Source organism: Oncorhynchus mykiss, chromosome 5 (assembly GCF_013265735.2).
Source record: "Oncorhynchus mykiss isolate Arlee chromosome 5, USDA_OmykA_1.1, whole genome shotgun sequence".
Taxonomy (NCBI): Eukaryota; Metazoa; Chordata; class Actinopteri; order Salmoniformes; family Salmonidae; genus Oncorhynchus; species Oncorhynchus mykiss.
This window is the reverse complement of record NC_048569.1, coordinates 23889146-23961234: the sequence shown is the minus strand read 5'-3', so window position 1 is coordinate 23961234 and position 72089 is coordinate 23889146. Positions and strand designations below refer to the sequence as shown.

The 72089-nt window shown below is 42.5% G+C and overlaps 2 protein-coding genes across 3 annotated transcripts; both read right to left on the bottom strand.

Moving 5' to 3' along the window:
• Nucleotides 1-31569: 31569 nt before the first annotated feature.
• On the bottom strand, nucleotides 31570-55004 carry LOC110523473 (TNF receptor-associated factor 2). The gene is made up of 12 exons (XM_021602183.2): nucleotides 54261-55004; nucleotides 47389-47599; nucleotides 47089-47167; nucleotides 46683-46781; nucleotides 46276-46437; nucleotides 46048-46122; nucleotides 45771-45845; nucleotides 45515-45601; nucleotides 44552-45028; nucleotides 43625-43802; nucleotides 43239-43387; nucleotides 31570-35060 (listed from the first exon to the last, which is right to left on the bottom strand). The coding sequence occupies exons 2-12, from the start codon at nucleotides 47574-47576 to the stop codon at nucleotides 34842-34844; spliced, it is 1788 nt and encodes a 595-aa protein (XP_021457858.1). The 5' UTR covers nucleotides 47577-47599; nucleotides 54261-55004; the 3' UTR covers nucleotides 31570-34841.
• Nucleotides 55005-55233: 229 nt separating this feature from the next.
• Nucleotides 55234-65161, bottom strand: LOC110523472 (GRAM domain-containing protein 2B). Of its 2 annotated transcripts, XM_021602181.2 has the most exons (14): nucleotides 64782-65160; nucleotides 62866-62997; nucleotides 61487-61577; nucleotides 60756-60825; nucleotides 60473-60576; nucleotides 60022-60117; nucleotides 59839-59910; nucleotides 59305-59385; nucleotides 58993-59104; nucleotides 58021-58137; nucleotides 57645-57735; nucleotides 57243-57347; nucleotides 56640-56724; nucleotides 55234-56197 (listed from the first exon to the last, which is right to left on the bottom strand). In XM_021602181.2, exons 1-14 carry the CDS (start codon nucleotides 64892-64894, stop codon nucleotides 56159-56161), a joined length of 1308 nt encoding a protein of 435 aa, XP_021457856.2. In that variant the 5' UTR covers nucleotides 64895-65160; the 3' UTR covers nucleotides 55234-56158. The 2 variants fall into 2 exon arrangements, with proteins under 2 accessions (XP_021457856.2, XP_021457857.2); XM_021602182.2 differs by lacking the exon at nucleotides 57243-57347 and having other exon boundaries at nucleotides 64782-65161.
• Nucleotides 65162-72089: the final 6928 nt, after the last annotated feature.

Sequence of the window (72089 nt, the reverse complement as noted above, 5' to 3'; positions counted from 1 at the left end):
CCGACTTCTAAGATGTGTCAGTATGGATAGGGGCGCAACATGATCTCACAAACTCACTGACCTTTGACATTTATCCAAAAGACACAAACTGAGAGGGTAGGTGTTTGATTGGGAATTAGGCATAATGTCAGGCTACAAAGATGACATGTTCTGTCCGATGTGAACCCAAAAGACCCCCGAGGGACAACCCCAAACAAGGCCAGACCAGTGTGTAATCAGCCCAGTGGAACTAGACCAAAACAAACCTCCGTCTCATGTTAATGAATCAGCACACCAGTCTGGAAGCTATGATATCATCGCTATCTACCGAGAGCGAGCTGAAATGGGCTCATTGACATCGGTCTGGGCCAACTGGAGGACCACCATGATGGATAGGCAAGATAATAAGGAGTAGGAGTCAGGGTGTCCTGTTGTAGAACTCTGTCCCACTGGGAGGAAGACAATGTATCACAGCAGTGGTCAAAGACTGTCCAGACTGAGTACAAAGCATCTAAATAATACTAAGCACATGAAGATGGTAGTGCTTACATTTGCAATAGCCTACATGTAAGCATTTGAATTATATAGTATCAACATAACAAATGGTTTTATTACATGTACTACCACATTTGTAGACATCTTTTGGGAATTCCTCTTTGCTTCATCTTGATGTAAACAGTGATTGCTGAGATTAAAGCGATCATAAGCCATGCATGATTTGATGGAAGCCTCTATCTACAGTTATCACAAAATACCACAGCCTTCAAACCAGCTCCCCAACATAAATATGATCCCATGGTCACAGTGTAAATGTTGCATCTTTAGTATGTCTGTGACATACACTGGCTGGGCTGAAGGTGGAATCATGGTGCACACACAGTAGTTCTTTTTTCAAACAACATTTACTTTATTTTGTACATTACGCGATACAGGTTGAATCCTGACTTGAGTTTAATGTATGTACTTTCCAACTTTTGCGTAAATCTTGAAGCCAATGGGTGGTTTGCATGGGATATTTGACTTACTGTCAAGTTAGGATTCAGGCTTGCAGGCTTTCCACTTTGATTTCATTCATTGATCCCAATTCTCAATTAAAGATAATAGCTATTCTGAACTTACATCCTCTTATCATGCCTAAAACATCTCGCACTCCTGATATCAGATGGTAATCTCACAAATAGCACAGCTGATATAAAACCTCAGAGTAAAAACATTCCTCTGTCTCAGTTCTTATTCCAAGAACAACTTCGGGAGGAAGTGAGGTCTTCCAAGGGGACCCTGGATGTCCCCATTTCCTGTCAGGAAGTTGTTGAACATGGCTCCCTGGTCCAAGGTCCCCCATAAAACACACAACGCTCTATCTGAAGCAGCATACTTAAAGGGCAGTAAAGCCTTATAAGGACAGGGTCGTCTTGGCAGTGAAAAGACTGCTGATCTATTATATACTATACCTGCCAGATGAATTACAGAAAAGTTTTGATCTACACGGACTGTACAAAACATTAAGAACACCTTCTTAATATTAAGTTGCAGATAGTTAGCTGAGCTGCCAACGTATGCTAGCGTTGCATTGTGGGCGAAGTAGTTTTAGCTTTCTAGGGTCTGAATGGGATAAATGCGATTTCACGTTGTAGCTTGTTTGTATTACAGTGTTTTTGTACATGAGTTGTTGTATTTTAATACTGTCAACACTGAAAGCACCTAGCAATGTATAGGCGATGTGAGACAGGATACAGCTGAAAGTTGTATGGAAAGTTTCCATAAACCTTTGTTACGATCAACTAGGTGTGGTGGGTGGAATCAGGCGCAGAGAGCAGGGTTCAGTCGTTTTTCAAATTTATTCCCCAGCGCAACAAAACAGTCACACCAACACACAGGGCGTATATAAGTTGCCAGTCCAAACAACAGGACAAAATAGTCCGGAGAATAAATACACAAATAAATCACACCATTAAACACAGAGTAACAAAAACAAGCCCGCACAAATACCCAGCGGGCCTAGTGCCCTTAAATACCCTACAAACAAACCCTAATACAAAACAGGTGTACCCAATTACCCAATAACCCAAAACAAACGGAAAGGGAATCGATGGCAGCTAATAGGCCGGCGACGACGACCGCCGAGCACCGCCCGAACAGGAAGAGGCACCATCTTCGGCGAGGTTCGTGACAACCTTAGTCGAAAGTTAGCATACACCTTAGCCAAATACAGTGCCTTGCGAAAGTATTCGGCCCCCTTGAACTTTGCGACCTTTTGCCACATTTCAGGCTTCAAACATAAAGATATAAAACTGTATTTTTTTGTGAAGAATCAACAACAAGTGATGCACAATCATGAAGTGGAACAACATTTATTGGATATTTCAAACTTTTTTAACAAATCAAAAACTGAAAAATTGGGCGTGCAAAATTATTCAGCCCCTTTACTTTCAGTGCAGCAAACTCTCTCCAGAAGTTCAGTGAGGATCTCTGAATGATCCAATGTTGACCTAAATGACTAATGATGATAAATACAATCCACCTGTGTGTAATCAAGTCTCCGTATAAATGCACCTGCACTGTGATAGTCTCAGAGGTCCGTTAAAAGCGCAGAGAGCATCATGAAGAACAAGGAACACACCAGGCAGGTCCGAGATACTGTTGTGAAGAAGTTTAAAGCCGGATTTGGATACAAAAAGATTTCCCAAGCTTTAAACATCCCAAGGAGCACTGTGCAAGCGATAATATTGAAATGGAAGGAGTATCAGACCACTGCAAATCTACCAAGACCTGGCCGTCCCTCTAAACTTTCAGCTCATACAAGGAGAAGACTGATCAGAGATGCAGCCAAGAGGCCCATGATCACTCTGGATGAACTGCAGAGATCTACAGCTGAGGTGGGAGACTCTGTCCATAGGACAACAATCAGTCGTATATTGCACAAATCTGGCCTTTATGGAAGAGTGGCAAGAAGAAAGCCATTTCTTAAAGATATCCATAAAAAGTGTTGTTTAAAGTTTGCCACAAGCCACCTGGGAGACACACCAAACATGTGGAAGAAGGTGCTTTGGTCAGATGAAACCAAAATTGAACTTTTTGGCAACAATGCAAAACGTTATGTTTGGCGTAAAAGCAACACAGCTCATCACCTTGAACACACCATCCCCACTGTCAAACATGGTGGTGGCAGCATCATGGTTTGGGCCTGCTTTTCTTCAGCAGGGACAGGGAAGATGGTTAAAATTGATGGGAAGATGGATGGAGCCAAATACAGGACCATTCTGGAAGAAAACCTGATGGAGTCTGCAAAAGACCTGAGACTGGGACAGAGATTTGTCTTCCAACAAGACAATGATCCAAAACATAAAGCAAAATCTACAATGGAATGGTTAAAAAATAAACATATCCAGGTGTTAGAATGGCCAAGTCAAAGTCCAGACCTGAATCCAATCGAGAATCTGTGGAAAGAACTGAAAACTGCTGTTCACAAATGCTCTCCATCCAACCTCACTGAGCTCGAGCTGTTTTGATTCAAATTCAGTCTCTCGATGTGCAAAACTGATAGAGACATACCCCAAGCGACTTACAGCTGTAATCGCAGCAAAAGGTGGCGCTACAAAGTATTAACATAAGGGGGCTGAATAATTTTACACGCCCAATTTTTCAGTTTTTGATTTGTTAAAAAAGTTTGAAATATCCAATAAATGTCGTTCCACTTCATGATTGTGTCCCACTTGTTGTTGATTCTCCACAAAAAAATACAGTTTTATATCTTTATGTTTGAAGCCTGAAATGTGGCAAAAGGTCGCAAAGTTCAAGGGGGCCGAATACTTTCGCAAGGCACTGTACATTTAATCTCAGTTTTTCCCGACATTTAATCCTAGTATAAATTCCATGTTTTAGGTCAGTTAGGATCACCACTTTTTTTAAGAATGTTAAATGTCAGAATAATAGTAGAGAGAATTATTTATTTCAGCTTTTATTTCTTTCATCTCATTCCCTGTGGGTCAGAAGTTTACATACACTCAATTAGTATTTGGTAGTATTGCCTTTAAATTGTTTAACTTGGATCAAACGTTTCGGGTAGCCTTCCACAAGCTTCCCACAATAAATTGGGTGAATTTTGGCCCAATCCTCTTGACAGAGCTAGTGTAACTCAGGCAGGTTTGTACGCACAAGCTTTTTCAGTTCTGCCCACAAATTTTCTATGGGATTGAGGTCTGGGCTTTGTGATGGCCCCTCCAATACCTTGACTTTGTTGTCCTTAAGCCATTTTGCCACAACTTTGGAAGTATGCTTGGGATCATTGTCCATTTGGAAGACCCATTTGTGACCAAGCTTTAACTTCTTGACTGATGTCTTAATGTTGCTCCAATATATCCACATAATTTTCCCACCTCATGATGCCGTCTGTTTTGTGAAGTGCACCAGTCCCTCCTGCAGCAAAGCACCCCCACAACATGATGCTGCCACCCCCGTGCTTCACGGTTGGGATGGTGTTCTTCGGCTTGCAAGCCTCACCTTTGGTCATTATGGCCAAACGGTTCTATTTTGTTTCATCAGACCAGAGGACATTTCTCCAAAAAGTACAATCTTTGTCCCCATGTGCAGTTGCAAACCATAGTCAGGCTTTTTTATGGTGGTTTTGGAGCAGTGGCTTCTTCACTGCTGAGTGGTCTTTCAGGTTATGTTGATGTAGGACTCGTTTTACCGTGGATATAGATACTTTTGTACCTGCTTCCTCCAGCATCTTCACAAAGTCCTTTGCTGTTGTTCTGGGATTGATTTGCACTTTTCGCACCAAAGCACGTTCATCTCTAGGAGACAGAACACGTCTCTGTCCTGAGTGGTATGACGGCTGCGTGGTCCCATGGTGTTAATACCTGTGTGCTATTGTTTGTACAGATGAACGTGGTACCTTCAGATGTTTGGAAATTGCTCCCAAGGATGAACCAGACTTGTGAAGGTCTACAATTTTCTTCCTGAGGTCTTGGCTGATTTTGTTTTATTTTCCCATGATGTCAAGCAAGAGGCACTGAGTTTGAAGGTAGGCCTTGAAATACATCCACAGGTACACGTCCAATTGACTCAAATGATGTCAATTAGCCTATTGGAAGCTTCTAAAGCCATGACATCATTTTCTGGAATTTTCCAAGCTGTTTAAAGACACAGTCAATTTAGTGTATGTAAACTTCTGACCCACTGGGAATGTGATACAGTGAATTATAAGTGAAATAATCTGTCTGTAAACAATTGCTGGAAAAATTACTTGTCATGCACAAAGTTGATGTCCTAACCGACTTGCCAAAGCTATAGTTTGTTTAACAAGAAATTTGTGGAGTGGTTGAAAAACTAGTTTTAATGACTCCAACCTAAGTGTATGTAAACTTCCGACTTGAACTCTATGTGTTTTACTTTTCTACGTGCTCCTCTATAGAATAACTTGTCAGATGGTGCATTGGAGACTGATGTATTCCTGTCTTGTCTTTTCAGAATATTATTGTAGGTTTGGTTCTATTGTCTAAGAACTACTATTATACAGTCTTTGTATTGAAGATTGTTGACTATTTTATTCTATATATTATGGCTTTATGTATGAATATGATTACATCAGGTGGCAGGTAGCCTAGTGGTTAGAGCGGTGGGCCAATAACCGAAAGGTTGCTGGATCAAATCCCCGAGCTGACAAGGTAAAAATCTGTTGTTTTGAGCAAGGCAGTTAACCCACTGTTCCCTTGGTGCTGTGGATATTGATTATGGCAGCCCCCTGCACCTCTCTGATTCAGAGGGGTTTGGTTAAATGTGGATAATGCATTCAGTTGTACAGTCTGAGCAAACACTGAGAGAGAAACAACAACTTGTCAGATGGTACATTGGAGACTGATGTATTCCTGTCTTTTCATAACATTATTGCAGATCTACATAAAAGACCAAAAAGACAGCCCTAGTGTCACTCTTCATTTCTTGGGTCTTCTGTGGTACATATAAAGACTGCTACAGAAGAGCAGGTGTCCTTAGGGTTTTGTACGCTCAGTGTATATCAATGAAGTGGGACCATGTTTGGATACATGGAAACGGATCAGATTGAACACATGGGAAAGAGAGGTGATTTCTGGACACGTATCATCTTGCTACTCCTCATTTGAGGCCAGGTAGGAGCTACATAATCCACCATCCGCTAATAGTGGTGAAGCGTTAAGTCTGGTAAGATGGCTACAGGCTTGATTTTAAAGTCACTTTACAACCGCCAAGGTAGCAGATCATAACAACACACTTCTCATCGGGTATGCTGTTTTAGGCATCAGCTAATGACATGACTGTTGAAGCCTCAGCGGTTTTGTGCAGTACTGTACCTCTCAAAGTGTGCACCAAAGGATTGCTCTCGATTGTGCAATATTGAGACATAATTCTAAAGATTTGAAGGATTATCATCTTGAATGTCCATTCATCCTGGGTAAAAAGTGGATTAATGGTACGGGATTACTGGGAATGTTCTGGATCATTGAGTGTATCTTTTTTGACTCTCTGAACAGAAGGGATAATCTTCATCTGATCCAAGAAGACGTTTCCATTGAAATTTGCTGGTTGTGTATATAATCAAGGGTCATACAAAGAATCTAAACATTTTTCAGGCAAGACTAGAATTGTCATGTACTGTCATGTTGTGTCTTGTCTCTGTCCTTTCCCTTCACCCTGTCTCCCTCTGCTGGTCGTTGTTAGGTTACCTTTTCTCCCCCTCTTTCCCCCAGCTGTGCCTTGTCTCCTCCTAACCACCTCGTCACCCCTTTTCCCACCTGTTCCCTTTTTCCCTCTGATTAGGTCCCTATATCTCTCTCTGTTTTTGCTCCTGTCTTTGTCGGATTCTTGTTTGTTGTGTTTCATGCCTGAACCAGACTGTCGTCATGTTTGCTGTAACCTTGTCTTGTCCTGTCGGAATCTGCCGGTCCGTCTGAGCCTACCTATGTTTGGTAATTAAAGAAGCTCTGTTTAAGTTAATTCGCTTTTGGGTCCTCATTCACTCACCGTAACAGAAGAATCCGACCAAGAATGGACCCAGCGACTTCGGATCCTCTCCACTCAGCCGTCGGGATCCAGGGAGCGATGCTAGGCAGACACGAGCAGGAAGTGTCTGCTGCTCGACATGCCGTTGAGACCCTGGCCACCCAAGTCTCCAACCTCACAGAACAGGTTCACCATCTCCGCCTCGATCCACCGGCCACTTCCAGGGCTTTCGAATCTCCGGAGCCCAGAATCAATAACCCGCCGTGTTACTCTGGGGAGCCCACTGAATGCCGCTCGTTCCTCACCCAGTGTGATATTGTGTTTTCTCTCCAGCCCAACACTTACTCCAGGAGCACTGCTCGTGTCGCCTACGTCATATCTCTCCTTATTGGACGGGCTCGTGAGTGGGGCACGGCAATCTGGGAGGCAAGGGCTGAGTGTACTAACCAGTATCAGGACTTTAAGGAGGAGATGATACGGGTTTTTGATCGATCTGTTTTTGGGGAGGAGGCTTCCAGGGCCCTGTCTTCCCTATGTCAAGGCAATCGATCCATAACAGACTACTCTATTGAGTTTCGCACTCTTGCTGTCTCCAGTGGCTGGAACGAGCCGGCCTTGCTCGCTCGTCTTCTGGAGGGTCTCCGCGCAGAGGTAAAGGATGAGATTCTCTCCCGGGAGGTTCCTTCCAGCGTGGATTCCTTGATTGAACTCGCTATTCGCATTGAGCGACGGGTTGATCTTCGTCACCGAGCTCGTGGAAAGGAGCTCGCGCTCTCCGTCGCCCCCCTCTCCGCATCACTACCATCTTCCTCTGCCGGCTCGGGTGCTGAGCCCATGCAGCTGGGAGGTATCCGCATCTCGACTAAGGAGAGGGAACGGAGAATCACCAACCGCCTCTGTCTCTATTGCGGTTCCGCTGGTCATTTTGTCACTTCATGTCCAGTAAAAGGCCAGAGCTCGTCAGTAAGCGGAGGGCTACTGGTGAGCGCTACTACTCCTGTCTCTCCTTCAAGATCCTGTACTACCTTGTCGGTCCATCTACGCTGGACCGGTTCGTCAGCTTCCTGCAGTGCCTTAATAGACTCTGGGGCGGAGGGCTGTTTTATGGACGAGACCTGGGCTCGGGAACATGACATTCCTCTCAGACAGTTAAAGGAGCCCACGGCCTTGTTCGCCCTGGATGGTAGTCCTCTCCCCAGGATTCAGCGTGAAATGCTACCTTTAACCCTCACTGTTTCTGGTAATCATAGTGAAACCATTTCTTTTTTAATTTTTCGTTCACCTTTTACACCTGTTGTTTTGGGCCATCCCTGGCTAGTTTGTCATAATCCTTCCATTAATTGGTCTAGTAATTCTATCCTCTCCTGGAACGTCTCTTGTCATGTGAAATGTTTAATGTCTGCTATCCCTCCTGTTTCCTCTGTCTCTTCTTCACAGGAGGAGCCTGGTGATTTGACAGGGGTGCCGGAGGAATATCACGATCTGCGCACGGTGTTCAGTCGGTCCAGGGCCACCTCTCTTCCTCCACACCGGTCGTATGATTGTAGTATTGATCTCCTTCCGGGAACCACCCCCCCCCGGGGTAGACTATACTCTCTGTCGGCTCCCGAACGTAAGGCTCTCGAAGATTATTTGTCTGTAGCTCTTGACGCCGGTACCATAGTCCCCTCCTCCTCTCCCGCCGGAGCGGGGTTTTTTTTTGTCAAGAAGAAGGACGGGTCTCTGCGTCCCTGCATAGATTATCGAGGGCTGAATGACATAACAGTGAAGAATCGTTATCCGCTTCCTCTTATGTCTTCAGCCTTCGAGATCCTGCAGGGAGCCAGGTTTTTCACTAAGTTGGACCTTCGTAACGCTTACCATCTCGTGCGCATCAGGGAGGGGGACGAGTGGAAGACGGCGTTTAACACTCCGTTAGGGCACTTTGAATACCGGGTTCTTCCTTTCGGCCTCGCTAACGCTCCAGCTGTCTTTCAGGCATTAGTCAATGATGTCCTGAGAGACATGCTGAACATCTTTGTTTTCGTTTACCTTGACGATATCCTGATTTTTTCACCGTCACTCCAGATTCATGTTCAGCACGTTCGACGTGTCCTCCAGCGCCTTTTAGAGAATTGTCTTTTTGTGAAGGCTGAGAAGTGCACTTTTCATGCCTCCTCCGTCACATTTCTCGGTTCTGTTATTTCCGCTGAAGGCATTAAGATGGATCCCGCTAAAGTCCAAGCTGTCATTGATTGGCCCGTCCCTAAGTCACGCATCGAGCTGCAGCGCTTTCTCGGCTTCGCGAACTTCTATCGTCGTTTCATCCGTAATTTCGGTCAGGTGGCAGCTCCTCTCACAGCCCTTACTTCTGTCAAGACGTGCTTTAAGTGGTCCGTTTCCGCCCAGGGAGCTTTTGATCTCCTCAAGAATCGTTTTACATCCGCTCCTATCCTTGTTACACCTGACGTCTCTAGACAGTTCGTTGTCGAGGTTGACGCGTCAGAGGTGGGCGTGGGAGCCATTCTTTCTCAGCGCTCCCTCTCTGACGACAAGGTCCACCCATGCGCGTATTTTTCTCATCGCCTGTCGCCGTCGGAACGTAACTATGATGTGGGTAACCGCGAACTGCTCGCCATCCGGTTAGCCCTAGGCGAATGGCGACAGTGGTTGGAGGGGGCAACCGTTCCTTTTGTCGTTTGGACTGACCATAGGAACCTTGAGTACATCCGTTCTGCCAAACGACTTAATGCGCGTCAGGCGCGTTGGGCGCTGTTTTTCGCTCGTTTCGAGTTCGTGATTTCTTATCGTCCGGGCTCTAAGAACACCAAGCCTGATGCTTTGTCTCGTCTCTTCAGTTCTTCAGTAGCCTCCACTGACCCCGAGGGGATTCTCCCTGAGGGGCGTGTTGTCGGGTTGACTGTCTGGGGAATTGAGAGGCAGGTAAAACAAGCGCTCACTCACACTCCGTCGCCGCGCGCTTGTCCTAGGAACCTTCTTTTCGTTCCCGTTCCTACTCGTCTGGCCGTTCTTCAGTGGGCTCACTCTGCCAAGTTAGCCGGCCACCCTGGCGTTCGGGGTACGCTTGCTTCCATTCGCCAGCGTTTTTGGTGGCCCACCCGGGAGCATGACACGCGTCGTTTCGTGGCTGCTTGTTCGGTCTGCGCGCAGACTAAGTCCGGTAACTCTCCTCCTGCCGGCCGTCTCAGGCCGCTTCCTATTCCCTCTCGACCGTGGTCTCACATCGCCTTAGATTTTGTCACCGGACTGCCTTCGTCAGCGGGGAAGACTGTTATTCTTACGGTTGTCGATAGGTTCTCTAAGGCGGCTCATTTCATTCCCCTTGCTAAGCTTCCTTCTGCTAAAGAGACGGCATAAATCATCATCGAGAATGTTTTCAGAATTCATGGCCTTCCGTCAGACGTCGTTTCGGACAGAGGTCCGCAATTCACGTCTCAATTTTGGAGGGAGTTTTGCCGTTTGATTGGGGCTTCCGTCAGTCTCTCTTCCGGCTTTCACCCCCAGTCTAACGGTCAAGCAGAACGGGCCAATCAGACTATTGGTCGCATCTTACGCAGTCTTTCTTTTCGCAACCCTGCGTCTTGGTCAGAACAGCTCCCCTGGGCAGAATACGCCCACAACTCGCTTCCTTCGTCTGCGACCGGGCTATCTCCTTTTCAGAGTAGCCTCGGGTACCAGCCTCCGCTGTTCTCATCTCAGTTCGCCGAGTCCAGCGTCCCCTCCGCTCAGGCTTTTGTCCAACGTTGCGAGCGCACCTGGAAGAGGGTCAGGTCTGCACTTTGCCGTTATAGGACGCAGACTGTGAGGGCTGCTAATAAGCGTAGAACTAAGAGTCCTAGATATTGTCGCGGTCAGAGAGTTTGGCTCTCCACTCAGAACCTTCCCCTTAAGACGGCTTCTCGCAAGTTGACCCCGCGGTTCATTGGTCCGTTCCGTATTTCTCGGGTCATTAATCCTGTCGCAGTTCGACTCCTTCTTCCGCGATACCTTCGTCGCGTCCACCCGGTCTTCCATGTCTCCTGCATCAAGCCCGTCCTTCGCGCCCCCGCTCGTCTTCCCCCCCCCCCCCCCCCATCCTTGTCGAGGGCGCACCCATCTACAGGGTCCGTAGAATTTTGGACATGCGTCCTCGGGGCCGTGGTCACCAATACCTCGTAGATTGGGAGGGGTACGGTCCTGAGGAGAGGAGTTGGGTTCCCTCTCGGGACGTGCTGGACCGTGCGCTGATCGAGGATTTCCTCCGTTGCCGCCAGGTTTCCTCCTCGAGTGCGCCAGGAGGCGCTCGGTGAGTGGGGGGGTACTGTCATGTACTGTCATGTTGTGTCTTGTCTCTGTCCTTTCCCTTCACCCTGTCTCCCTCTGCTGGTCGTTGTTAGGTTACCTTTTCTCCCCCTCTTTCCCCCAGCTGTGCCTTGTCTCCTCCTAACCACCTCGTCACCCCGTTTCCCACCTGTTCCCTTTTTCCCTCTGATTAGGTCCCTATATCTCTCTCTGTTTTTGCTCCTGTCTTTGTCGGATTCTTGTTTGTTGTGTTTCATGCCTGAACCAGACTGTCGTCATGTTTGCTGTAACCTTGTCTTGTCCTGTCGGAATCTGCCGGTCCGTCTGAGCCTACCTATGTTTGGTAATTAAAGAAGCTCTGTTTAAGTTAATTCGCTTTTGGGTCCTCATTCACTCACCGTAACAAGAATGTTCTTCTAGAGAGATATCGTTGTGATGAAAAGCTCACAAGAGCAGGATAGAACAATCAGTTTTAGAACAATCAGTTTTGATGTGTCATGTTGTCAGTCCTCGTATTATGGAAAAGGTCTATATCCCAATTATGATCAATGTGGGTGACATGCCTGGTGAGTATGCAGGCCATGGAAGAACGGTGACAGCTTCCAGGAATTGTGTACAGATCCTTGCAACATGAGGCCGTGCATTATCATGCTGAAACATGGGGTGATGGTTGGTGGATGAATGGCACGTCAGGGGTCCTCAGGATCTGGTCACGGTATCTCTGGGCATTGAAATTGCCATCAATAAAATACAATTGTGTTCATTGTCTGTAGCTTATGCTAGCCCATACCACAACCCCACCGCCACCATTGGGCACTCTGTTCACAACATTGACATCAGCAAACCACTCACCCTAGTGAGCCACTGTTGGTAAGCAGAACTGGCGCTGTGGGATGAACTGAGGGATTCATCCATGAAGAGCTAACTTCTCCAGCGTACCAATGGCCATCAAAGGTGAGCATTTTCCCACTAAAGTTGGTTACAAAGCCGAACTGCAGAAAGGTCAAGACCCCGGTGAGGACGACAAGCACGTAGATGAGCTTCCCTGAGATGGTTTCTGACAGTTTGTGCAGAAATTCTTCAGTTGTGCAAACCCACAGTTTCATCAGCTGTCTGGATGACTGGTCTCAGATTATCCCTCAGGTGAGGAAGCTGGATGTGGAGGTCCTGTGCTGGCGTGGTTACTTGTGGTCTGCGGTTGTGAGGCCGGTTGGGCGTACTGACAAATCCTCTAAAACATCATTGGCGGCTTATGATAGAGAAATTAACATGAAATTCTCTGGCAACAGCTCTGGCTGCATGCTCCCTCAGAAATTGAGACATCTGTGGCATTATGTTGTGTGACAAAACTGCACATTTTAGAGTGGCCTTTTATTGTCCCCAGCACAAGCTTCTTGATATGGCACACCTGTCAAGTGGATGGATTATCTTGGCAAAGGAGAAATGCTTACTAACAAAGATATACTAACAAATATGTGCTCAAAATTTGAGAGAAATAATATTTTTGTGTGTATGGAAAATTTCTGGGATCTTTTATTTCAGCTCATGAAACATGAAACCAATGCTTTACATGTTGGGATTATATTTTGTTCAGTGTAAATAGTGTTACCAGTTAACACTGTAGCTTAATGTTTAGGGACTGTGGTTCATTAAGAAGCAGAAGGGAGAGGGCAAACAAGGGGTGTATCTGTATCCTGTCTGTTTAATCATGTATTGACAGGGCCTCAGGGAATTACTTGATTCTGCTGTTTAGCAAATGTCCTGACATTTCAAGGTGGCATTGTAGAAAAACACATTGGAATAAAGCAGGATAAACTATGGCAGTATTAATGTGAAATGTAATGAGGAATTCAGGTTTTGGAGGAATTCTGTCATGAACTATTTTCAATTTGATTTGGGCCAAAATATTTTATTGAACAGTAAGATGGGAGTTTCATATGTACAGTTTTATGTTAGATATCACAAAACAGATACTATTTCCTCTGATACTGCATCTTTGGATTTGTCATGTTGCCTCATTATTAACTGACCTCAATCAATTGTGATCATTTCATACTTCTGTTTTTCTCTTGGTGTATCACCGCATCCAGGGTTGGGGAGTAACCGATTACATTTAATCAATTACATGTAAAGGGTTACAAAAAACGGTAACTGTAATCCATTACATTACCAGCAAAAATATTGTAATCAGATTACAGATACTTTTAAAAACAACATGATTAGTTCAAAGATTACTTTTAAATTCAGAAAGGATGTTTGCGAGAAAAAAATCTTTGAGACTTCTCTGTTTTCTCAATGACATTCAAATCAGCATTGAAAAAAGGTTGCAAGTTTAAGTTTGTTCCACCTGAGCGAGTCTGACCACAAGTCAGACCACTATGATGACACACCAAATGTGTTTGATGGATTGCGGGAAAAAAGCAGGATTAGGCTTTTGTAGGCTACAGACCAAGCTATGTCTTCCAATGGTGTGACTGCAGTCGGCATCCAAAGATTATCCAACTAGAATAAACGCTTGGAGGTAAGGATGACAGTAGTGGTGTAGTCTACGGCCATACAGATATCACTTATTGATATCTACATAGCGCATTGATGTGGATCACACTGCTACTCACTCATTTAGCTATTTACGCCTTACGGATTGTGGTTGCTATGGATGGCTGTTCACAAGTCTAAGTGTGTATTTGAACCCAATAATGGTTGAATTCAAGAAGTTTAAGCTGCCTATCAATCATTGTTTTTGAAACCAGTGTGCAGCCAGTGAAAAATATGCTTTTGCAACAGCTGTATAGTGTTGATCCAAGACTACGGAATAAAATTGGGGCTTTTATTGCTCAATCTAATTAATGTTGATAAAAAAGAAAATCCATAGGCCTAATGGACACATCTTCGAACATGCAAACTTTTGATAGACTTAAAGGGGCAATCTTTAGTCGCTACATCCCTTTTCGAAGATGTGTCCATTTACAGTGTGTGTATATATATATATATATATATACAGTACCAGTCAAAAGTTTGGACACACCTACTCATTCAAGGGTTTTTCTTCATTTTTGCTATTTTCTACATTGTAGAATAATACTGAAGACATCAAAACTATGAAATAACACATATGGAATGATGTAGAAAGCAAAAACATGTTAAACAAATCAAAATATATGTTATATTTGTGATTCTTCAAAGTAGCCACCCTTTGCCTTGATGACAGCTTTGCACACAGGAATGCAATTCAATGAACAGGTGTGCCTTCTTAAAAGTTCATTTGTGGAATTTCTTTCCTTCTTAATGTGTTTGCGCCAATCAGTTGTGTTGTGACAAGGTAGGGGTTGGTGTACAGAAGACAGCCCTAAATGGTAAAAGACCAAGTCCATATTATGGCAAGAACAGTTCAAATAAGCAAAGAGAAACAACAGTCCATCATTACTTTAAGACATGAAGGTCAGTCAATGTGGAAAATTTCAAGAACTTTTCAAGTTTCTTCAAGTGTAGTTGCAAAAACCATCAAGCGCTATGATGAAACTGTCTCTCATGAGGATCGCCACAGGAAAGGAAGACCCAGAGTTACCTCTGCTGCAGAGGATAAGTTCTTTTAGAAATTGCAGCCCAAATAGATGCTTCGCAGACACATCTCAACATCAACTGTTCAGAGGAGACTGCGTTAATCAGGCCTTCATGGTCAAATTGCTGCAAAGAAACCACTACTAAAGGACACCAATAAGAAGAGACTTGCTTGGGCCAAGAAACACAAGCAATGGACATTAGACCGGTGGAAATCTGTCCTTTGGTCTGATGAGTCCAAATTTGAGATTTTTGGTTCCAACCGCGTGTCTTTGTGAGACTGACTGGGTGAACGGATATATCTCTGTATGTGTAGTTCCCACCGTGAAGCATGGAGGAGGAGGTGTGATGGTGTGGGGGTGCTTTGCTGGTGACACTCTCTGTGATGTATTTAGAATTTAAGACGCACTTAACCAGCATGGCTACCACAGCATTCTGCAGCGATACGCCATCCCATCTGGTTTGCTCTTAGTGGGACTATCATTTGTTTTTCAACAGGACAATGACCCAACACACCTCCAGATTGTATAAGGGCTATTTGACCTAGAAGGAAAGTGATGGAATGCTGCATCAGATGACCTAGCCTCCACAATCACCCACCTCAACCCAATTGAGATGGTTTGGGATGAGTTGTACCGCAGAATGAATGAAAAGCAGCCAACAAGTGCTCAGCATATGTGGGAACTCCTTCAAGACTGTTGGAAAAGCATTCCAGGTGAAGCAGGTTGAGAGAATGCCAAGACTGTGCAAAGCTGTCATCAAGGCAAAGAGTGGCTACTTTGAAGAATCTAAAACATAAAATATTTGTAAATTTGTTTAACACTTTTTTGGTTACTACACGATTATTTGTGTTATTTCATAGTTTTGATGTCTTCACTATTATTCTACAATATAGAACATATAGAACGAGTAGGTGTGTCCAAACTTTTGACTGATACTGTATATCCATTGATTCTTGAAGAATATACCTTATAAATGAGTCATGAGCATAAACTGTCACACTCCATGACAACCCAAAATATAAGCTTGTTTTACTCCAACAAACACTGTACAGCCTCATAACATAGTTAAAACAATAATTTTATTGCATCCATAGCTCTGTCTAGTAATCTGAGACTGGTTACATTTCTCCATGCCCAATCCCTCAGTTTTATTCCAAAACAGAGGTGGGGCGACCGTTTTGTTATTGTTTCATCTATGGATTTGCCCTGCATTTGCCCAGCTGCATATTATCAAGATGTCAACGTGTCACCAACAAAAAGGTAAACAATAGACCTATAGCAAATGCAGCATATGGCATTCATTTTTCACATGTAAATAGCACTTTTTAGTAGTACTCAAAGTATGCCATTCCACGAGCGCAGCACTTATTTTTCAACTCGAATCAATGAGCCCAATAAGTCCTCCATTACAACAAAATAATAAAGAACAGAGTAGGGCTGGCTAATAAGTCCTTCGTTTTGGGGTCATGCTCAAGTAACACAACGTGACTAATTTATACGTCCATACTTCCAAGTCCTATTCTTGAAGATCAAGGGGTATAACATTTATTGGAATGACTGGAATGATAGACTTTGGTAGACTTTGGTTTTTAATGTAAACATATAATTTAATTGTATTATTATATGTAGTAGAAAGCGATGAGTTAGAAGAAGCCTACATAACCAATCCATTAAGTAAAATGTAGCATCCATATATGGCCAGCTATGTAAACTTTAACATTGATTTATCCTGCAATAGATGTCATTCAATTGGTAACATACATTGTTGTCTTCATCTAATGCCTCTTAAAAAGAAAGTAATCTAAAAGTAACGAAATGTAATCAGTGTTTGGGTAATCAAAAAGTGATGTTACTGATTCTAATTGTGGACAGGTAACTGGTAACTGTAACAGATTACATTTAGAAAGTAACATATCCAACCCTGACTACATCCTGTCGCACATCAAATTTAATAATACCCTTAGGGTAGAAACCATATCATTAAATAACAAACAGGTAAAAGGACATAAAGGTATAATATACTATATTTGGTCATCCCTGAACTTGTACTCAACAGCGGTCCTGAGAGACGGTAGAAGAGTAATGCTACCCTTCATTTCAAACTGGCATCATCTCAGTCCAGGCATTTCACTGCCCTGATCAGAACAATAACATCTTTCATGATATGCCTAGCAACTAATCCCTTGTTTTGCCATTCCACTGGCGGTAAAACGGGCTTGCAAGGCCCCGCGGCTGGAAACAAACCAGGGGCCTTTTACATTCATTCAGCCCTAGGAAATCACAGCTCCTGTAAAATTCCTAGTGTTGAAGCATCACTACATTGGAAGTGTGACGCTGTTTACTGCTTTTCCCATTTACCATGAAGTCACCTCGTAGCCCTGTTTCTACCCCCTGAGTGAAGTTTCATAACTGTTTACTTCTCCTTAATGTGACATACTGCTTCTCCGCTAGTCGTGCTTAGTGTACATGTACTCCGTACAGGAAAGCCAGTGTTTTATGGCGATTGGGTGCAGAAGACCTGGCAACTCTTAGATGTGAACGATAATATTCTGAAATGAAGTATGGGAATTTGGCTGGGAAACCAGAAGCACTGTCCAAACCCCAATGCTCCTCTACAAAGAGAAAAGACAAAACAGTGTTCATTTCTGCTCTAAAATCCTGCCGGTGTGACTGTGAATAAATGATGGATAATGACTGTTGTTACACAACAAATATCATGAAATTGCCAATGAGCCGAAGTCAATATTATGAAACAGCCAATGAGCCAGAGTCTGGTCCTGGGTAGGGAAGCCAACTCTGAGCTAAGGTACGAATCTCACCCAGCGACTTTAGCTACAAACCCACTGTCTTCCCATCTCAATTTCTTAGCAACAAAAGTTATTTGATCATATTCAGATTTATAGAATTGGTTTTATTTGATTGAGGGATTGATGGGTTGATTGATTTGAGATATGCCCATGAACTGCATTCCCCTCAATATGCACACAACTTCCTGTCCCAGTTCTGCATGGTTACTGGATCAGAGTTCCCACTGAACAGGAGGAGTGTGAAATCAGGCTGCAGTCAGGGTCTACGTGAGTGTTCATTCCAGTCGGTGACATGATTGATGCCAAAAAACCTCAGAAAACAGGAACGTCATGGCGAGAGTCAAGCAATACACGCACCTCAATTACTCTGTTTAAAAAGCTGAGCATTCGGCTACGACATCTCAAGTAAATATATGACAGAATGATTACATATTTGTATAAGTGCTGACTGGAGTCAACTCAACATTCTTGGAGTAGACACCCCATGGATTGCAGTTTACTATGTGCCATAAACTATCACATTTAAAGGTATGACCCAGATGCAGAAGGTGTAGAAGTAACAAGAGTTTATTACAACCACAGGGGAAGGCAATTGACAGGTTAAGGCAGGCAGGGGTCAGTAATCCAGAAAGGGTGTAATGGTCTAGAATGGCAGGCAGTCTCAGGGTCAGGGAAGGCAGGGGTCAAAACTGGGAAAGTCTGGAAAACAGGAGCAATAAACAGGCAGGAGCAGGGAAACAAACACTGGTAAGTTCTACGAACAAAACAAACTGGCACAGACAAACAGAGAACACAGGTATAAATACACAGGGGATAATGGGGAAGATGGGCGGCACCTGGAGGGGGGTGGAGATAATCACAAAGACAGGTGGAACAGATCAGAGCGTGACAATAAACCATGTACATATTGGGATAACAACTATTTAATATGATCTAAGTCATTTATTAGCTGATAGCAATTTTACAAATGGAATATGACTTCTCTTGTCTTTTGTGACATCTGCCAATACATTTTCAAGATTTCCACACATAGTTTTGGAGTAACCATAGTTTTCTTGGAAACTAACCGTGGGAGTTTTTTCATACAGTAGGTAAAGATAATCATAGGACTCAATAGAACAGCCCTATTTACACACTAGCTCTCAAAGATAAAGTAAGTTCGAATGAAGAAACACTTCTCCTACTACTACTACTCTAGACTCCTCTCACAGGTAAATTATTTAAGTTTTTCAGAATGATATACAGTGCATTTAGAAAGTATTCAGAACCCTTAACTTTTTCCACATTTTGTTACATTACAGCCTTATTCTAAAATTGTTTAAATACAAAAAAATAATCATCAATACCCTCATAATGACAAAGCGAAAACATAAATACCTTATTTACATAAATATTCAGACACTTTGCTATGAGACTCAAAATTGAGCTCAGGTGCATCCTGTTTCCATTGATCATCCTTGAGATATTTCTACAACTTGATTGGAGTCCACCTGTGGGAAATTCAATTGATTGGACATGATTTGGAAAGGCACACACCTGTCTGTAAAAGGTCTCACAGTTGACAGTGTATGTTAGAGCAAAAACCAAGCCATGAGGTCGAAGGAATTGTCTGTAGCGTTCCGAGACAGGATTGTGTCGAGGCACAGATCTGGGGAAGAGTACCATAACATTTCTGCAGCATTTAAGGGTCCCCAAGAACACAGTGGCCTCCATCATTCTTAAATGGAAGAAGTTTGTAACCACCAAGACACTTCCTAGAGCAATCGGGGAGAAGGGGCCTTGGTCAGGGAGGTGACCAAGAACCCGATGGTCACTCTGACAGAGCTCCAGAGTTCCTCTGTGGAGATAGGAGAACCTTCCAGAAGGACAAGTATCTCTGCAGTACTCCACCACTCAGGCTATTATGGTAGAGTAGCCAGACGGAAGCCACTCCTCAGTAAAATGCACATGACAGCCAGCTTGGAGTTTGCCAAAAGGCACCTAAAGGACTCAAACCATGAGAAACAAGATTCTCTAGGCTGATGAAAACAAGATTGAACTCTTTGGCCTGAATGCCAAGCGTCACGTCTGGAGGCAACCTGGCACCATCCCTATGGTGAACCATGGTGGTGGCAGCATCATGCTGTGGGGATGTTTTTCAGCGGCAGGGACTGGGAGATTAGTCAGGATCAAGGGTAAGAGCAACGGGGCAAAGTACAGAGAGATCCTGCTCCAGAGCGCTCAGGACCTCAGACTCGGGTGAAGGTTCACCTTCCAACAGGACAATGACCCTAAGCACTCAGCCAAGACAACGCAGGAGTGGCTTCTAGATGTGCAGAGACGCTCCCCAACCAACCTGACAAAGCTTGAGAGAATCTGCGGAGAAGGATGAGAGAAACTCGCCAAATACAGGTGTGCCAAGCTTGTATAGTCATACCCAAGAAGATCAAGGCTGTAATCACTGCCAAAGGTGCTTCAAAAAAGTACTGAGTAAAGGGTCTGAATACATATGTAAATGTGTTATTTCCCGGGGGGGGGGGGTATTATAAATATGCAAGAATGTATAAAAAAAACATTTTGCTTTGTCATTATGGGGTATAGTGTGTAGATTGATGAGGGAAAATCTATTTAATACATTTTAGAATAAGGCTGTAACTTAACAAAATGTGGAAAAAGTCAAGGGGTCTGAATACTTTCCGAATGAGCAGCAGTTAACAAAGACGTTGCCATTGTAAGACATTGACATGGAGGGTTGTGAATGAACAACTGCAACCCCTTAGGTCTATTTATCGGAAAGGTTTTGCTCATCAACATTCCTTACCAGCTAGACAGGCTGTGGGTCATTCTGACAAATCCCCATTTTATTTTCATTAAAGGCACTTTAAAATCAATGTTACGATTCCTCACCAGCCACAATCTTTCAAACACCCGGGAAACGTCTGGGAAGAGAGCCGAAACACTCTAATCCTCCATCCTCGTGCCTGTTCAAAGTAAGTCCTATTACACAGAGCTCGGGAATCCTGGAAAAACTTGACATCATCGTTAGTATTCAGCCCCTAGCTGTCAAAACAAGCACTGAGACCATTAACATGTTGACGTATCTTGTTAGGGGAACAGTAAAGAGACACATAGTCTACAGTACACCTACTACTGCTGCTACTGTGTGGGTCACAACCCAGCATATAATGTAAAGAGTTTTTTTTGCAACTCTTAGAGCATAGGCAATGAAATAGTCCAAGACGCTGGTGACGGCAATCAAGGGTTCAAAGGTGTACATTGATTTTGAAAATGTCTTTCTCTGATATTTACCATATGGGAAGGTGACATTCTACCACAAAGCTGCTTGTTCTAAATAAGAGCATATAAGAGCATTCAGTTATTATCTGAGGCTGTGGTTTCACTGTTGGGGCATTATATAGATGCAGTCCACAGTAGATGCTTAGCTAGACAATCTAATAAAGTAGCATCATGTGTCACACAACATTTAACAACTTTAACAACCATGTTCCAAAGATGATTGTATGATATAGTACATGTGTCCTATATCCATGTGCCTCCCAACTTACCAAAGACACTTTCACTGGTTTGTTGGATATCAAGTGTCCTTAAAACCAAAGTGCCGACGAACATCGACATCAGTCACTACAGTAAGTGCTCTGCCGTAATCACCTTTGAATGACTGATTGGGGAGTTCCGTGTAAAAGCATTCAACCAGAGTCTGAAGCTGGGACTAAGTGCATTACATACTGTATATCCCTATTTACGGGGTCAGAGCAGAGGTCTAGACAAAATAACGCAACCATTATGCTATCTGTTTTGTCTGAATGGAAACTGTTGGCATCAGTGAATAGGGATGATGATTTAGAATGCAGAGCACAAAGGTGGTGGAGCGCAGACTATAGAAGACGGTGATCTCATTTTCGGTCTGTGGGCCTTGGGGAGGACGTGGTCACGTGCTGCCCTGTCATCTCCGGCTGTCCTTTCCTAGCCTCAGCTAGAAACAGAGGCTGAGACTAGTGAGTCAGGGGTGTCCATCACACACACATCAGGCTTTTCTCTCAGTTGCAGCCTTCACTACTGTACATTCTAGTCTGCCATAATGAGTGTGTTTGTGTGACATATCAGAAGTCTTGTGCTTAAAGGGAATATATGTTTAAAGGGAATATATGCTTCAAATAGTACATGTGATATAGCCTTGGGCATGAAGTAGCATACAAACCATTAAACTGAGCCGGTATTGAATTTAGGACTTAGACAGGGTTGGACAGGACATAAGTCAAGGGACTGTTAATGTTCATGTGGGTAAATAAAGGTCTGAGGGCCCGATTCAGACATAGGAAATGTACGTCTTTTCTACACACGTCTCAGTAGTTGGTATTCAGATTTACCTTATGCTAGTGCGTAACGGACTTTGCAGGTGTGGTTCCCTTGCCTTTGAATACAATTAATTCAACCACTGAAAACCCTCCCACTTGCTGGTAAACGGATTTTCTCGTCAAGTTTTCATTCAATAGAGTTTTCAGTACATTTATCTAAAGCCATTTCTTTAAATTTGGTGTACCTTTAATTTTCTCAAGTTAAAGGTGCATAATATTAGGGCTGGGCCATGTAAATTCATGCATATTCATCTCCTTTTCTGCAACAATTGGTATATAAAAAAATACTCTGATTTTGTATATTAATTAAGGTTAGGAAGGTATTTATGAAGAAAAAAAACGGTTTGGAGAGCCTTTACGCACAAAATATATTGGTGAATCAAAGATACAGGGGTTTGATTCCTCCTTAAAGTTGCCATATTCAATTTTTCAATCCATGAAATATTGGAAGATGAGAAAAGTGTACATTAGGGGTTGAACAGTAGTTCTTTAAATCAACCTTAATATTTCTCACTAATCATGGAACTGTGATGACAACGGTCCAGTCGTTGTGAACTGTCCCAAATTATTGTACAGCTTCTAATACGTTAGCTTAATAGCATCCACTATTCCTAGCGATCCTCAGGAACAACCAAACAAACGCAGAGGAAAAAAAAGGTAAACTAAGAATGGAATGGAATGATGCAAAATGTAAGGAAACAAACATTAAGGTGACAATTATAAATGTATGTGGGTATAGCTCACGGTAGCTACCGATCGTTTTTAAGTGAAAAGTCCAGCCATATAATTAAAACCTAAAAATCATATATCAACTTGGTAGGTTTTGCGCTATACTGTCATTGCTAGAGAAGCCTATAGATTGGGTCTCCAAATGTCATCCCTGCAAGTTATAAGGCCAGCATTTCATAAACTTCACTATGGAAAAGGTGATATGTTGATATGCTTCAGTTTGTTGCCATATGACTGTTTTCACATTTGTCTCCAGCGATCATAAGGCCTAAAATATATCTAAAACATGTGTAATTTATATTTACAATCCCCTTATCCAAATGGCTTACTAATTTACTTAGCTCTTATCAATAGCTCGTTTCAATTAGTAAATTACAGTGCATGGAGAATGGTGTCGTTTTATCGAGATAAAGAAAGTAGATGTTGTTCCACTTGGAACCGACCTAATTCATCTTTTCATCGCTCGTAAAGGTGGCGGAATTATGAAGGAATTCATTCAAGGTCAGAAAACAGTTGTAGACACACCTCCGCCACACCTTCATTTTTTGATCTCCACCACAAACGAATAGCGAGTGAATAGCATGCTATTAAGTTCAGGTCTGAATACACATAGAGAGAAAAGTGCCTAAAAAGGGAATTACATTCCATTTACACACTCTTAACTCGGGTTGGAATCGGCCTCTGAGTGAATATAGGTCACACAAACACATACACACACAGTGCACACACAGAAAGACAGTGAGTAAGAGGTAAGGAAAAGTGAATAGAACTGAATACTATGCAGGCGTACTACTCTCTCTCTCTCATCAAAACTTTTGCTAGGAGTCCAGATCACACACATATAGTGTGTCTCCTGAGTCCTGTTGCACTTGGTATGTAGTTTTCACAGCCTCCAGTCCAAACCACCCACAAAACCGTGACAATCCCCTTACTTCACTGCCATCTGACGCCTTTGTCCATCAGAAATACGTTTTGGGAACCTAAAACATGACATACAGCTGTCTCTATAGTTGAGCACCTCTGGACCACGTTGTTTGAATTATACTGTTGACAAGTCAAAGGCACAGTGGTGAATCTGAATGGTAAGCGGTGCCATTGCTGCCATTTTACAGGCTCTACTCATAAACCGCAGGACAGATCCAGGTGTCTAATAACCTGTGAAAACCTGGTGTTCATGTGAACAAAGCATGGATAGGCCTAACAATTTAATTTGGTTGGTCATTTAGGTCAGGAGGAACAAAAACACTTACAGTACACACACGCAAGCATACATACACACACACACACACAGACAAATGCACGCAAACATACACACACACACACACACACACACACACACACACAAACACACACACACAGTTTTTAAATCAAAATAGAGGACTGGATTTTAAATAATTCAACTTTAATGGTACTCTAGCGCTCTAGTAGACCTACCACTGCTCATGACATCACTCTTGTCTCACCTTCATCTGGCAGTGTGGGGAGACCCTAGATAATATCGTCTCAGATCTTATAGATCTTTCCATCCAGTCATGACTAAGGAATATCCAGCTCTCTCTCCTGATTTTTATGGCCATCTACAGAATAAGACTGAAGCGCCATTACTCTTCATGCATGGAGCAAAAGGAGCCGCATGGGCAATAGGTAATGCTGTGATTAGTCTGGTCAGATTTAAAGTCATTTAGCAGACGCTCTGGGAGGGGAAACAAACTTATTATACTTGAAAATGACTAAAACCAACTGAAAACTGAAAACTATGTAGAAATGATCATGGACCTACATTTATACAGTTTCTTGACTGTGTCCAGCTCATTAATAATCACCTAAATTAAAGCCAGACAGTCAGGGAGTATAAAAAATTCCCCAAACAATGGATAGAGGACCATCTTTTTTTCAAATTTCCACGGCGAGGAAATATAACATATTTTCAGTGCTTCCCTCCGGACCTCGTTAAAGACCAATTGCGTCCCTCCGGACCTTGTTGAAGATCGAGTTCGGCCCTCCTGATCTTGTTGAAGACCAATTGCGTCCCTCCGAACCTCGTTGAAGATCGAGTGCGGCCCTCCTGACCTTGTTGAAGACCAATTGCGTCCCTCCGGACCTAGTTGAAGATCGAGTGCGGCCCTCCGGACCTCGTTGAAGATTGTGTGCGGCCTTCCGGACCTCGTTGAAGATTGAGTGCGGCCCTCCGGACCTCGTTGAAGATCGAGTGCGGCCATCCGGACCTCGTTGAAGATCGAGTGCGGCCCTCCAGACCTCGTTGAAGACCGAGTGCAGCCCTCTGGGGGCAAAATGAGTTTGACAACCCTGACATAGAGCAACAGGCCCTCCTATAGCCTTCAACATAGCTTGATCAAGTCCTTTTACAGGTTTGCAGTTACAGTATATAAAACACACCCTTCTCCCTCTTTTCCGCAGGACACTTCTTCATTACTGGAGCCTGATCTTTATTGGAGGACCATATCAGTATATCTGGATTGAGAAGCTCTCGTAGGAAAACATAATTACAGTATGTGGAAGTCAAAAAGGAATACACAGACACTCAGGGCTTTATACCCACAAGCTCTAATTCAAAAGGATCCCACGAAATGACTGTTGGCTGTCAGCCCCAGCCTTGTCACCACCAGGGCCAAACCGCTGGTGTTTGTAAGACAACCCTCACATCCCCCCACCATCACTTTCACCCCCATAACCAATTTCCACAGCCTTTCCTCTGCAACAGGGGAAAACAGAGACAAGTGGAGTACTATTATGTCAGTATTTCATAAATGTTCCATCTGCTGAAGCCCTGTTTCTTTGCTATGTTATTCACCTATCGCACCCAACTGTGTAAAAGCACACTGGGGGAAGCTAATAGCTCAAGCCTACGACAGTTGGATAGACATAGTTCCTCAACAATGCAGATTTCCACTCAGTGTGTTGTATTTATTGGTTTGAGTACCTCGAGAGTGAAATACTTTGAATCAGCATTGGAAAACTCTCTTAAGAGGGAAATTTCTATCAAATCAGCCACAGTGTAACTTAAGTCATTATATTCCTCAGTCAATAAGAGTCATTCCTTATCTTCTCATAAATGATTCATGAGTCAGTGGTCATACAAAGCCCACTGGGCACACCGGTTGAATCAACGTTGTTTCCACGTCTGAAATGACGTGGGACCAATATCTTTCTTTCTTTCTCTCTCTCGGAGGACCTGAGCCCTAGGACCATGCCCCAGGACTACCTGACATGATGACTCCTTGCTGTCCCCAGTCCACCTGACCGTGCTGCTGCTCCAGTTTCAACTGTTCTGCCTTATTATTATTTGACCATGCTGGTCATTTATGAACATTTGAACATCTTGGCCATGTTCTGTTATAATCTCCACCCGGCACAGCCAGAAGAGGACTGGCCACCCCACATAGCCTGGTTCCTCTCTAGGTTTCTTCCTAGGTTTTGGCCTTTCTAGGGAGTTTTTCCTAGCCAACATGCTTCAACACCTGCATTGCTTGCTGTTTGGGGTTTTAGGCTGGGTTTCTGTACAGCACTTTGAGATATCAGCTGATGTACGAAGGGCTATATAAATAAATGTGATTTGATTTGAATATAGAATTGACGTCTGTGCCCAGAGGGAGACAGCTTCAGTACTCTCCAGAATTTTTGCTTTTAATTCCAGAAATGGCACGATATTGATTCTATGGATGGACTGTACTTGAGTATTGATGCAAACTAAGTGACTGCTATTTTTCCACTGTTGTTTGGCAAAACCACACTGCAACACAATCTCTGTGAGGGTCATACCACCTCATCTTTTCACATTTTCAAATGAGCATCAGAGCACGGGCCCTTATGGAGTAAGCAATTTAGGGTGATTGTTTCAATGAGCTGTATACTGTGACCCTTGAAGCACTATAATAATTGAATAAGTCCCTGCTGAGTGGGGAAACTCAGGCATCAACAAAAACCATAGCTACTTTTATTAAAAATTCAGGCAGAAACAATGACTATTTCTCAAATAATCACCTACACCGACATGAACATAGCCACGTATCGTTAATATACAGTGAAACCAATTTAGAAATGCTGAGAAATAGATCAGCAATGTACCATCTATAGCTGTCCTCACCTCAGTATACTACATATGGTGCCTGAATCTGAAGTACCCTATTATCCCAGTGGGGCACTCATGCTTTATCGCCTGTGACGTGTTGGTCCAGGATCCTCTGATATGAGTGATTGACCCTCGGTTTGGGACGGGGGCTTGTAAAAGTGGCTCCTGTGGGTAGCCTTGTGTTTATTTCAGGGGAGATGGGGGAGTGTGTCAGGGCCTATTACCCCAGTGGTCAACTCACTAATTTGAGGATGGCCTGTAGGCCTAGTATGCAGGGTGGAAACTGGGGTTTCTCACCCAGCCCCTGCATTGTGGAACCATATACAGTACCAGTCAAAAGTTTGGACACACCTACTCATTCTAGGATTTTTCTTTATTTTTACTATTTTCTACATTGTAGAATAATAGTGAAGACATCAAAACTATGAAATAAAACATGGAATCATGTAGTAACCAAAAAAGGGTTAAACAAATCAAAATACATTTTAGAGTGTGCAAAGCTGTCATCAAGGCAAAGGGTGGCTACTTTGAAGAATCTAAAACATAAAATATATATATTTTTGGTTACTACATGATTCCATATGTGTTATTTCATAGTTTCGATGTCTTCACTAGTATTCTACAATGTAGAAAATAGTAAAAATAAAGAAAAAGTAGGTGTGTCCAAACTTTTGACTGGTACTGTAGGTACCATGGGATCATTATCAAACTGGGGACTTGCATACTCTTCGTTTTTCCATTTCCCTACTGGCTCACTATGATGACATATGGCAAACTTTACAGATATCCCTCATTTTGATTTATCTGCTAACCGTTTCCATATAGATTTCATGAAAAATGTGGCTTTGAAAGAGTTTTCCCTATGCAACGTGTCATTCAAAGACTTGGCTCCTGAAAGCTGTGGATCAAGTTGGTTTCTCTTGAGTGAACAGAGAGGGAAACCCAACAAGCCTTCACCATGGTCGTGTTCATTGGGGCATGCAACGGAACATTTTGAAAACATTTTGCAACAGAAATAAAAAATGTGTGTTTCTAATTGGAAAAATCCAGTAGTCCCTCCCTGTTTCAGTATTTTTTCTTCCATTTGGTCCCCAGTGAACACAACCATTCAAACTTGCCTGATCAAAGGTAGTAGCCGCTAGATCTACAGTATTTTGATAGCCAATGTATTCTCTCCAATTTCCCATTCGTCTCCCTCTCTTAAAAGACTGGTCCTCTAAAACAACTAGGTAGCTTTCCTAACCCCAAAACCAAAGTATCTCAACTCCAGGGGAACTCCTGAAACAAATACCTCTTTTAAACTGAAAACTCAGTTGTACGTACTGGACCCCATTTTCATGGCGGACCTGTGACCCAGAATATAGAGGGCCGTCTGTGACATCACATCTTCTCTGAACGCCAATAAGAGTGCTTGTCAGAGGGAGCCGCTCCCTGTTAATTGGCATGCCTGGGGCTGGTTATTGCCCTAATAAAGCTAGCGGGGGACATGGCAACTGAGGGTGTTGCATAATGAGGGGATTTGAGACTGAACATTTTGTGCGGAGCCTTATTTTCTTAGACAACTTGAAGCAACTGTCTTCAGTGTGATTACATGTTAGTGTCATTATCCCATTAGCAGTGTAGTTGTTGCCTCTTCAATACAGTTTCTTATTGTGTGTACTCTATGTGGGTGAACTCTCTTTCGCCGTTTTCTCGCTCTCTTTCTCTTTCTCTCTCTCTCTCTCTCCCTCACCTTCCTGTCTTTGTGTCTGATTTAAAATGTCACTTTTTAAGAGGAAGATAGTCTTGAAGAGTTACTGCAGGCATTATGAACTTATTTGAACTTTACAATGCATGGTTCACATCAAAGATTTAAACCAGACACATCAATTCCAAACTTATTCATCTGCCTTTCCACACACACACACACACACACACACACACACACACACACACACACACACACACACACACACACACACACACACACACACACACACACACACACACACACACACACACACACACACACACACACACACACACACACTTTTCCCATGATCTTTATAACAGGCACAACTAGCTGAAAAGGTTCCACCATTCCAATCCTCTATCCAAACAGCACAAAGATGTATCCTTCTGATTCCAGCCTCTCCAAGTATGATTAAGAACCCCAGCTTCTTCTCGTGGTCTTGAATAAAACGCTGTCATATAAAAGTGAACATGACAGATGGTCAGACTAACTCCTTTCATGTTTGCCCAGAAACAAACAGTAAAAGCTGTTGGCTGGCAACTGCAGCATTGCAACATTAGGTCTCCTCAAGATATCTGAACACACCTTGATATAACCCAGGTTCATTTCCTATGGCAGGAAGACAGGGTTGGTGACTTACGGTAAGTTTCAGTATATTGTTTTGGCCCGATGTTAATCGAAAGATGAATATGTGTAGATCTGAATATGGACAATAAGTAATGGAATGGAACAATTTCACAAACAATAGCCACCACAATGCACAAGGAGAATCATCTCCAGTTACATCTCTATGGAAATGAAAGCTCCATTCCCCAGCCATACTGGACCAGTATAATGTTCCACTAGCATGTGATGAAGAGGTTCCAGGCTGCACAGAGGAAGTGACTCACTGGTAGCCTGTTACTGAAAACACCACATTGTGAGTGTAAGCAAGGACCCAAATGAAATCACGTCATAATGGCTCTCACACACACACAATCACACACACACATGCTCACACACACACACGCACGCACATAAAAAACGTGTGCAAGCACACACATACACACACACCAGAGGAGGCTGGTGGGATGAGCAATAGGAGGATGGGCTCATTGTAATGACTGGAATGGAATAAATGGAACTGTATCAAATATATCAAACATTTGGAAACCACATGTTTGACTCCATTCCATTAAATCCATTCCAGTCATTACAATGAGCCCATCCTCCTATAGCTCATCCCACCAGCCTCCTCTGACACTCACACACAGACATAAACCTGAGTGATATCATGGCATAATGGCATATGGCCTCTGCCCACAGAGGGTGTATATGCTGGTAGAATGCCCTCTGACCAGAGTAGGGAAACTAGATCTGCTTATTGTCATTAGCATAGAGTCACATTCTGTATGTCTAAATTACATTTCACTCACTGGTTGGTGCTGTAAGCCCACTACAGACAGATGCCAGGTCAGAGTTAATTGTCCTGTCCATCCACATCTCTTCCAGAGTTAATCAATTATCATCAGCAACCTCTAATCTCTTTTTGGAGGGCAGACTGGCAACACTGTATTAGGTCTGTGTTATCCTACCAATCATCACCATGTCAGAGGACTCTCCTCCTATCCAGGGGTTTCGGTTCAGGCCAAACAGACAGACCATGCTATAATGTACAGAAGTGGCACAATTGAACATTGTTAGACTTAATCAACAAGACCATGAACACCACATTTGTGCTTAATAGACAGTCATACTTTCTAGCATATCCCGCTAGTGACAACTGCAGCCAAGTCGGTTGCCAAGTCAGAACAAACTAATTCTGGGAGATTGTAGAAATCCCAGTTTTAACACTAAGTCATTCATTTCAATTAGACATGTAAGAAATGTACTGCTCCCTGGGATTCAAAGGCTGATTTCTCCATCCTCCAGGAGCTTCCAGTCCAGGCCCAATGGGCAGGGTTGGCAACCCTAGCTACAGGAGCCTCAACGGCTGTGTGGGCCAGTCGTCTTCCCTTCCCACCACTTCCTGCAGAAAAGCCTTGGTACTGCCAATTCAGTTCCACTGTCCCATCATGAATCATGACTCACCCAACCACTACTATACTAGAGTACCCCTCTCTGGGATATGTTAGAGTGAAATTTCCAGTTAGAGTCCCGACACTCTAAGACTGTCTGGGAAGGAATTTGTTTCACTGGAATTTGTGTGAGGTGGATATTGTATTGTAATGTTAAGCACAAGATGCAATGGTGAAATGTGGGTCATTAGGTTTTTATTCATTGTCCCAACACTGTCAGGGAAATCATTTGTTTGACTGTAATTGTGCAGTTGAATTTTTTGTATTGTAGCATGACAAAAGTACAAGTTTGCCAAGCAGACTTGCCAGTAGATTGCTGAAACGTGGGTCCTTGGCTATTTCTTGTACACACAAAACATAAAATTATGGAATCCTTGACAGAAGGATTGTGGGTATCAGTCTAGGGCTCAATCATGCCTTTGAAAGACACATAGAAACTCTTCAAGGAGCCAAATCACACTATAACATCTACTCCACATAGAATAATTTATTATTTCCATTTGCTATATTCCAATGATTCGTGTCCGTTTTATTCTTCTCGATGAAGAGCCCGTTACATAAATCTGTCCATGGTTCAGTTGCTTCGCCTATGACTCGTCCCTCCTTAAAAGGCGCAGAATACGGTCAAGGGGTTATTTGACTCAGAGAGTAAATCCGAGATTCTCAGAAACCAGAATCTGTATTAGATCTTTATCTCTGGCAGATGGCCAAATCTCATTAAAAGGAGTGAAATAATCCCTGTTTGAAGATCATACATGGTAAATGTACTGATGGCAACCAGTGTAAAACAATGGTGAGCAGCACCATCTTCTGGGTGAATACAGGAACAACAAAACCAATGACACCCTCACTCTAGCCAGCAGGAAAGAGATGGAAGTCAGAGGCAGTGTCCCAAATGTCCACCATATTCCATGGGTCCTGGTCAAAAGTAGTGCACAATATAGGGAATAGGGTGCAATTTGCGACACAAACAGAGACTTGGTATGAGACAAACAAAACCCAGGAATCCAATGACAAATTTATTGCATACTACATGTCCTGTTACAGCCTTTACAGCGTATAGAGAACATACATGATCAACAAATCAGAATGTATATAGCTCTGACTTCACAGTATACAAATCACAGAACAAAGTAGTACCCTGTTTAACATTTAAATAATACAAAGTGCACAATTAAAGTTCATTAAATTCAACTGTATCAACAACTGTTAAAACAGAACTGGTTTTCTCTCCCAGAAAGAGTAAAGGACCACTGCATTAAAGCTTTACATTCAGAGACCTAAAGAAAGGTATATTATTGGATTATGAGGAGATATTTTGCTGAAAGTACTCCATCAGTCTAGGTGGTTCCAAAAGTGACCCATGCATTACATTGGAATGAAACAAAAATACAAACCATAAACCTTCATATGTACATAATATCTATTTCTCTAAGCATATTTGGCACCATTTTTTAGCATAGAATACAAGTACAATGTATAACACAGCTTTTGCAATAATTTGGAGGTAATATAACATTCTGGCACAACACAAGAATAAGTATTTATGGAAAGGAAAGAATATATATGAATTCCTTTTCGTTGAGGGCTGTAAACTGACTGAACAACTTCTCCAGTTTGATGCTAAAAAAGCTACCTCTGCCCTATAATGAACATAGTCAGAATCAACTCCTGCAGAACCAAACCCCGTCTATAACCATCAAAGGACCAAACACCATATTCACTGACTGCACAAATATGATGTTCAGAGCGCAAATACTACCTATAATAACAACCAACGCACCCTTTCTCAGAAGACAAAAAAATCAGTGGTCCTCAACCTCTGGCCTGTGGATTGGCCCCAGTCCCAGGGATGCTGCTGACTGGTCCATCAGATGGTTAGCTGACAATAATGTAGCCAGATCTCAAGTGCTGTTTTGATATAGGCCTAAGGAGTCCTTCGAGGAGGAAGGACCATAGCAACTTGACGGTTCTTGGTACAAGAGGGACCATTGTTTTTCGGCCCCAGTGGTACAGAAAAGGTTGAGAAGCACAGTTATATGACACAGAATTACTGTGGGAACCTTTAAAGGGTCATTTTGGGGAATGTAAACACAACCACTTCATATTTTGGTTTTTAACCCTCAGTTAACCCAGGAGAATGGGGTGCCATGGTTGGTATTATGTGGCACAGCATTTTATGTATTTGGGTTACTTTAAGGGGTTTTCCAGACTTGTCTTAAACCACCTCGACAAACAAAAAGTAGGTATTATTTATATAATTAATAATATACTATACTATATTTATTAATAACAATATGGGTATAGTAACATCAATATATTGAATTGTTCAACATTATGATATTATATTTATAAATTCTTATGAATATATATATATATATATATATATATATATAGGCATCTGCTTGTGTTGAACAGAAGCTGTGCGAGATATGGCATAATAATAACTCTAACATCTTTATTTATACTCCTCCAAATAAATGCAAATAAATGCATTCGCCATTGGTCTACGAGGTAAGCCAACCACGAACTGCGATACTGAATATGAATTGAACCCTCCCATGCACAGAGAGGTTTCAAAACAGGTCAAGACTGGTTTCAAAACAGGCAGGTGAAAACCCCTACACAAGTCCAGAGGGGGAAGACTATTGGGGACGCACACAGGCATACCAAGTAAAACAGCACCCCCTAATGGACAAGCATACAACCTACAGATATATTTCAGATCTAAAGAATTTCCTCAGATTTAGCATTTTGGTCAATGTCATTTGTGGGGCTTCATGAATCATAATACTACCACCTAGGCTAAGAGGTTTCACTGTCACCCACAGGTTAATTGGATTTATCTAGAGTTACATCAAACATCAATTAACGATGATCAACCACTATGGTCCAATGGCAAAGTATACCATCACATTCACTTGTTTTCACTTTGTGGTTACATCTCTCTTTATCCTTCCACTTTACACCTTCAACTGTCTGTGCTAAATTTCGCATTGATCGCAACACATTTGTTTTACATCACCAACATATCTGACATAGCAGCAAAACTACATACAAATGTACCACACTGTAATATGAACAGAAAACAAGGAACACACCATTCCTTCAGTTCATGGAACCTGTATTAACATCTGTGGTGGGGCACAGTACTATGTGTTGATATATGAGCTACTGTAATGAGCATATCCTGGAGGGGAAAGCTCTTCCAGCTTGATGTATTTACCAGTGATAGAAATACACTTGTATGCCTCAGGCTTTGATTGGCAAGCTGCCTTATAACACCCTGATAACTCCACTGTATCTTCCACAGATGTACCGAACCACCAATCCCATAAGCCTCAACCCCTAAAGAGGAACAAGAAACGCAACACCAACAAGTATATGTAAAAGTATATGCCTGGATCCAAGACATGCAGGCAATGTCCACCATCACAGATGGTTTAACTCACTCACAGGTGTAATAACGAACAAGGAAGGATCCCTTCAGCAGCCCAATGAAAAGAGCGAGCACTTCAACACCAAGGCCAATAAAAGATAGCCCGCATGCAATTTGCGCAAAAAGGCAAACAAATGCCCATATTCTTATTCATAACATAACTCCACGTTTGTCTATGCAAATGTACTCAACAATGGCATTGAGAAGCTCACGATATCCACAATCAAAATGACTCGGTTGAGATCGGAAACAAGAGATAAAGTGAATACCCTGCTGCACCAAGCCACGATAAGCTCTACTTCTGCGATAAGCAGTGGGGCAGTTTTCTACACTGACAAGGAAAAGGTTCATATCCCTCTTTTTGCTATTCTCTAACGGCTACAATTCACTCTCTCTGAGACCTAATGAAGTCTTATGAAAAACAAAGAGAAAAAGATGCCCTCCAAATCAATTCAATTGCCACATATCCCCATTTAAATACCACAGGTTCTGTCCTACTAAATATTGAGACTATATTCTGGAGTTATTTCCATGGAAACAAATAATAAAGCTACACACCAACTGGGGTTCAAGCACCATGAGGAACCAGTATTGTGGCATTAAGAGATGGTAGAGCTACAACAGTGCAAGGGCCTCCTGTGCTGGGCAAACTGGAGCCACGTGCAGCACACGGTAGCAAGCATGTCAGTCTCCCTACTAATGAAGGGGACTGAAATAGGCCCGAACGGAACCAAAATGGAGCCGAAATGGTGCTCAAAAGCAGCCAAAATTAAGCCTGAATGGCCACATTGCTGCTCGGTTGTCTTGCACTTCCACTTCAAAGGGTGCATCCTAGAGGCCTGTGAGATCCACGATGGCCTTAATGAAAATGGTGTCGTCGCGGATGTAGGAGTTCTTGGCGTCGAGCTTGGAGAGCGGGCAGAAGAGCGGGCAGCCGCTGGCGATGTTCATCTCACTTACAGGCCTCTGGAAGGAGGAGGAAGTGACGTCGGGCCGGAAGGCATCGATGATGTGCTCCCTGTTACTCTGGTCCAGCAGCATCAGAGTCACCTGGTGAGAGAGAGAGAGTTTGAATTTTAAATCATCTTTATTGGGTCTGGGAGCTCACAACACTATACACACTCATACAAAACCATAGTTACACATCAATTAAAAACAACACCAAATTCTCATCCACAGTAACTAAACATAACAGCCTCTAAATACCCCATATACTCAAACAGTTCAATATTGTTAACCAGTTTGTAATAGGCAAACTCAACTCTGTCTCGCTGCCAACATTCCCTCCAGCATTCCCACCCATCCACAGACCTCTGTCCCCGAATACTGTTCTTTCGGGTCTTCCATATTGCTAATTTGGCTGCCCCTGACACAAAATTAAGCAAAGTAAGTACACCCCTCTAAATCCCCCGCCGCAGCACTTACAATCAGTGCAGGGAACACATAATCCAGACCGTCCTTCCACCGATCAGAATTGGAAGTGTCAGTCACATATTGTCGATGAAGTACTGGCAAAGAATTACAGACCTCATCTACGACCTTCCTCAGTAGAAGAGATGATCGGATCCCTGCTCTTTCTCCCAGCTCCTCCAACGATCTGCTCCTGCTCCGCATCAGATGACCCAGTTTAGTACACCCCACACCTAACAGGCATGAACGTAGGCTGGCTGAACCCATAGCACGGGACTGGATGGCAGTGTTATAAAAAAAAGAGGCTCTTCAAAAAGCCACATCCCTGGTGGCGTGACGGCCTTACGGGACATGACAAAAACTCTCCAAGCCTGCATAACAGACTCATAAAATGGAGTCCGATCAGACAAATCACCTCCCTCTAACTTTAAGAGGAAAAGATGCTTGTCTAAGCCCAAACAGCCCGCTCTCCTCATCAATGTGTAGACTGTGTCAACCCAGCTAAAACCGTCACTGTGCAACAGTCTCTGGGCTGCTTTTTTGAAGCCGAAAAGCCATGATCCTGGAAGAAATGTCCACCAGACCTTACCCACCCTAATGCAGTTGCAGGTACAGGGCTGTAGCTTTAATCCAATGTTGTCCTGACCAAAATAAATTGATAAGGGTCCTCTGAAGCTCTTGTATCAGACCCACAGTGGCTGTAAAATCATTAGTCTATGCCACAGGGTAGAGGCAGCAAGATTATTAGCTACCAATACCCTTCCCCTATAAGACAGCTGGGGTAGCACCCACTTCCACCTTGACAGTCTGGCACACACTTTCTGCACTACACCCTCCCAGTTATTTTTCTTCATCCCATCTCTTCCCCATTGAAGCCCCTCTGGTAACCGTGGAGTGGACCCTATATGAAGCTGACCTGCCCACAGCGATTCACTCTTTTCCCAATTGACTCTAGCTGAGGAGGCCCTCTCATACACCTTTAAAGCATTTGAGAGAACCTTAACATCCTCATCCGCTGTAATAAAAACTGTCACATCATCTGCATACGCCAACCCCAAACCCAAAGGCTTTCATTGTTTTGAACAAGTACTGATGGTCCATATGGTCAAAAGCCTTCTCCTGATCCAGTGAAAGTAAACCCACATTCACATCAGACAGTTTACTAATGTCTAACACATCTCTTATTAGAAACAAATGATCAATAATAGAGCGGTCAGGTACACAGTAAGACTGGTCCTTGTGGACCAACAGCCCCAGATATTCAACCTGTTTGAGAGACATTTAGATACAATTGTATATTCTGCACACAGCAACGCAACAGGTCGCCAATTTTCTATAAGAGCCAAATCCCCCCCTTTTGGCAACAATGAAAGCACAGCAAGTTGACAAGATACAGGAAGACAACCCTCAGGAAAAGATTCACACACCACGTCTTAAAATTCTTCCCCAATAAACCCCCAAAAGTGCTTATAGAACTCAGATGGTAAACCATCGATGCCAGGGTCTCGGCCTGATGAGAGCTGCATAACTGCTGTGGACAGCTCCTGCAGACTAATGTCAGAATCCAAAGCAACTCTCTGCTCAGGACCCAATTGAGGAAGACCTTGTAACAAGTGATCAGTACTCAGAGAATCCCAATCCTCCGCCTTATAGAGGGCAGAGTAGAAATCCACGGCATGTTGGCGCATTTCATCCATGGTCACCTTCCCATCAGGGAGACAAAGGCAGACCATCTGTTTACGTTGCAATGTCAATACACAGAAGTAAGGTTAGACAGGTTGTATGTATCTGAGCTAGAGGTCGACCGATTCTGATTTTTCAACGCCGATACCGATTAATCGGCCGATCTTTATATATACAGTGCCTTGCGAAAGTAGTCGGCCCCCTTGAACTTTGCGACCTTTTGCCACATTTCAGGCTTCAAACATAAAGATATAAAACTGTATTTTTTTGTGAAGAATCAACAACAAGTGGGACACAATCATGAAGTGGAACAAAATTTATTGGATATTTCAAACTTTTTTAACAAATTAAAAACTGAATGTTTGAGGAATTTTAATTATGAGATTTCTGTTGTTTGAATTTGGCGCTCTGCACTTTCACTGGCTGTTGTCATATCAATCCCGTTAACGGGATTGCAGCCCTAAGAAGCTGACCACGTTTCCCACTACCTTTTGCTGCAGTGACAGCAGTAGTAAATGTCCTCAAGCGAAAACGCTTCTCCTCACTCAGCTTGTCTAACCCCACTGTCTTCTGTAACACCACAGCTGACCTCACAAACTTATCAACATAAAAAAAATCTGCCAATTTCACAGATTTCCCAAAAGTCTGATCCAGGAACCCATTTACCTCCTCTAGACTGTAAATTGAGTCTTCATCAGCTGCTATCGTATCAGGAGAGATATCCATATCCTTATCCTCCTCAACTGAGCCCACAGACCACTGATTCCCCTCTACCACATCCCTCTCAACACTCCCCACTTGCAACCCATCACTCGTACCAGGCATCTCCTCCACTACCTGGGAGACTAGCCCCACCTGAGCCCCCACCTGAGCCCCCTCCTGTACCCCATTACTCGTAGTGGGCATCTCCTCCACTACCTGGGAGACTAGCCCCACCTGAGCCCCCACCTGAGCCCCCTCCTGTACCCCAGCACTCGTACTGGGCAACTCCAGTCTGGAAATGATTCTTCAGATCTGTCCTTACCTTCTACAACAATATTTTTCTGCTGCATAGCATTCTCCTCTGGTACAAGTTGCAACTCCGTGCCCTCAACACTGACAACTTGTTCCTCAGAAACAGGTGCGTGTGGCTGCTCAACCACTGTCGACCCACTTCTCCCTACATCACTGGGCTCAGGCGTTACGAGGACCACCTGCGCCCCTCCCTCCGCCTTCTCCCTTTTCGGGCAAGCATATCACTTATGGCAATAGCTCAATGGGAATAAACGGCGGTATATTTGAAATCGTTACCCTTGTTGACAGAGAAAAAAAGCGGCGTAACTAGAATAAACATACCTTTAAGAAGTACGCCATGCTCAACCATACGATCAACAAGACGCTCTTCTTTAAGAAGTACGCCATGCTCAACCATACGATCAACAAGACGCTCTTCTTTAAGAAGTACGCCATGCTCAACCATACGATCAACAAGACGCTCTTCTTTAAGAAGTACGCCATGCTCAACCATACGATCAACAAGACGCTCTTCTTTAAGAAGTACGCCATGCTCAACCATACGATCAACAAGACGCTCTTCTTTAAGAAGTACGCCATGCTCAACCATACGATCAACAAGACGCTCTTCTTTAAGAAGTACGCCATGCTCAACCATACGATCAACAAGACGCTCTTCTTTAAGAAGTACGCCATGCTCAACCATACGATCAACAAGACGCTCTTCTTTAAGAAGTACACCATGCTCAACCATACGATCAACAAGACGCTCTTCTTTAAGAAGTACGCCATGCTCAACCATACGATCAACAAGACGCTCTTCTTTAAGAAGTACGCCATGCTCAACCATACGATCAACAAGACGCTCTTCTTTAAGAAGTACGCCATGCTCAACCATACGATCAACAAGACGCTCTTCTTTAAGAAGTACACCATGCTCAACCATACGATCAACAAGACGCTCTTCTTTAAGAAGTACGCCATGCTCAACCATACGATCAACAAGACGCTCTTCTTTAAGAAGTACGCCATGCTCAACCATACGATCAACAAGACGCTCTTCTTTAAGAAGTACGCCATGCTCAACCATACGATCAACAAGACGCTCTTCTTTAAGAAGTACGCCATGCTCAACCATACGATCAACAAGACGCTCTTCTTTAAGAAGTACGCCATGCTCAACCATACGATCAACAAGACGCTCTTCTTTAAGAAGTACGCCATGCTCAACCATACGATCAACAAGACGCTCTTCTTTAAGAAGTATGCCATGCTCAACCATACGATTAACAAGACGCTCTTCTTTAAGAAGTACGCCATGCTCAACCATACGATCAACAAGACGCTCTTCTTTAAGAGGTACGCCATGCTCAACCATACGATCAACAAGGCGCTCTTCTTTAAGAAGTACGGCATGCTCAACCATACGATCAACAAGACGCTCTTCTTTAAGAAGTACGCCATGCTCAACCATACGATCAACAAGACGCTCTTCTTTAAGAAGTACGCCATGCTCAACTATACGATCAACAAGACTCTCTTCTTTAAGAAGTACGCCATGCTCAACCATACGATCAACAAGACGCTCTTCTTTAAGAAGTACGCCATGCTCAACCATACGATCAACAAGACGCTCTTCTTTAAGAAGTACACCATGCTCAACCATACGATCAACAAGACGCTCTTCTTTAAGAAGTACGCCATGCTCAACCATACGATCAACAAGACGCTCTTCTTTAAGAAGTACGCCATGCTCAACAAGACGCTCTTCTTTAAGAAGTACACCATGCTCAACCATACGATCAACAAGACGCTCTTCTTTAAGAAGTACACCATGCTCAACCATACGATCAACAAGACGCTCTTCTTTAAGAAGTACGCCATGCTCAACCATACGATCAACAAGACTCTCTTCTTTAAGAAAAACCACCACCGCTTTATTCATCCATGACGCATAAGCAACATTCTCATAGCATGCCTTCTCTCGACCAAAAACTCCTCCACGACCAAAAACTCCTCCAGTGACAGTAGCTTCAGTAACACACCTAAAGCCGTGCCGAAGTGGCAGAGACGGCGTCCCCATGTGGGTCGCCATCCCCGCCAAAGCCAGGGTAATTTCGACACGAACAACAATATACTTAATTCTACCACAACAACTAAATAAAAATAATGATAACCGTAATCATAGGAAGAAAAAAAGATACCACCAACAAAAGGAAAAGTAAAAGAAAAACCAGGATATCTAACTCTACACAACACTCGCACTCACTCATACAATTCCCAGCATTCAGAGAGAGAGAGTGAGTTCTCAATTGGTACAAAATATATAGAGTACTGCACACACTACAATTACGTAGATTGAAAAATAAGCTCAACTGGACACCTTAATGAGGCAGTGAATGAACTGACAGAGAAAGCATGCAGGGCATTCTACGCCATTAAAAAACAAATTCAAATTGAAATACCTATAACAATTTGGCTAAAACTAATTGAATGTGTCATTGAACCAATTGCACTTTATGGCAGCAGGTATGGGGTACACTTGTAAAACAAGACATCACCCAATAGGACAAACACCCAATTGAAACCCTGCATGCAGAGTTCTGTAAGATCCTCCTACGTGTCCAGAGGAAAACTACAAACATTGCATGCAGGGCAGAATTAGGCCAATATCCACTAATAATAAAAAATAATAATAACAAAAGAGCAATTACGTTTTGGAAACATCTAAAATACAGTGACCCCCTCTCATATCAATACCAAGCCCTGCAATGCCAAGAGCTGAGCAAAGAAAAGAGTCCCCTCATCCAGCTGGTCCTGGGGCTGAATTCACAAACCTGTTCTACTAACACACTGAAGCCTCAGGACCAAAACATCCAATCAATCAGAATAAACCAAATTACAACACAATCAAAACAAAACTATATTGCTTATTGGGAAACACAAGCACAAAGCAATATGCAGTACTATCTGGTCCTAAATCGACAGTACACTGTGGCTAACTATTTTAACATTTTTACTGATCAAAACCTTAGAAACACCTTGACAAAGTACAGGCTCAGTGAGCACAGCCTTGCCATTAAGAAGGTTAAACACAGGAAAACATGGCTCCCTGTAGAGGAAAGGCTGTGCAACCACTGTACCACAGCAGAACCGGAGACAGAGCTGCATTTTCTGACAAAATGTCAAAAATATAAAACAATAATGTCATTTCCCCAGAATTGAAACCCTTATTCAAGGTTTCAAATACCTCTCTGATGAGGATATGCAACCCGTCCTGTTGGGGGAGGACGCAGAGAGCTGTGGGTTGGCAGCTCACTATGTACATTGCTGCCTGCCATAAGATGAGAGACAGTGTCTGACAGACCAACCAACCTGTCCTCTATGCTTATTGTATTGTTGTTGCTCGATGTATGGTTATTTTGACCCTTGATTATTGGTGTTACTGATTATTATTATTTTAATTATGTTAATATTGTAAATCTCCAAAGTAAGTTTTGGCAATATGTACATTGTTACGTCATGCCAATAAAGCAAATTGAATTGAATTGAGAGAGAGAGATACAGAGAGAGATACAGAAAGTGTGAGGGATAGACCTCATGAGTGCAAACCAGATGACTTCACAAACCTGCCAGCTGCCATTCTGACTTTACCTCAACAACCCTGTCTGACATAAGATGAGAACAACGACTTTGTCTGACATAAGATGAGAACAACAACTCTGTCTGACATAAAATGAGAACAACAACTCTGTCTGACATAAGATGAGAACAACAACTCTGTCTGACATAAGATGAGAACAACTCTGTCTGACATAAGATGAGAACAACAACTCTGTCTGACATAAGATGAGAACAACAACTCTGTCTGACATAAGATGAGAACAACAACTCTGTCTGACATAAAATGAGAACAACAACTCTGTCTGACATAAGATGAGAACAACAACTCTGACATAAGATGAGAACAACAACTCTGACATAAGATGAGAACAACAACTGAGATAAGATGAGAACAACAACTGTGACATAAGATGAGAACAACAACTCTGACATAAGATGAGAACAACAACTCTGACATAAGATGAGAACAACAACTCTGTCTGACATAAGATGAGAACAACAACTCTGTCTGACATAAGATGAGAACAACAACTCTGTCTGACATAAGATGAGAACAACAACTCTGTCTGACATAAGATGAGAACAACAACTCTGTCTGACATAAGATGAGAACAACAACTCTGTCTGACATAAGATGAGAACAACAACTCTGTCTGACATAAGATGAGAACAACAACTCTGTCTGACATAAGATGAGAACAGCAACTCTGTCTGACACTTGACTGGGTTGCCCTCTTTTCACCTCTTTGTTGATTAATGATTATTTACAAATAAAAAGAGTACGAACAAAACAATGTCTGATATAGAAAACGTAATAAATCATAGAATTAGGCACACTTAAACAGCATGGCTACCACAGAATTCTGCAGCGATACGCCATCCCATCTGGTTTGCGCTTAGTGGGACTACAATTTGTTTTTCAACAGGACGATGACCCAACAAACTTCCAGGCTATGTAAGGGCTATTTGACCAAGAAGGAAAGTGATGGAGAGCTGTATCAGATGACCTGGCCTCCACAATCACCCAACCTCAACCCAATTGAGATGGTTTGGGATGAGTTGGACTGCAGCGTAAAGGAAAAACAACCAACAAGTGCTCAGCATATGTGGGAACTCGTTCAAGACTGTTGGAAAAGCATTCCAGGTGAAGCTGGTTGAGAGAATGCCAAGCGTGTGCAAAGCTGTCATCAAGGCAAAGGGTGGCTACTTTGAAGAATCTCAAATATATAATAATAATAATAATATATAATATAAATATATTTTGATTTGTTTAACACTTGTTTGGTTAGTACATAATTCCATATGTGTTATTTCATAGTGTTGGTGTCATCACTATTATTCTACAATGTAGAAAATAATAAAAATAAAGAAAAACCCTTGAATGAGTATGTGTCCAAACGTTTGACTGGTACTGCATAAATTACAGGATTCGTGTGGATTTCAATATACAGCATGTAAAATGTATGACCTTCTAATGCATTTTCTATGCATTTTCTAAATGAGTCCCCTGGTCCTTACCTTCTGGTTGAAGGGCCATTTGAGCAGAGCATCACTCAGTCCCCTCATCACCACAAAGAACAGAGACAGGTGGCTGCCACGCCCTGTCCCGTCCCCGTTCAGGTAGATCCGCAGACACATCTTATAGCCGTATTTACTGGTGTAGAAGGCTGTTGGGGAAAAACAGACATATTTTATAGCCATATTTACTGGTGTAGAAGGCTGAAAAACGGTGATTTAAATATTATTATGGAAACACAATAGCCTACGTTTTGCACTGTCATTATGACTTGCACTACTACGGTATAATTATAGTCTCGATATGGTTGTTCTGGTTTCGGCCTTGACTCAGTCTCGAAGCCCCTTTGGTCTCAGTCTTAACACGGACTGCAATAGTTCTGGTTTACCTGGTGAGAACATGGCAGGAGCTCGGCCAGCAATGGCATCCTGTCTTTTTTTGGTAAAGTCAGAGATCCTCCAGATGAAGACGCCGTCGAATGTGGTGCCCGATATCTCCCTCAGCCTGCCTTCCATCTCTGCTACCGTCAGGTCTTTCAGACCCACCGTCCTCTCCAGCTGCCGCACCTGAGAGACACACACACAAATATGTGTTAGCTTCTATGAAGTCAATAACCTGTCGTGGAAAATTGCAAGATTATGTTTTAATGCTTGTAAGATTGTTATAAGAATAGTTGTTAAATTAGACAGAATAGAGTATTGTGTGTGTGTTCCACTGAGGATGGGCCTCTATGAGATAGCACTGACAGAGGAGATTGACGATGTCTTTGGGTAATAAAGCCTAAAGAACATTCCAGATAGTAAAGGTAATGTTTTTGTGCTATACCGTACCAGGGTGAGAAGGGTTCCAGTTTGGAGTAGGAGGGGGCCAGACGCTGGTCTTTACAATGAGAACTGTTGACACAGCAGTAACTGTCTGCTATGTTTTATAGATATCTTTCATACAAATCTTAACCTTTGTGAACTGTTCCTAAGACCTGTGGTTCGTCATGTAAGTTGAGAGGGGTGTATCTTGGCTATAAAAGATCTTTGTACTTTTCTGGTGGTACTTTTCAATGGTTCATTGGAGATAGCGCATCATTGAAAGTCAAAAAGGGCTATTGCAAAGCTCTTAATAAAATATATGTAGTTTAAGTGTAACTCTGACTGGTGTGTAGTCTGTAACTCTGGTAATTTGGTAAAGCAGAAAAATGCCACCACAAGCCTCAGAACCTCCAGCTTTATACCCCAGTAAGTCATGCCATTGAATTAAAATGTTGGATAGGGATGTATAAATTAAATGACTGAATTTAATTTCTGCTTCAGGGCCTTATTACCTTGTTGCTCAGGACCTCAATCTTATCCTGGTCTAGGCGATGCTGTCTGTTACTGGCCTCCATGGTTGTGGCAAAGCGCTCCACCTCTCGGTTCAACACACAAACCACATTCTCAAACATCCCCGCCTTCACCTCCAGGTCGGTGCACCTGCGTCCCAGCTCCGCCACCTTGGTCTTCTCACTGTGGAGCTGTAGCTCCAGGGCCGCCCCCACCGAGCTGGGCAAGGGGGTGAAGGAGGTGGACACAGTCAGGGTGGGGGCCAGGGCGGGAGGTGGAGGCAGGGGAAGAGCTAGGGTGGGAGGCCCGGAGAGGCCCGGGGAGGAAGAAGAGTTGGTGGCCCCCTGCACGGGAGGCCCGGTGGAGTTAGTGCTGAGCTGGGAGACGCGTGCCTCCAGCTCCCTGAGGGAATGGTGGAGCTCCAGGAGCTTGTGTCCAGCCAGCTCCAGGCCTTGCGGCTGCAGGCCCTCCATGCTCACCTTCATGGATGGAGAGGAAGAAAATAAGGTAGGTAAAGTAAACACAGAGTAAGTAAATGCTAATGCAAACAACCATCTTTTATTCAAACTTTTTCAGCAGGGACCCCATTTTTTCCACCAGAATTTCTGGGGACGCCATTTTTTTAGCATTCATTTCTCACGATCCCACCCCAAATCCAACTCATCCCAAACCAACCATAAAATAGGTACATTTAGATTTTTACATCAGCACATAACCTTCAATTCATTATGTTTTCATCTCTTAACAAAACAAAAGGAAACCAATAAATACATCTACTAAATACAATTGTATTTCATTATCTTTCTCAACAACTTTTTTATATAGTCCCATATAATATCTTGTACTTTTATAATATTTTTTTGGGCGACCCCATTGCAGTTCCCCTGCAACCCTGACTTTGAATACCACTGCTTTAGTGTGTGTAATGGGCACTTACGCTCCACTACATCCATACTCATCCTCACCTTCATCCCCATAATGTAGTGCAGCAGCAAGTTGAGGTGCTCATAGGCGCAGGCCCTCTCGTGGTCATGGATCCTCTCCTTCTCCACCTGTACAGAGAGAGGGGGAGAGGAGAGCTGTTCTAACAGTAGCACTGAATTATTACCAGGTATTATTTAAGAAATAACATGGTAAATAGTAATTACACAGTAACAACCTCGTTTGTTTAATTAGGATTCATTAAAACCATAGCTCTGAAGAGATAAGAAAGCTACTTACTGACATATCACACCCAACAACATGGAATCTGCATGGAGTTCTGAATTTGCTGCAGAACTTAATGTGGTCCACGTACTACGGAAAGAGCCAAAGACGAAACAATACACAATGATTTGACAAGTTCTACAGCTATTTCGAACAACAACCTTCTTAAAAGAGAGTGGATTATTTTCTCTCAATATTGAGCTTCCTTTTCCGTTATGCATTTTTCAAACGCATTCAGTCACGTTTGGCTATAATTGGCTATATTGTGTATGTTGAAACTTTAAAAACTCACCTTCTCCCTGGGTATTTTCTTCTTGGCACAGCCTTCACAGATCATGGGGTACTTGGGGCAGATCTCGTCGTGGGCCTAAATAAAGGACGTGTTCTTGTATAGCTTCTTACAAATATTGACCCTAATGTTCCTTGCAAAATTGATACGATCGTAAGCCAGCCATTTGAAAGATTTCACAAATAAACAGATGGATGGACGTTCTCTCTCGGAGCATGCATTATTTCTCACCTTGATGTTTTTGAAATGGAATGGTTCCTTGCAGAACTTGCAGTTGAGAGTTCTCTCAGGGCACTCTCGCTCATTGTGGCGTTCCTGTTCGTTGAAGCGGATCTGCTCTTTACAGGAGGGGCAGGGGATGATCATGTAGTCACACTTCCCCTCGTGGCTCAACTGTAAGTGACAGAAAATAAAGTTAGGATTCATTTGGCTTTAGTATATGTTCAGAACAGCCTAAACAAGGATCTTCGGTCAAACTGATCATGAAGCAAGAACACAGCAAAGCAAATACAGTATTGAGGTGCATTGCTTATAACCATCTGTGGCACCATTTCTTTTTTCAACAAAAATGTCTGTCTAAATGCTTCGTTTGAATGATGAAAAGGTTTATAATCAGTCTACAACCACGCTCAACTAACCTCATATTCTTTAATATTGCCTTTCCAGGTACAGCCTTCGTTGATGCAGACAACAGAGAGGTTTTCGACCTCTCGTCGAGCTGCGTTGTCAGGAAAAGCCTGCAGAAGTGAGAGCAAACTAACATTTTGCCAAGGCTTTTTCCTTTACAGTGAGACTGTACTGTTTCCGAATGCTCCATTTATGATTGAGAGGTGTGTGTGTGTGTGTGTGTGTGTGTGTGTGTGTGTGTGTGTGTGTGTGTGTGTGTGTGTGTGTGTGTGTGTGTGTGTGTGTGTGTGTGTGTGTGTGTGTGCACGCTCCAAATAACATGGACACATATTATTTGAAGGGCACATTTTGATCTTACTTGTTCTTTGAGAGGATAAAGTGACACTGTAATGAAAGACGCATTTTGTAGAAACTTACACAGCCTTGTTTTAGAATCGACGTGGGCTCTTCAAAAATGTCCTCTTTGATACAAGCACTGCATTTCTGAGGTCCATCTCTGTAATGGGAATATTATGTCAACAAACAGTACAAAATAACAGGACAGTGTGTCATATTGTCAAATGTGTAATATATTCATCAGGCATCATAACCTGGGGTTCATTTCAATAGTATACAGTTTCTTCCTTAGGTTTTACCAGACCAGTACTTACACATTACAGGTAAAGGAGAAAATACAGATGATTGTATACAGTTGAGATACAGTCTTTGAACTCCCACCTGACAGTCCTATTGAAGCAGTAGGAACAGAAGCGGTGTCCACACTGGGCTTGGAAGGGCCTCCGCAGCAGCTTCTGACAGCAGTTACACAGGTGTTTATCTTCCAGCTTGTTGGCCAGGATCTGTTTGGGGAAGCCGGGTTTGTTGCTCTCCATGGACGACGGAGGGGATGGTTCTTCCGTGGCCATGATTCCCTCAGTACGCCTAAGACCTGGCAACAACAACGTCAGAGTCCAAATTAACTTGAAAAGTTTACTATGAAGGCATATTTTCTGATGTGTTGATGACATGGTAAAGCTAGATTATCAGTGAGTGCAGGTCTCCATCTGAATATATTTTGGAAACCAAACTATAGTACTATTTAATAAAGACTGAGAGAAAGGTACTGCAGACAGTAGGGCACTGCTTTTTCTGGATATGACACTAAGACAATACGACGTCAGTCAGGTCAGAGAGATAGACAATTTGGCAGATCTGATGTATTTTCCAGTATGTATTTCTTGTTTAGGTGGAGGCATTATAGCCCAATGCCCATATTAAACAATTGGCATGGTATGGTATCTAGCCTGATCATTTTGCATTCAAAAAAGCTTGTCATTGTATTAGAAGAGAAAATAATTATACTGAACAAAAATAAGAACGCAACATTTGACAATTTCAACGATTTTACTGAGTTGCAGTTCATATAACTGGGATATGTTTCGTATTGCATCAAACAACAACATTGACGAATACGCTGATTCGGTGTGCGAGTTCATTAGAACGTGCGTTGAAGATGTCGTTCCCATAGCAACGATTAAAACATTCCCAAACCAGAAACCGTGGATTGATGGCGCGTGAAACTGAAAGCTCGAACCACTGCTTTTAATCAGGGCAAGGTGACCGGAAACATGACCGAATACAAACAGTGTAGCTATTCCCTCCGCAAGGCAATCAAACAAGCTAAGCGTCAGTATAGAGACAAAGTAGAATCTTAATTCAACGGCTCAGACACAAGAGGTATGTGACAGGGTCTACAGTCAATCACGGATTACAAAAAGAAAACCAGCCCCGTCACGGACCAGGATGTCTTGCTCCCAGGCAGACTAAATAACTTTTTTGCCCGCTTTGAGGACAATACAGTGCCACTGACACGGCCCGCAACCAAAACATGCGGACTCTCCTTCACTGCAGCCGACGTGAGGAAAACATTTAAACGTGTTAACCCTCGCAAGGCTGCAGGCCCAGACGGCATCCCCAGCCGCGCCCTCAGAGCATGCGCAGACCAGCTGGCTGGTGTGTTTACGGACATATTCAGTCAATCCCTATCCCAGTCTGTTGTTCCCACATGATTCAAGAGGGCCACCATTGTTCCTGTTCCCAAGAAAGCTAAGGTAACTGAGCTAAACGACTACCCCGTAGCACTCACTTCCGTCATCATGAAGTGCTTTGAGAGACTAGTCAAGGACCATATCACCTCCACCCTACCTGACACCCTAGACCACATATGTCAGAGTCAAGGCCCGCGGGCCACATCCGGCCCGCAAGAAGGTTTTTTACGGCCCCTGGGATGATCTTGATTTATTATTAGAACCGGCCCGCAGCAAGCCGGCAGCCCGCAGATCTTTTACACGCACCAATACTACATTTCCCACAATGCAAAGGTGACGCACCGAGCAGTAGGCTGCTTCATTTCAATATTTATTGGCACAGCAGTCGTCAGCATCACAGTAAAATTAACTTTCAGATACCCATCAAAAATGGCAAAACGGAAGGTGGATACTGAGAACCGGGGGTTTCAAACAAGGTGGGAGTCGGAGTATATGTTCACGAAGGTAGCTGGAAAACCTGTGTGTCTTCTGTGTGGAGAAAGTGTGGCGGTACTGAAAGAGTATAATCTGAGACGACATTATGAAACGAAACACGCGGACAAAAACAAGAATATGGACATGGAACAAAGGCTACAAAAGGCCAGTTTTATTTTGGCAGAAGAGATCGCTAAATCAGCCCGGCCATTTACGGAGGGGGATTTCATCAAAAACTGCATGATTAAAGTTTGTGACGAAGTTTGCCCAGAAAAAAGGCAACTCTTTTTAAATGTGAGTCTGAGCAGAAACACCATTGCCGAGAGAGTAGACCAGTTGTCCATCAATCTAAAAGAGCAGCTTGTGAAAAAGGGAAAAGATTTTATTGCATATTCCTTGGCTGTGGATGAGAGCACCGACATTTCTGACATTGCCCAGTTGTCAATTTTCATCCGCGGAGTGGACTCCAACCTAAGCGTGACAGAGGAGTTTTTGGCTTTACGTCCTATGCATGGCACAACTACGGGGCATGATTTGTATGAAGAGGTGTCAAGATGTGTAAATGAGATGGAGCTGCCTTGGGAAAAACTTGTGGGTTTGACAACCGACGGAGCACCTGCGATGTGTGGACACAGGAGCGGACTGGTGGCGAAGATACGGGAAAAGATGCAAGAGGAAAACGCGACAGGTGAGCTGACAGCTTATCATTGTATCATACACCAGGAAGCGTTGTGCGGTAAAGCCTTGAAAATGGAGCATGTAATGAGCATCATCACGCGCACAGTTAACTTTATCAGAGCCAAAGGTTTGAATCACCGCCAGTTCAAGGCATTTCTGACGGAGTTAGAAACGGAGCATGGTGATTTGCCTTATCACACAGAGGTGCGATGGCTAAGCCAGGGAAAGGTGCTTCAAAGATGTTTCGAGCTTCGTGAGGAGATTTGTCTGTTCTTGGACAGCAAAGGGAAAGACACAACACAACTCCGAGACGAAATGTTTCTGTGTGAAATGGCTTTTCTGTGTGACATTACGAGTCATCTGAATGCAATAAACTTGCAGCTGCAGGGTCGGGATCGTGTCATCTCTGATATGTACAGTACAGTGAAGGCATTTAAAACCAAACTGACTCTGTGGGAGACGCAGATGCGGAAAGAAAATTTGAGCCACTTTCCCAGCTGCCAGACCATGAAAGAGAAGCTCTCTACCAGTGCGTTCCCGAGCACACAGTTGGCTGATAAAATAGGTATGCTTGCCGCTGACTTTCGACGCCGATTTGCTGACTTTGAAGCACAAAAAAGCAGGTTGGAACTGCTCGGTAACCCATTTGCTGTTGACGTGGAAAGCTCACCACCAAACCTCCAAATGGAGTTGATTGACCTCCAATGCAATGATGCACTGAGGGCAAAATATGCGGCAGTGGGTGCTGCGGAGTTCGCCCGTTTCCTCCCCGGCACAATGCCCCAGCTGCGCATCCAGGCTGCTCAAACGTTGTCTATGTTTGGCAGCACATACCTGTGTGAACAACTGTTTTCTTTGATGAACCTGAACAAAACATCACACAGAAGTCGACTTACTGCTGAACACCTCCACTCAATTCTGAGGATTTCTTCAGCTCAGAGCCTTACCCCGAACATTGATGAACTTGTGGAAAAGATGGGACACCACCAAGTATCACCCTCAACCTCAAACAAGTGAACATTACTGTGCAATCACATATTTAGAGTTTTTACTCAGTTCAAGTTTAAAAGTTAAAATTTAATATTTGTTTTCACTGCATGTTACTTCTCCTTAAACAAAGTGTTGTTTTTGATTAATAGATTTTTGCACTTTATTTTTTTGTATTTCAATCCAATTATATTTTAAAAATATTTCAGTTGAGTGGATGATAGAAAATTGCTATTATTGTTTTTTCTTTGAAGTAAATTTAGCCCACTTTTGCTAAAATAGAAAATATAGTCTACTGATGGTGCCTTGAATACCGGTTTCTTTCATTTAATGTTCATGTTATGGGGATATTTATATAAAGGAAATTTGTCTTTTGTGTCTGTTGAAAATTAAAGATTACTGACAGAGCCATAAGAAAATATTGCTTTATTTATCTGATCATATTGTAATATATTTGTTAGGTTTTCAGTAGGTTCAATTAGGTTCACTAGACTATATGCGTCATTTAAAAATTTTTCAATGAACATTCGAACAGTCCGGCCCTCGTCTTGTAGCTGATTTTTTTATTTGGCCCTCCGTCCATTTGACTTTGACACCCCTGCCCTAGACCCACTCCAATTTGCTTACCGCCCAAATAGGTCCACAGACGATGCAATCTCAACCACACTGCACACTGCCCTAACCCATCTGGACAAGATGTGTGAGAATGCTGTTCATCGACTACAGCTCGGCATTTAACACCATAGTGCCCTCCAAGCTCGTCATCAAGCTCGAGACCCTGGGTCTCGACCCCGCCGTGTGCAACTGGGTACTGGACTTCCTGACGGACCGCCCCCAGGTGGTGAGGGTAGGCAACAACATCTCCACCCCGCTGATTCTCAACACTGGGGCCCCACAAGGGTGCGTTCTGAGCCCTCTCCTGTACTCCCTGTTCACCCACGACTGTGTGGCCACGCACGCCTCCAACTCAATCATCAAGTTTGCGGACGACACAACAGTGGTAGGCTTGATTACCTACAACGACGAGACGGCCTACAGGGAGGAGGTGAGGGCCCTCGGAGTGTGGTGTCAGGAAAATAACCTCACACTCAACGTCAACAAAACTAAGGAGATGATTGTGAACTTCAGGAAACAGCAGAGGGAACACCCCCCTATCCACATCGATGGAACAGTAGTGGAAAGGGTAGTAAGTTTTAAGTTCCTCGGCGTACACATCCCAGACAAACTGAATTGGTCCACCCACACAGACAGCATCGTGAAGAAGGCGCAGCAGCGCCTCTTCAACCTCAGGAGGCTGAAGAAATTCGGCTTGTCACCAAAAGCACTCACAAACTTCTACAGATGCACAATCGAGAGCATCCTGTCGGGCTGTATCACCGCCTGGTACGGCAACTGCTCCGCCCACAACCGTAAGGCTCTCCAGAGGGTAGTGAGGTCTGCACAACGCATCACCGGGGGCAAACTTCTTGCCCTCCAGGACACCTACACCACCCGATGTCACAGGAAGGCCATAAAGATCATCAGGGACAACAACCACCCGAGCCACTGCCTGTTCACCCCGCTATCATCCAGAAGGCAAGGTCAGTACAGGTGCATCAAAGCTGGGACCGAGAGACTGAAAAACAGCTTCTATCTCAAGGCCATCAGACTGTTAAACAGCCACCACTAATATTGAGTGGCTGCTGCCAACACACTGACTCAACTCCAGCCACTTTAATAATGGGAATTGATGGGAAATGATGTAAAATATATTACTAGCCACTTTAAACAATGCTACCTAATATAATGTTTACATACCCTACATTATTAATCTCATATGTATACGTATATACTGTACTCTATATCATCTACTGCATCTTTATGTAATACATGTATCACTAGCCACTTTAACTATGCCACTTTGTTTACATACTCATCTCATATGTATATACTGTACTCAATACCATCTACTGTATCTTGCCTATTCCACTCTGTACCATCACTCATTCATATATCTTTATGTACATATTCTTTATCCCCTTACACTTGTGTCTATAAGGTAGTAGTTTTGGAATTGTTAGCTAGATTACTTGTTGGTTATTACTGCATTGTCGGAACTAGAAGCACAAGCATTTCGCTACACTCGCATTAACATCTGCTAACCATGTGTATGTGACAAATAAAATTTGATTTGATTTGATATAAGGAAATCAGTCAATTGAAATAAATGTATTTGGCCCTAATCTTTGGATTTCACACGACTGGGCAGGGGCACTTGAAAACCATGGTTATTTATGTTTGTTTAATTTTTATATTTTTGTAAAGGTAATGGATTTGAAATTGAAGAGCCAGGCCCAGCCAAACATAATTAGTTTTCCCCACAAAAGGGCTTTATTACAGACAGAAATATTCCTCAATGTCATGGCTGGTCTCAGATAATCCCGCAGATGAAGAAGCCAGATGTGGAGGTCCTGGGCTGGCGTGGTTACACATGGTCTGCGGTTGTGAGGACGGTTGGACGTACTGTCAAATTCTCTAAAACAACGTTGGAGGCCACTTACGGTAGAGAAATTAACATAAATTATCTGGCAACAACTCTGGTGGACATTCCTACAGTCAGCATGCCAATTGCACATTTCCTCAAAACTTGAGACATCTGGGGCATTGTGTTGTGTGACAAAACTGCACATTTTAGAGTGGCCTTGTATTGTCCTCAGCACAAGGTGCACCTGTGTGCGGTTTAATCAGCTTCTTGATATGCCACTGTCAGGTGGATGGATTATCTTGGAAAAGGATAAATACTCACTGAACAGGGATGTAAAAAAAATGTCTGCACAACATTTGAGAGAAATAATATTTTTGTGCTTAATTTCGGGAAATGTTTATTTCAGCTCATGAAACATGGGACCAACACTTTACATGTTGCGTTTATATTTTTGTTCGGTCCGTCTTTTTGTATAGTTTGAAACATTATGGTTTAGCAGACACCATCGACCACATGGATCTACGGTCTGCTTGTACTAATACATGCATCGTGCATAATAAAAACAGTTATTGACACTATCAACGACAACTTCAATGCCAGGCATTGTGAGAAATAGCAAAAGGCCCGTCTCCCTTTGTTTACATTTCGAGTCAGCAGTCATAGCACCGTGTAGCTCGCGCTACAGTCGTGTCAGAACAGTTGATGGTCGGGTCATCACACAAAATTGCTCCGTGCATAGTCAGACATTGCGAAAGATGCTTACAAATGGTAAATCCATTGTTGTTGCTCTCGTCTGCTTTCCCCTATCGTAGTTGCTAAGCTATCAGCATCTTTAGCTGGAGATGGGGTACCCTGCATTCCAGCCGCCACGCCCCTTTAAAAGCAGGCGCACAAACCAGTTTGCTGTGAAAATGGTTTGGCATTGAAAATGGACGGTATTGCAATTACATGAAACTTACCCGCGTTTTAAACTGTCATCGCTTGCAGAGACAGTAGAATACTCCTAGTCGCAGCCCCGCGCGCGTTAAATTTACAGATGTTGCATGTTGTGACTCTCCGGGAGAATGGTTCTGTTTTCTTTAATGTTAACGACATAATACATATGGTACCGAGAAGCGATGGCTGTTATTGTTAAATTTCGCCATTGCACTTTGCAGTGTGGGTGTTACGTCATGTGCAGCCTTAACATGGGTTGACAGACAGGCCAAATGTAAAGGGGGTGCCTCCTAACGATATTCCATTGCTAATGGTTTCATATGACTACATTTAAAATAATGAAAATATAGGCACTTGGACAAATTATATAGGTTAGTTGTGCATAATTTAGTTTCATCATAATTTTCATGTTTACAGCATACCTCCGAATAGGTGAGTTTATAATGATTGACAAGACATCAATTGAGGATCTATAATAGACTAGTAGCTGCCACTATTAGCAAAATAACAACTTCCCTCTCTCATTCATTAGAATAAAATGCAGATATTATGTTCAGATGTGAAAAGCATGACAAATATATCAACAGTGTAATCTTTATGTATGATGAACACTCAAAGTGAATGCAAATCATTAATTCACCTGACAATGGCAAAACGCACCGAAAGAGCAGTCTGTTCTGTGGTACGAGGCTGAATGGGGCACTCAAATTCATGCTCTGTTTTACCTGAATGCAAATCTTACTCAAAGTAGTGGACCAGTGTTGGACCGCACTGTCAGACAAGGTGAGAGAGAGTCATGTTCCTTTAACTATATACACACATCCATGATGCAGTAGAAGCCATAGACTTGTCACATCTGGCATTCACTTCAGTTATACATTGTGTGAATCATTCAGTGCTTAATGAAAATTGAGAAAGTGGAGCCTATTTACCGAGTGGTTGAAAACAGCATTTAGGCATGTTGGATGACAGTTTGATACAAAAAAATGAAGCAAGAACTATAAATATTTTATTGGCAATTCATACCTGTAACAAAATGGGCACATGAACAGTAGGCATTACAAGACTGACCATTTTTGAAATGTTAATAGAAAAACATTGAAATAGGTGGGTCCTTGGGACCTACTCATACCTGAAAACATCCCATTAATATTGAAAAGCTTCTCAGGTACAGTACTACATAGGCTAAAGCTTATGGCTTCTCTTTGCTAAGGTTTGTATCCTATACCTTGAAACCTGAACACAACTCAAATTTCCACAGAAATGTCCCATTGACATCGAGGCATGATTTAATGCGGCAATCAGCAGTTGAAACAATGCATTTTCCCACCCCGGCTTCGGTAAAGAAACACATGGGGCTGGGGAAATGTAACCACTCAAATTAATAGACAAAGCTATGGATGCAAAGACTGACCACCAATGTCAGTCATAATTAACCATGTTTTAGGCTATATAGTGTTTGTTTTCAAATATTGGAGTAAAACCAGGTTATATTTTGGGTTCTAGTGGGGTACGACAGTTGAACTAAGCTCATGAAGCACTTATAAGTTATGTACCCATTGATTCTTGAGGAATATCATTAATTCAGTCCAAAAATGAATGTAGCAACTGCAGATTGCCCCTAAAAGCAGAATTCTGCGTTATTAAGCGCGTGAGTTTCAAGTTAGGATTCAGCCCAAACTAGCTACAGTTGCTGAAATGTCTTGATTACACTGGCATGCTATCAGACACAAAATAATGGGTTTTGTCCTGAGTAGAAAGAGAAGGAAGATACTGCTATTGCACAATTAAGAAATGGTCTCTTTTCCAAAGTGGCAGTCTGTTATTTGGTAACAGATTGCCGATCAGATCTGCAGTGTTTTCACCAGCGTTTTATGAAGGTGCCACTTCCGTCCAGCGAGGCGACCAACGGGTCCTTAAGTCAGGTCTCTTCAAGTAGCTTACGGAGATTTCTCTGAATCTGGTTTGGTAGGATTGACGACAGGTTAAAACATGCACTGAATTAATAAAAACACACCGCAAAACAATAGCATGCATGAGAGGCTGATGAGCAGAGAACACTCCCACATTGGCCTATTCACAATCCCCAACAAGCTCACATTATGTAACCAAGTGGGGAATGGTTCATACAAAATATGTTATTGGGAAAGCAGAGCTATTGTCCCACTTAATGAGTAGTTGTTAGCTCAGTGACAGAGCTGACTGCATGGCATGTTTGAGCTGTTCCATGGAAAGTGGCGAGGTGACAATGAAAGAGTATCACACACACACACACGGACAAGCTAGACTAGTAACTATAAGCTACTCCCAAAAAGTGAACTTTAATGAAGCGGATTAAACAAGTGGGAGTAGCAAACAGTGAGCAGGTTGTTGACACTGTCTTCGCTGGCAAGGCGACAAACCTTTTCTAGCTTGAACAGGTTTGTAGACAGCTCCCCATAGATTTCGGCATTGAAGTCGACCTGCGATCTGTGATGCACAACGTTTCTGAAACAAAATATGCTCTGAATTAGCCGTTGTAAGAATTCAGGTATATTCAGTTTCAGCTCATTCCTATAGCAAGACGCAAATTAAAGACCACAAAAAGCAAAAGGTCCATTTTACTGTATCCCATCGTTAGAATACATGTACGTATTGTAAAATAGCCTTTGAATTGAACACCTAAAGAAATTAACATTTAAATTGTATGGATTTTAACAAGTGGGTTTACAATTTTCTATGGAAATGTCAGGAAATGTTGAAAAATTACATCAAAATGATATTACACATCTTTAGAACATGATAAAGAATTACAGTTTCTTGACTGACCCAGTCATTCTTCGGGTTTTCCAACAGTTTGTAATGTCAAATTTCAGGTTTATCATTCATTATAACACTATCTACTGTATACCACAGATACTAGGACTGGATTCTCATTGCATTGCAATTGTTAATCTGTTAACTAATTCCCATTGATGCGGTTATCTCAGACAAAGTTGTTGTGAGTGTTCAGTGGCAGCTCTTACTCGTTGTGTGCATACTCCCCCACAGAACTCAACGAGTTCAGCCGCTTCTCAAGAGCCACAATCTTGAAGGCCATGTAACATGAAGACAAGACAAGGACACTAACTCTGCAAAGACAACACAAACACGTCACGCACCCCGATGAGGGCTGGAATCTACAGGAACCCATTGGCTTTTAATAAGAAACAAGTATTTCCGATTCAACTCCCATTGTTGAATCATCTCCTACATGACACAAACAGTCACAATTCCACAACCAAGTTAACACCCAAGGCAGGACAAAACACCCAGTTCACTTTACTTGTTTTGACATGCCTGGCGACAAGTGAAATTATTAGATTAGCTACAAAACTTGTTAGATGGCCTCGACACCCCCTTATGACTCATAATGAGAGGATACTCACAGGAACAAATAGACGAGTAGAAGGGTGTTCAACGACACTGGCTGTAGCGATTTCACTTTGTGTACAACACCCTGGGCAGGCTTGGTCGGCCCTACAGATAAGACAGGATTAGTGCACAGGTCAGCAACACAGAGGGCCGGACTTAAATCCAAAAAGACGAAGCTAAACAAATATTAATTAACACTTGCAGAACTACATCTTTAAGATCTTATCCTTCTCTTAATGTTTATATTACAATCTGTTCTACTTTTCAGATTCCATTCCCTCTGGAAAATGATAGAAGCCAACCCTTAGGATACCAGGGAGAGAGAATGCAGAAGTATTTAAGAGTCTTGCTGTTTCCATTGCACCACGCTCATGCATAAGGAGGCCTCACCGTTCTGGTGAGCGGCTCCGTGTTTTTGGTTGGGGGTCTGGAGGTGGATGTCTGCGTGCACCGCCACCTCTACATTCTTCACCGCGCTCAGGAACGTGTCTGGGATGCTGGGGAACTCTGCAGAAACAAAACACAGATTGCTCTCTGAACACCACTGGTCGTTAAATATTTGAACTAATTTCCTTTCAATTCAACATGCCTAACTACCAACATTATCAGATGTGGTCTTGTTAATTGGTATCAAGGCCGGGTCGCCTGTGCGCAAACTAAACCATGTTAGCCCACTGAGCGAAAGCCAAGGCATTCGCTCGGGGAGCTAAGATGAGTCTTCAGGTCTCAGGCAAGATTACTCTTCATGTGCGCGTGGTTCACCGAACCATCTGTGTTATACTCAGCCTTCCAATAAGCATATGCAGTCAACAGGTGAAAGGATATACAGCTCTCTCATTGATGTATGTACTAAGACCGATTTGTCTACAGCCAATTAATCCCAATTACTTAAAAAAAAAGATTTTCTTAAACAAACCATAAAATCATGACTGTATCAACATGTAAAAAGTAAACCATGTCTGTTCAAATACAACTGAACTCAAGCCTACGGACTACAATAAAAAGTGAGCCTGTACAGTACAAGTTTGGCGACTGCTGTGTCTGGGCAGAGAAGCTGAACTAACTGAAAGCCTCTGATTGCACCTCCCAGTCCAACTCATGACTCAGTAATAACTAATATATTAGGTTATTAGAAGCTGTGAGAGTACTGCTCTTTTCTAAGCTGTATAGATAAGACTCCATACTCAGGGGCAATTCCTTTCTCTCCACTCATGGAAGGGTATAAAGCGTCTAATCACCATCTCTCAGGGTTTATTTCTGTCTCTATGATGTTGCATCTGTCTGTCTATTGTGTATGATGATTGTCTTGTTTTTCACAAGGGGGGGGTTGGACTCCCCTGCCATCATAAAGGGAGAACCCACCCGTCATTTTCTCATAGTCTGGGGTCTGGGAGCCTGAGCTGCTGGTCTCCAGCATGTCTTGCCTCCTCTGGCACACAACCCCATCCAGGTCTGAGAAGTCTCCAGAGAAATCCTACACACATAATAGTTACGTTCATTTTGTCCATACAGATGATCCCATTGAAATAAAAACATTATTGAATATAAATGAAACTTTGTCCAGACACAGAGGGTACAGTAGAACCATTACATTACACACACACACACACACACTTTACTGTATGGTCATATAAGAAGAAGAATTGGGAAAAAGGCAACTGTCTTAATACTGACCAGAGGAAGTGAGGAGGGACAATCGGCTATGAAGCTATTCTCAGCAGAGGAAGTAATGAGGCTGCTCCCTGTATTGTCCCCCTACAATGGTGTTCAATGAGTTAAGACTTGAAAAGTAAGGCCGGGACGATACCAGTATCGCAATACTCAGTAGTACGGTGGCAAGGAAACAAAAAGCGTATTCAATTTCTTTAGGAAAACAGCCCTAATGTTGTAAACAAACATCATCCAGTCACATGTATTTATTTCCCAAGCTATAGCACACAATATTTTACATAGAGGAAGTTTTTAAAGGACCAAAGAGTTTGGTCTGCTTCGTGTTTATTTTTTTTCCGTGGCAAAAATAAAGTTTGATACTGGTATCGTCACAGCCCTATGGAAAAGTCCCTGTTGCAGTATAACACAGTATTATGACAACAGAAAGAACATGTTTAACCTCAGTGCTAATGTTATCTGTAATACAACACAAAATAAGACTATGTCAAATGTCACAACAATGCATTAAAGAAAAGAGGACAAGGAGGAAGAACTTACATCCAGATGAACGCAGACGGATTTCAGAAGTTTATAGGTTGTATCTCGGGATAGGAATGATGCAAATACGTGCTGGAAAACAGATTTTAAATAATGAATTATAAATGACAATAATAAAAAATACGTGTTTTTAATTAAGACCAAACTTGACAATTGAATGTCGACAAATAAAACTGGTCATACCCGCTTGTTTGTGGATGTGATAACGAGTGCATTTGGAACCAAAATGGCAGTTTTTGTCTTCTTGATAAGAGTCACAGAGAGTACAGGAATAGCAATCTGGGAAAGGGAAAGCAAACATTATTTCACTTCAACTATATTTCAGTGATTGTCTTGTTTGAACCTCTTTTCCTAGAGAGACCAGGCAAAGTACTACCAAGGAGAAAAAGTCAATAAAAAGTATTATTAAAAACATTTATAGCAAATCTGTTGACATTAAGTCAGTGAAACAACTCCTGGTCTACAACCTTTCAGTTCATTAGTAGGAAAGTCAACTCCTGATAAATGTAACAACTCAGAATTGTAATGATAGTGTGTGTGTACTAAACTGGTGCTTGCAGTTATCAGGAACAACAATGTAATTAAATCTAGACTGGAGGAGTAATGACTATAGTATTCCATTGTTATACTGTACCTTAGTATCTCTGCCGAAGACTTTGGAGTGGAAACATATCCAGTTATCAGACACAAACATTTTGCCCTGATACAGCATGTCTTTCTGCAGTGCACAGGTGTAACCTGAGAAGAGACATAGCAGAGGATGACAGGCAAAATCTATTCTGCACAAATGACAAGACTCTGTGGCTTATTTTCAAGTGAAAGAATAATGCAAATCTTGTGTATTTTTATAAACAAGAGGAAAATGGAGAAAGTCACCCTTTTTAACTTTCATTTAAATTGAAGACCAAGCCACTTACTTTGTTTCAGTAACTCATCCTTGCTGATTTCTTTGAATATTTTATGGTACTGGGCATTTGTCTTGGATATCTGCAAGAGAAGACAATACATCCAAATGTTGATAAATGTGACCTTTTGAAATGTATTACTTTCTTTACCTCCCTTTCCAAATGACCAAATGTATTGATATTGAGGTGCATGTGCAACTAGGTAATGTCAAATACAAGCATCCATTTAAAGATCATTAGGGTTGTGTAGACTTAAAGCTACAATTTAACTTTTTGGGCAACTCGACCAAATTCACATAGAAATTTAAGTTAGAGATCTGTCATTCTTATTGAAAGCAAGGCTGTGTGCACTATTTCTATGCTGCCCATTCTTAAGTTTTGTTTGTGCCTCTTTTACTTTAGCTTTTGTACACCAGCTTAAAAGAGCTGAAAATACAATATTCTTGGCTATGGAAAATATATTTCACAGCGGTTTAGATCGTACAATGATTCTCTACAGTGTACTGCTTGTTTTGTCACAAACTGAAATTTGGCGCACTATTAGAATGTTTTCAACCAGGAAATGGCAGAGTGAGTTCTGCATATTGCACCTTTAACTTTGTCAATATACTTTACTCACAAAACTCTAGTTTTGCAAGTCAGCTGCTCAGCCATTATGCTAATTCCAAACAAACATACACACATTGTGGAGACCAATGGAAAATGTGATTGTGTGGGTGGCCTGATATACAGTATAAACACACCTGACTGGACTGGGATTTCTTTCTTCCTTCAAACTTAGTTTCACCGTCACTTGGAGTTTGCGTCGGGGAAGGCAGCTCCACAGCCTTAAATCTGAAAAAGGGGACAAGATTAACACACAAGCACAGTAGCAACCAATATTGCAAGTGATTGGTACAAAAACAATAATGTAGACAGACAACTTCAATAGAATAGTCCAAAACAAGTTGACTTGGCTAAGTTCTTACTGTCAATGACACATCCACTTTGACTCCTATTGAAATTAAATATTGTTTTCCCTAGATCTACAGCAGTCAAAAAGACGAGCAACTCCCATGAGGACAGCCAGCCACATCCCTTGCAGCATGGTTATGTAAAGTGTGTTGTTTATACAGCAACATCAAGGTTCGTCAACACAATACTCAGCCAAGCTTTGTAGGTCACAAAATAGGCCAAAATGTTTTCAAATGAAAAACAAATGGGCTTTTCTTATTAGTCAAGCAAAAGAAGAACCTCCTGTTTCAAAACAGTTTCTCCTGATTTGCGCCTAATGAACTCGACCCAGGTGTGGATCACATAACAGCCCCAGACAGTGCAGTCTGATGTATTAATCAATAACATAAAACTGTGTCCTAGCGCCATCGAATGTGGTCAAGCATTAGAGAGTTGGTAATCTACACTACCTTTCAAAAGTATGGGGTCACTTAGAAATGTCCCTTGTTTTTGAAAGAAAAGCACATTTTTCAATTAAAATAACATCAAATTGATCAGAAATACAGCATAGACATTGTTAATGTTGTAAATTACTATTGTAGCTGGAAACGGCTGATATTTAATGGAATATCTACATAGGCGTACAGACGCCCATTGTCTAATGATCAATTAGCCTTTTAAAATTATAAACTTGGATTAGCTAACACAACGTGCCATTGGAACACAGGAGTGATGGTTGCTGATAATGGGCCTCTGTACGCCTACGTAGATTTCCCATTTAAATGTCTACATTTCTGATCAATTTGATGTTATTTTAAAAGAAATAGCTTTTCTTTCAAAAACAAGGAAATTTCTTAAGTCACCCCAAACTTTTAAACAGAAGTAGATATATCCATGTTCCAAAACCTCACATGTATGGTATCACAACAAATTGGTATGACAACAATGGCTAAAGCATGGTTTCTCCATCCCTAGGGGATCCACAGGTGGTGCACATTTTGTTCTAGACCAGCACAAACTCACTTGATCTACGGACACTAAACTAAGAAGGGGCTTGGAGATTAGTTTAATCAAATATGTCAGTGCTGGGCTAAAACAAAACATGTGCACCCTGTGTGCTAGAGCAGACAGTTGACCATTTTACCACATATTCACATAATACATGATTTATGGTATCTGTAAGTCTCACTTCATGAGGGGTGGTTTCTTCCTGCTCTCTGAGAGGTCTGACTCAGTGTCCATTGACACCTGAGTGTCCCCAGCAGACCTCCCACTGGCACTCCTCCTGGGCTTGTCCTCTCCTCCATTCGCTGCCTCCGACCTGGACACAGTAGTGTGACAGTCAAACATGATATGTTGTAGCTAGCTAAACTCGTGTTGTTTCTCCATTCAGACCTGTAGAGATATATTATTAAAACGTTTAGCCTCAAATGATGGGGTTGAAAACAGCAGGGCAGAAGTAATACAAAGATCCGGCACCTTTTGATGTGGGACAACAGTCAGTACAAGAGGTTTTCCTTCTTTATGAACATGGACATTGATTCAACTAGCTACCTATCATTGGGAAATCATTTAACAAAATCCCCATTCAAACTCTTTCAAAAAGAAGATCAAATCTGGCTGAGCATTGATATTGCACATTTACCAATGTAGCCTGTAGTTTTTGGAAATCGCAGTCAACTTTAGTTACTAAAGTCATACAATCTTTATTAACCTTTGAAAACCATACATTAAAATGCAATCAACCATTATCACTGCGGTCAACCTTAGCTAGCAAGCTACACTGAACAAAAATATAAAGTGCAACATGCATCAATTACAAAGACTGTACTGATTTACAGTTCATAGAGTTGATCCGGCTGTTGATTGTGGACTGTAGCCCCACTCCTCTTCAATGGCTGTGCGAAGTTGCTGGATATTGGCGGGAACTGGAACACGCTGTCATATACGACGATCCAGAGCATCCCAAACATGCTCAATTGGTGACATGTCTGGGGAATATGCAGGCCATTGAAGAACTGGGACATTTTCAGCTTCCAGGAATTGTGTACAGATCCTTGCGACATAAGGCTGTGAATTATCATGCTGGAACATGAGGTGATGGCAGCGGATTAATGGCGTGACAATGGGCCTCAGGATCTCTTCACGGTATCTCTGTGCATTCAAATTGCCATCGATAAAATGCAATTGTTTGTGTTGTCAGTAGCTTACGCCTGCCCATACCATAACCACACCACCACGGGGCACTCTGTTCACAACGTTGACATCAGCAACCCGCTCACGTCTTGCAATGGAAACATTTACTGGTCAAGAATCAAATGGAAGCAAACAGATGTGTAATCATTATGTTGATTCGGTTGCAAATACGTTTTGCAACATAAATCGTTTATTGCAAATGGAAAACACAAACAAGCGTTTCTGTTGGACAAATTCAGGTAGGTCCCTCCCCGTTTCGTTTGCGCTGTTCGCTTCGGTTTAGTTCTTAACCGTTATGAATACACCCCAGAGAAAACAGTACAAAACAGCGAGGGAACTACCTGAATTTCTTCAATAGAAATTCTCGTTATCATTGCAAAACTTTTTCTATTTGGAGTAAACTATTTTTGTTAAACGTTTTGCAACAGAATTGGCGCAATGAACTGATTGGACATACTTAACTGGCTGAGTGTTATACGTTTTTTAAGATCAAACAGTGCCACGCGTCAAATAACGTTATCCCATCAGAATGACGACAAATAAGTTTTGCAAATGCACAATCAAGGTTATCTAACTAGGTAGACAAACAATGAAGGAAAATCCATTGGGACGAGGTCAACTTTAATTCTCCAATTCCATGTCTTTAAAGTTGAAAACACTATTCGCTTGCTAACGTTAGCGTTATAGAAATAACTGCATAAAAAATACACAACATATCATAACTTCGTGTGAGGTTGCTTCCAAATTAAACGCAAACTTTATCGAGAGAGCTTGGGAAAGCAAGGACTTAACTAGCTAACGTTAGCTAGCTATGCATCAACAACAAAAGTGGTTACATAGCTAGCTAACTTGCAAGCTTACTAGGCCCCCGGCCCTGCGCTGTGCAGAACTGAAAACATACAAACTTACGTCGATTGGATCCCCCTCGGATCTTTTCTGACCGGTTTGACAGACTTTACAACTTGTTCTGGCGTAGATAACGGAGTTAGATCTCTGTCCGGTTGTTCGGTCATAAGTACCATCTCTTGAGGGACAGCCTGGATTCGCTTTCCTTAACAGTTCCCTTTCTCCGTAAAAAAAAAAAACTTCGGCAGTGACTCCGTCCTACGCCAAGGAGGGGTTAAATTTGGGAAGATCGTTCGATACTCGGGACACTATGTGGAGGTAGGGCATGGAAGAGGGGGTGGGTTGATCTGGTGGCAACCAAACATGGCACAGCGCTGACATTAATCACTTTATTTCAGGACAATATAAATATAGCCTTCACTTACACCCCCGCCTCGTTTAGTTTCTAATTTACTCCCCCCTTTCCTTCTTTTCCCTTCTTCTTTCCCCTAATTTCATAATGGGCACAGGGCAGTTGCTAAATGCCGCCATCGTGTGTCGAATAGGCAGACACAAACACATTTGAGCAAAGTAGAGATAGTTATTTTTTAAATATGAAATAATTTTACATGTTTTCTCAAAATGTAGATTGAAAAGCCGATTGATAACTACACAATAGCTACACAATTCCCTTCCAGTCATGGTTCCTTGTTTTACGTGCTACTTAGTGAAGACGAAAATGAGATTGGAATGGGGGAGCCAGAAGAGATTGAGAAGCCACCACGTGATGCTTGCTGCCTCAGCCAAGCTTTTTGACTGGAATGTAACGCAATGATGTTTATTATGTGTGGTTAGGCCTACGGTACCTTCAAAAAGTATTCATACCCCTAGACTTATTGCACATTTTGTTGTCCTACAGCGTGAATTCAAAAGGAATAAAACATTTTTTTTAAATCACCATCTACACAAAATACAGCACAATAACAAAGTGAAAGCATGTTTCTAGACATTTTTGCAAATTTATTGCAAATTAAAGAAATATCTAATTTACATAAGTATTCACACACCCATTTTACATTGACATTTTAGTCATTTAGCAGATGATCTTATCCAGAGCAATGCACAGTTAGTGCATTCATCTTAATTAAGATAGCTAGGTGGGACAACCACATATCACAGACATAGTAACTATGGCCCTGTCCGACGACGATATCCCCGGACAGGGCCAACTAGGCAGGATATAACCCCACTCACTTTCCCAAAGCAACGCTCCCACACCATCGAAAGGATATCAACTAACCTACTACCCCATGACAAGGTTGAGTATAGCCCAGGAAGATCTCCCCCACAGCAAGAGCCCAAGGGGGTGCAAAATCGGACAGGAGGATCATGTCAGTGACTAAACTCACTCAAATTGAGTAGCCAAAAAAGCCTGTCAGGAAGGGAAACACCGCTCCTAGGGAGGGCATGGGAGAGCCAGCCAGACTAGTAAGCCAGTGACACCCGTAATAGGGTCAGATGCAAAGAATCTCAGTGGAGAGAGGGGAACCAGCCAGACAGAGACATCAAGGGCGGGTTGATACTCCAGTGCCTTACCTTCACACCCCTGGGCCAGACTACACTCAAACATAGGACCTACTGAAGAGATGACTTCAGTAAAGACTTAAAGGTCGAGACCTAGTCTGTGTCTCTCACATGGATAGGCAGACCATTCCATAAAAATTTAGCTCTATAGGAGAAAGCCCTGCCTCCAGCTGTTTGCTTTGAAATTCTAGGAACAATAAGGAGGCTTGCGTCTTGCAACCATAGCGTACATGTAGGTATGTACGGCAGAATCAAATCGGAGAGATACAGTGCCTTGCAAAAGTATTCGGCCCCCTTGAACTTTGCCACATTTTGCCACATTTCAGGCTTCAAACATAAAGATATAAAACTGTATTTTTTTGTGAAGAATCAACAACAAGTGGGACACAATCATGAAGTGGAACGACATTTATTGGATATTTCAAACTTTTTTAACAAATCAAAAACTGAAAAAATTGGGCGTGCAAAATTATTCAGCCCCCTTAAGTTAATACTTTGTAGCGCCACCTTTTGCTGCGATTACAGCTGTAAGTCACTTGGGGTATGTCTCTATCAGTTTTGCACATCAAGAGACTGACATTTTTTCCCATTCCTCCTTGCAAAACAGCTCGAGCTCAGTGAGGTTGGATGGAGAGCATTTGTGAACAGCAGTTTTCAGTTCTTTCCACAGATTCTCGATTGGATTCAGGTCTGGACTTTGACTTGGCCATTCTAACACCTGGATATGTTTATTATTGAACCATTCCATTGTAGATTTTGCTTTATGTTTTGGATCATTGTCTTGTTGGAAGACAAATGTCCGTCCCAGTCTCAGGTCTTTTGCAGACTCGATCAGGTTTTCTTCCAGAATGGTCCTGTATTTGGCTCCATCCATCTTCCCATCAATTTTAACCATCTTCCCTGTCCCTGCTGAAGAAAAGCAGGCCCAAACCATGATGCTGCCACCACTATGTTTGACAGTGGGGATGGTGTGTTCAGCTGTGTTGCTTTTACGCCAAACATAACGTTTTGCATTGTTGCCAAAAAGTTCAATTTTGGTTTCATCTGACCAGAGCACCTTCTTCCACATGTTTGGTGTGTCTCCCAGGTGGCTTGTGGCAAACTTTAAACTACACTTTTTATGGATATCTTTAAGAAATGGCTTTCTTCTTGCCACTCTTCCATAAAGGCCAGATTTGTGCAATATACGACTGATTGTTGTCCTATGGACAGAGTCTCCCACCTCAGCTGTAGATCTCTGCAGTTCATCCAGAGTGATCATGGGCCTCTTGGCTGCATGTCTGATCAGTCTTCTCCTTGTATGACCTGAAAGTTTAGAGGGACGGCCAGGTCTTGGTAGATTTGCAGTGGTCTGATACTCCTTCCATTTCAATATTATCGCTTGCACAGTGCTCATTGGGATGTTTAAAGCTTGGGAAATCTTTTTGTATCCAAATCCGGCTTTAAACTTCTTCACAACAGTATCTCGGACCTGCCTGGTGTGTTCCTTGTTCTTCATGATGCTCCCTGCGCTTTTAACGGACCTCTGAGACTATCACAGTGCAGGTGCATTTATACGGAGACTTGATTACACACAGGTGGATTGTATTTATCATCATTAGTCATTTAGGTCAACATTGGATCATTCAGAGATCCTCACTGAACTTCTGGAGAGAGTTTGCTGCACTGAAAGTAAAGGGGCTGAATAATTTTGCACGCCCAATTTTTCAGTTTTTGATTTGTTAAAAAAGTTTGAAATATCCAATAAATGTCGTTCCACTTCACGATTGTGTCCCACTTGTTGTTGATTCTTCACAAAAAAATACAGTTTTATATCTTTATGTTTGAAGCCTGAAATGTGGCAAAAGGTCGCAAAGTTCAAGGGGGCCGAATACTTTCGCAAGGCACTGTAGGTAGGAGCAAGGCCATGTGATGCTTTTTAGGTTAGCAGTAAAATCTTCAAATCAGTCCTAGCCTTGACAGGAAACCATTGTAGAGAGGCAAGCACTGGAATATGAGTAATATGACCAAAAGTTTGGGTTCTAGTCAAGATTCTAGAAGCCGTATTTAGCATTAACTGAAATTTATTTAGTGCTTTATCCGGGTAGCCAAAGAGTAGAGCATTGCTGTACTCTAATCTAGAAGTGGCAAAAGCATGGATGAGCTTTTCTGCAGAATTTCTGGACAAAGACTTTGTGATTACGAAAATGGAAAATATTTTTTATGTGCTTGTAAAAAGAGAGATCAGGGTCCAGAGTAACACAGAGGTCCTTCACATTTTTTTTCAAGATTAATTGTCAGATCAAACAGCAGATCTTTCTTTCTTGGGACCTAGAGATAGCATTTATGTTTTGATAGAGTTTAAAATATCTAATTTCTTGTGACAGTTGTTTTTGTTATTAGAGGTGAGACTGCATCTAGGTTATTACACAAGGTTAAGTTTAGATCCTTGGTTAGGTGGTTAACTGATTTTTGGTCCGCTGAAAGGGTCCCCAGTCCGGGGTCGGCGGCGAGGGTCGCCGCTCCAAAGGCGCCACCGAAGTGGGCCAAGACTGAGGTGGAACGGGGTCCACGTCCCGCACCCGAGCCGCCGCCGAAAGAAGGCTGCATCCAGTTTGTTGAGTAGAGTGTTGGAGGCTATTTTATAGATGACATCACCGAAGTCGAGGATCGTTAGAGTGGTCAGTTTTACGAGGGTATGTTTGGCAGCATGAGTGAAGGATGCTTTGTTGCGATATAGGAAGCCAATTCTAGATTTAATTTTGGATTGGAGATGCTTAATGTGAGTCTGGAAGGAGAGTTTACAGTCTAACCAGACACCCAGGTATTTGTAGTTGTCCACGTATTCTAAGTCAGAGCCGTCCAGAGTAGTGATGCTGGATGGGCGGGCAGGTGCGGGCAGTGATCGATTGAATAGAATGCATTTAGTTTTACTTGCGTTTAAGAGCAGTTGGAGGCCACGGAAGGAGAGTTGTATGGCATTGAAGCTCGTCTGGAGGTTAGTTAACACAGTGTCCAAGGAGAGGCCAGAAGTATACAGAATGGTGTCGTCTGCGTAGAGGTGGATCAGAGAATCACCAGCAGCAAGAGCAACATAATTGATGTATACAGAAAAGAGAGTCGGCCCGAGAATTGAACCCATAGAGACTGTCAGAGGTCCGGACAACAGGCCCTCCGATTTGACACACTGAATTCTATCAGAGAAGTAGTTGGTAAACCAGGCGAGGCAATCATTTGAGAAACCAAGGCTGTCGAGTCTGTCAATAAGAATGTTGTGATTGACAGAGTTGAAAGCCTTGGCCAGGTCGATGAATATGGCTGCACAGTAATGTCTCTTATCGATGGCGGTTATGATGTCGTTTAGAACCTTGAGCGTGGCTGAGGTGCACCCATGACCAGCTCTGAAAGCAGATTGCATAGTGGAGAAGGTATGGTGGGATTCGAAATCTGTTTGTTAACTTGGCTTTCGAAGACCTTAGAAAGACAGGGTAGGATAGATATAGGTCTGTAGCAGTTTGGGTCTAGAGTGTCACCCCCTTTGAAGAGGGGGATGACCACGACAGCTTTCCAATCTTTGGGAATCTCAGACGATACGAAAGAGAGGTTGAACAGGCTAGTAATAGGGGTTGCAACAATTTCAGCAGATAATTTTAGAAAGAGAGGGTCCAGATTGTCTAGCCCGGCTGATTTGTAGGGGTCCAGATTTTGCAGCTAACCATACTTAGGCAGTCTGTTTTCCCACTATGGGTTGTGGGTAGTTGTTTTCTGTTTTGTGTTTCTGTACCTGACAGGACTGTTTCGTTTTCGCTCATTCTCTTGTTGTTTTGTTTTGTGTTCAGTTTAAATAAAAATAACATGAACACTTACCATGCTGCGCTTTGGTCCACACCTTCTTCATACAACGACCGTTACACTGCCACTGGCATTAAACACAGCACGTGTGTCCATGTATGCTGATGATTCCACCATATACACGTGTGCATCAGCAACCACAGCTAATGAGGTCACTGTCTGTTTTGGAATGGGTGGCCAGTAATAAACTGGCCCTGAACATCTCTACAACATCTCTAAAACTAAGAGCATTGTATTTGGTACAAATGATTCCTTCAGTTCTAGACCTCAGCTGAATCTGGTAATGAATGGTGTGGCTGTACTTGGCGTTACCTTAGATTGTAAACTGTCATGGTCAAAACATATATAGTAGAGAGAATGATTTATTTCAGCTTTTATTTCTTTCACCACGTTCCCAGTGGGTCAGAAGTTTACATACAATCAATTAGTATTTGGTAGCATTGCCTTTAAATTGTTTAACTTGGGTCAAACGTTTCGGGTAGCCTTCCACAAGCTTCCCACAATACATTGGGTGAATTTTGGCCCATTCCTCCTGACAGAGCTAGTGTAACTGAGTCAGGTTTGTAGGCCTCCTTGCTCACAAGTGCTTTTTCAGTTCTGCCCACAAATTTTCTATAGGATTGAGGTCAGGGCTTTGTGATGGCCACACCAATACCTGGTCTTTGTTGTCTTTAAGCCATTTTGCCACAACTTTGGAAGTATACTTGGGGTCATTGTCCATTTGGAAGACCCATTTGCGACCAAGCTTTAACTTCCTGACTGATGTCTTAAGATGTTGCTTCAATATATCCACATAATTTTCCCGCCTCATGATGCCATCTATGTTGTGAAGTGCACCAGTCCCTCCTGCAGCAAAGCACCCCCACAACATGATGCTGCCACCCCTGTGCTTCACAGTTGGGATGGTGTTCTTCGGTTTGCAAGAGAACCCCCTTTTTCCTCCAAACATAACGATGGTCATTATGGCCAAACAGTTCTATTTTTGTTTCATCAGACTAGAGGACATTTCTCCAAAAAGTACGATCTTTGTCCCCATGTGCAGTTGCAAACCGTAGTCTGGCTTTTTTATGGCGGTTTTGGAGCAGTGGCTTCTTCCTTGCTGAGCGCCGTTCAGGTTATGTCGATATACGACTCATTTTACTGTGGATATAGATACTTTTGTACCTGTTTCCTCCAGCATCTTCACAAGGTCTTTTGCTGTTGTTCTGGGATTGATTTGCACTTTTCACAGCAAAGTACATTGATCTCTAGGAGACAGAACGCGTCTTCTTCCTGAGCAGAATTACGGCTGCGTGGTTCCATGGTGTTTAGACTTGCATACTATTGTTTGTACAGATGAACATGATACCTTCAGGCATTTGGAAATTGCTCCCAAGAAAGAACCAGACTTGTGGAGGTCTACAATTTTTTTTTCTGAGGTCTTGGCTGATTTCTTTTGATTATCCCATGATGTCAAGCAAAGAGGAACTGAGTTTGAAGGTAGGCCTTGAAATACATCCACAGGTACACCTCCAATTGACCCAAATTATGTCAACTAGCCTATCAGAAGCTTCTAAAGCCATGACAATTTTCTGGAATTTTCCAAGCTGTTTAATGGCACAATCAACTTGGTGTATTTAAACTTCTGACCCACTGGAATTGTAATACAGTGAATTATAAGTGAAATAATCTGTCTGTAAATAGTTGTTGGAAAAATGACTTGTATCATGCACAAAGTAGATGTCCTAACCAACTTGCCAAAACTATAGTTTGTTAAAAAGAAATGTGTGGAGTGGTTGAAAAATACGTTTTAATGACTCCAACCTAAGTGTATGTAACCTTCCGAATTCAACTGTAGATCTTAAACTGCAAATTATTCATTAAAGGCCCAATGCAACCATTTTTATATCAATATCAAATAATTTCTGGGTAACAATTAAGTACCCTCCTCTTCTCAAGGAAGAATTTTGCTCAGACTGTCTGGGAGTAGTCTGAGTG

Excerpts from the sequence above, each read along its gene's own strand:
- LOC110523473 (XM_021602183.2), bottom strand. The coding sequence starts at position 47,576 with ATGGCCACGGAAGAACCATCCCCTCCGTCGTCCATGGAGAGCAACAAA. Across the intron at positions 46,123-46,275 it reads TCCATTTCAAAAACATCAAG|GCCCACGACGAGATCTGCCC; the intron begins GTGAGAAATAAT and ends TCCTTTATTTAG. Across the intron at positions 43,388-43,624 it reads TCCTGCCATGTTCTCACCAG|CCTTCTACACCAGTAAATAC; the intron begins GTAAACCAGAAC and ends TTTCCCCAACAG.
- LOC110523472 (XM_021602181.2), bottom strand. The coding sequence starts at position 64,894 with ATGGTACTTATGACCGAACAACCGGACAGAGATCTAACTCCGTTATCT. Across the intron at positions 59,105-59,304 it reads GTCCCTCCTCACTTCCTCTG|GATTTCTCTGGAGACTTCTC; the intron begins GTCAGTATTAAG and ends TTATGTGTGTAG. Across the intron at positions 56,725-57,242 it reads GGGGAGTATGCACACAACGA|AAACGTTGTGCATCACAGAT; the intron begins GTAAGAGCTGCC and ends ATTTTGTTTCAG.